Source organism: Astatotilapia calliptera, chromosome 22 (genome assembly GCF_964374335.1).
Source record: "Astatotilapia calliptera chromosome 22, fAstCal68.1, whole genome shotgun sequence".
Taxonomy (NCBI): Eukaryota; Metazoa; Chordata; class Actinopteri; order Cichliformes; family Cichlidae; genus Astatotilapia; species Astatotilapia calliptera.
The window spans coordinates 1,470,001-1,526,897 of record NC_137442.1 but is presented as its reverse complement, the minus strand read 5'-3'; the positions used below and the strand labels follow the sequence as shown (position 1 = coordinate 1,526,897).

Genomic DNA, 56,897 nt, shown 5'->3' with positions numbered 1-56,897 from the left:
CGATGCTCCTGATGTTTAACTTAGTTTAAGTTTAGTGGAAACAGAGCAGGTCGCTCCCTCAGGGGAAAGTTGGAGGAAGAAATGAGGAAAGAAGCCATTTAAGTCTGAGAGGAGGTGAAGTCATAATGACAGCAGAGGGAACGGCTCATTAGCAGGGCGAAGAGTCTGTCTGACAGCCAGGACATCACAGGCTGAAACAGAGGCGACGAACGAAACAAGCAAGAAACCCAAAGTAAGGAAGAGGAGCAGGAAGAAGACGCTCAGAGGAAACCAGGAGCAGCCCGGAAATACAGTTTCCTCCAAAGTTTCGAGACGACAACGAGGAGGAACGAGCTTTTCTTCGTCTGCACTGGTGCAAGTTTGGAACTCATTTCATATCTCCAGTTAAAAGGACTAAATAAATAATCAATATTCCATCAGTACTGATGGAGGCCCCCTCAAACTGCGCTCGCCCACGCTCAGCAGGTCGGCGTGGAGACGAGAGGACGCTTGTTTGAAATAACTTAACAGTGAATCACTCTGAATGTTTCAAACATTAAAAATAAATAAATCAAGAAGATGAAAGAGAAACGAAACATTTTACGGTCCATTAATCGTGCACAACATCCAGAACTTCCTCTTAACTCTGAGAATCACAATCTGGTCGTTAAGTCTGACGTCACCAGTCGTGTCTGGGCTCAAACTCCGCTGCAGGTCCATAAATCAAACGATCCCGGCAGGATCACTGAGAGTTAAAAACTGTCTAAAGTCTTTCATCTTTAATAAAATGATCAGCGTTCTGCTCTACCAGGTGTAACAATTGAGTTTAACATCCAGGCATCCATGAAAACGGAATTTATGACATTTAACGGAGTTAGAAGTTAGCAGGGAGTTAGCTCGCTAGCTTCTATCTAAATACAATATAGCATGTCCTGACTGCGGGGTTTTGGAAACAAATTAAAACGTACAGCTCTGCTATCACTTCCAACATAAATGAAGACAGAAAACTAAACAGCAGTGATGTTTGTAGGGTTACTGAAGTTGGGCTAGCTGGTATATAATGATGCTAGCGACACAGCTATGTTAGCATAATATAAACAAGCTAACTTTTTTTCCACTGGATAAAAGTTAACGTGAGTGTTCTCGGTGGTCAGGAACAAATGTAATCGCATGGCAGGATGCTGTAAAAGGACCAAACTTCAGCCAGGAGAACAACTGAGATAATCCATCCACAATACGAGGTTAGTCATTCATATACTGCTGCATGGGCTGGGCTGTAGTTACATCCTAAGGTTTTAAAAACTGAGCTTAAATAAATGATTAGTGGTAATAAAAGCCGAGGGAGGTCAACAGTGATCACTGATTGTTTTAGGAGCTTTTTGAGATCAAATAGAAGAAAATACAAAACATTAAACATGTTAACAACACAAAAGCCATATTAAACGCAGACTACTTTAGACCCGGAAGTAGGATTCGTCACGTCATCACTTAAAGACCGGATAATAATCATGTGACAGGTCTGAAAGAGGCCGTCCTAACAGACGTCTGCAGCTCAGCATCAGGCTGACGTTCTGTTGTTGGATATGTGACGATGAGATCGAGCCGAGTCAGACAGAACGCGACGGCGGTTTGAACCTGATTCATGTGGAAGTGAAAAACCGCTCTGCGGTCGACCTTATGACTGGCTCCCTGTGTGCCGCCTCACTCGGAGCTTCCACCGTGCTAACCGTTTGTGCTCTGATGACTTCCTGCTCTCACCTCCACCACGAAACCACACGCGAGCAGCTGCGACGGGCAGATGTGACTTTGTTACAAAACGCAGTTTCTTTGTGTTTCAGAGAAAAGCTGAGTTGCCACAAAATCAGAGTAAACACTTGAATAAGCACTGAAGTGTTTACAGCTTGGAGTTGGGACATATGCAGATGACTGATGGTATGATGAAGAGGCTCGCTTGCCTAATAATCGTCTCTGGAGATGATTTTGGCGACGTGTCGAACATGGCACAGCGGTGCAACAAGGACGCCCAGGTCTGCATGAGTCTCTACCAACAAACCCACAGGGGAGATTATCCTGTAGTTCTCAAACTGGTGCTAAACTGGTGAGAACCCAGTACAGGTGAGCTGAGGAGCTTCAGCACTGTGAGCAGCTAACAGACGTCAGTGTTTCCTGCTCCGACGTGCAGACATCGTTCACAGGAGCCGTGGGTGTTTCCATCATCCGGCCTCAGCGGGCAGCAAGAAGAATGATGATGCTGCCACATCCAAACGGCACTCTGGGAAATCCTTCGTCCATAAACAGTCTGTTGAAAGTTGTAACATAGTTTATGTCATAAATCGTCCGCCTGGGTTGAATTAGTCGAACAAAGACCAAAGTGCATGTTTCGCCTGGTTAGCTGTGCGACTTTCCCCTGGTGTCCTGTAACGTCGGAGCGGGACCCTCGCAGCGTAGAGCAGCGCTCCGTTAGGTAAGAGACGCTTGGTGAGTTAAACAGATGAGTTATGAGCATTTCATTGTGCAGGTTTTCCCTCTGCACGCGTGCAGGAAGCAGGCGTGCAGCCAGACAGACGGACGGGTCCTGATGGGCCTGTTTGAACGCGAGCCGTGCACGCCAATGAAAATCTGACCCGCGCTGATGTCATGCTGCAGCCACCAGCAGGCACTGAGCCCACGTCACCCACAGAGCCTCTGGTTTTACTGGTGTTTCACAGCAGCAGGTATGAAGGTACGTCTGCGTGCGACTCTGAGGACTCGTTTCGTTTATTTGTTTCTATTCTCGGCAGCATCCTGGACTCGACTTTGCTTTGTTGAAGAGTTTCTCTGGAAGTTTGCTGTAAAGCGCTGGGTTTGCCCGAGGCTCAGCTGCATGATGGTTTTGTAGCTTTGATCGTCACAGAGCTAAATCAGTGACACACTCTCACACACACAGATGAGTTATAATCAGTCTTACATACATTTGGACACAGATCGTCAGCTGACCAGGAAGTCGGCTTGTTTTTGACGCATCTTTGTTCGTACCGGGTTCATCCTCCTTCCTGACTCGTTAGAGACCACGCCGTCATCAGGGATGTTCATGGTAGCCACTGGTACCTGACCACAGTTTTATGATTTTTGAAGCACAAACGTCCTGAACTACAACACAGCTGCACATCTGCCAAACAAAGCAGCAGTTGTGAGAAACTGAAAGTAAAACCTGCCAACTCTGATTCTGCTCTGCAAAGCAAACACGGACAAGAAGCACAAAGTTGAGCTGAAAAAAATCGGCGTGTTGGGACGGGCGGCGGTTGAGTCTGAAGCCCAAACACGTCCTCTGCATCTGACCTGCTGACCTGCGGTCTGCAGCGCGGGAAGGAAGCGATCCCTGCGCTAACGGGTCATTAACCGTCGCCTCGCTGTAAAACCGTCAGTTTGACAACCAGAGGGAGCAGACTCGTGTCACATTTAAGGGTCATGCATTTAAACATCTGCACAAAATAAACACGGCCGCTTTAACATGAATGAAGTCTTTAAACCAGCAGCTCCGCCTCACACGTGCTGCCCACAAGCCGGAGGCGTGCAGAGGTCAAAGACGCAGAACCCAGAGCTGCCCCGTGGTGGGTGATGTGGAACAAAGTGCTGCCTGCCAAATAATTAGGCTCAATAATCTTCCCCTCAGTCATTGGTGTTGGGCTAAACCTGAAATAAGTCTTAAAGCCTCCCAAACCTCACATAATGTGCTTAATCCTCAAATACACACTGGATTTGAAAAAGGGTGAGAGAGGTTTTTATCGAACAGCTTGATTTATGTGACAGTCCTGTGTATTTGACCCGGGTCCTCATAGGCTGCAGGTTTCAAGCTCCCGTCGCAGCAGATGAGCATAGCAGAAACGCAGCCTCTGCAGTGCATGACTGTGACGGAGGCCAACGCACGCCGGGTAAAAGATGGGCGCATGTGCCGCTGCGAGCGCTGACTCACATTTTCCAGTCGAAGCAGCGCGAGTCACACACACCTACTACACAAACCCAGAGCAGCGTCTCCACCAATCAGCTGCCTGTCAGCCGGGCAGATGTGGAGCTCTAGTTTATAAATATGTGCAGCGATGGCCAATAATAAAGAATCAATGCAAAAATATACAAGACTAGTTACAGTACTGGTGCACTAAAATGTGCACACACACCAAACATCGATCAGAAATCTCCAGAACAAACAACAACAACCTGCTGTGATGACTCGGAGGTAAAGTGCACCTCTGCTGCTTATTCACAGACCCCGCTCACTTCATCCAAACTGCTGAAGACAACTTCGTAAAAACGACCATATTAGGGTTAGCCCATCTTTATGACATCACAAAGATCCGAGGGTAGAAAAACTGTGTTGCATGACCGGATTACAAACTCAAAGAGAAACCACCTTCAAAGTTTTTTTCTTCGGTTCTGATGCTTCCTGCTACGTGTTTCTGAAGGATCCAGTAAGTCTTATTGGCTAAGCCTGTAACCAATGAGGTTTATTAAATCTGCACATGTGATCCAAAATATTTCCAAAGCACTTCTGAAACACTGACATGAACTGAAATCCTTCATTTGCAGCCGTGAACAGCTTCTGTGCTGCGTTTGGTTTGTGCTGAGCAGCTTAGCATGAACAGTGAATGATGCGAGCAAAGCAGGTCTGAGGTGAGCTTTGTTCAGTTTGGCAGTGAGCGACGACAGGTCAGGTTGTCATGAAGCCATCGTAATACGCACGTTCTTTAGACTGATCTACACGCGTGCACGTGCGCACACACGTGTGCGACACAATCAGCAGCACAGGTCACGCCGAGGTTTCGCTAATATCAGCTTTCATGGGAAAATCGGCTTTTCTCCTGCTTGTTGATGTGTTTTCTTTGTGTTTCTGTGCGTTTGCCACCGACCTCTGGTTTCTCCATCTCAGAGCGATGCTGGAAGAACATCAAGACACGTCGCAGCGTTCGCCCCGCTGAGAGGTGGAGAGGGAGCGTGGGGGCAGACTTTATAAGAGCTTCTGCCTCCCTCTGTCTCATTTCCCCTCCATCGTTCCTTCAGCATGTGCAGCTCCCGATCATCTCATCTCAAAAAAAGGCTGAAGGACAGAGACGTGGAGGAAGCCTCCACCTCTGACAGACAGATGGAGCTTTAAAACCACAGTTTCATTCATGTCTTTATAAAAAATCTTTGCTTTTATCTTAAAATAACTGAAAAGCAGACGGACAGGCGGGTGACTCAAAGGCTCGGGGTTTTCCGTCTGCCTTCACCCGCCTCTCGTGCTGCTGTGGAGGAAATATTTCATTGTGAAAGGTTGAATGTGTCCCAGAAATATGAGGTTAGATGGTGGAGCTGGACGCGCTCCAGCGTCGGCGGCAGCCTTTGTTTGGGCCGAGTCACGCCGTGGGAAAAGCCTCGCTGTAGGCCGACACAGATGCCTGCGAGCTTGCTCATATGTCACAGACACACAGAGCGCTGTCAGCCGTCTGCAGCCTCCAGACCATTCGCCCCGTACGGTCCGAAGCCGGTGACGCAGTGTTCGATTCTCCTCACACCGCGATCCAGGCGACTACAGCTCTATAGGCCCCCGGGGGCCCAGGGCCCCAGCCTCCATTATAAAGGGTCTGAACACGTCGCTCTAAAAACTCTATCGAACAGACACAAAATAACTACAGCGAGGCAAACCATGACATGATACATGTCACTCTGTAACCCCACTGAGGCTGAAGATAACCCACAGGGAGTCAAATCCACACGAAACTCAAAGACCTCCGAGCGAGACAACGATGGATATTAACCACAGAAACACACGAAGCCAAACACGCTTCATCTGGTGTTTAAAGTGTTTGCAGATGTAAATATGACAAGCAAAGAAAATTCATGTCACTGTCAGGAAAAATGAAAAGTCACGTCTGGGAGACGTGTTCCCACGGAAGCTGAAAGCAGCCATTGTGCCCGCGTGGAGGAGGAAAGTCCTCCGTGAAATCCCAAGTATTCCGACGTAAATGAGAAAGAGAATCTGAATTATGCAGAGTCGCAAACATCCGAGCAGCGAGGAGCGACAGAGAGAAAAGCAATAACAAAGTAATAACAGCTTCTTATCATCTGTAATAACTCTACGTGTCTGGCAGCGGTGCAGCGACGAGTCATGGCAACCATCCAATAATATTTGGCTCGCATCCACCGAGCTCGCCAAGGTCAACGGTCCAAAACTGATAAAAGCCTATGCATGTTTGACCTCTGACCTCTGCTACAGTCACAGTGAGAATAACACTTATCATAAAGTTTCTGTTGTAGAGAAAGATTTATTATAATAACAGGATGTTTGAACACGTGCAGTTTTCCTGACTGTCTGTGATCGAGACGTTTTTACATTTGATATTTAAAACCAAACATTTAACCTGAACAATCAAATATCGACGTAATAAAAATAATAACTAAACTCAATATCGTGCTAAGAAAATAAAAATGAGTCTCATCATGCAAACAACAAAAGCCTGCCGTCGTTTTCACGACAAACCAAAACAGATGCCCTTCAGTCTTTCACACTTTGGTAAATTCATGTGAGGAACATCAACGTTTTCCACGCTGATATGGAAAAACGTTGCTGTGGTGATCCTTGATCTATCGTTCTGACTATGACACGGACTCAGCAAGGAAAAGGATAAAAACATGTGAGAGTGATGCCGGACGTCCCAAATGCTTCCAGTGTGCGATCCAAACGTGAAACGCAGCCGTCGTGTGACGAGCGCTCGTCAAAAACACAACGGTGCTTCTGTTTGCTGCAGCCAGCAGCTCCTCAGCTCACATCTGTGATGCTGGTTTCGTTTATCATCGGGGGATTCGGTAACTGAATCTTTAACTGGAGGCACGCTGTAGAGAGAAGTGATGTCATGCAGGTCCAGCAGCACCGTCATCATCCTCGCCATCACCCAGGACTCGGCTCCTCTCTGCACGATGCCGTGCAGAAGCCTGCAGGGACACTTTATGTTTGCTCTGGTCCTGTTTGAGGTGAAACATCAGGAGTATGCAGATGTGCTGCAGCCGCCGGTGCACCTGAAACGGTGCTGACACACATTGAAGTCCCTCTGCAGCAGCTCTTCCTGATGTTACATGCAGACGTCGCTGAACCGCGGCCTCAGGCTTCAACTCAGGCAGCAGCTTAATAGAGGAGTGTGCAGTAAGTAGCACCGTACTCTGCATTAAACAGCTCTGTGTGTGGAAAAGTAAAACATCATTTTATCGTTCACTATAAACACTTTACTGCTCCACAAACACAAATGCATTGATAGGTTCAGTCTGCTGCAGATGTTTGTCCTGGTTCAAACATCATTAACGTGTAGAAACTGCTTCTCATCATGTCATCGTTTCTTCGTCTTCATTTCTCAAGAAAGCAGCGACCTGTAACAAACACCATTTTTAAAAAGCTGACAAAGTTTGTACGTGCATCCGTCTTCATCACCTTTAGCAGACACACAGCTGCACAGCTGGCAGAGTACATGTAGCTTAATGAAGAGCTCGGACATCATTTGGTTTACCGGTGATCTTATTCACTCACTGCTCACAGCTGATGAGCAGAGGTGAAGGCAGGAAACAGATTCAGCATCGTCACAGATGCTGCACCGACTCGCCCGTCAGACTCCACCCTGTTCCAGCTGAGTTCAGGCCTCCAGGTGTTAAATCTCATTTTAGCTGCTTCCTGTCACGGTTTGAGGAACGAAAGAGGAAGAGAAAATCTCAAAATTCCTTCTATATAAATTATGAGGAGCCAATGATGTTGGGCAGAGATCAGAGTCCACCAACGGCTATTCTAATGTATCGTCTGCAGCACGGACTGAGGTCTCGCCCCCCATCATCTACCCTACAGTTGGGGACGCCTGCAGTCTTACGCCTTTTTCAGTTCACAGAGCACCTGCAGACGGTCCAAACTCACAGACCATCCGGGACTCTCTCCAATGTTCTGGAGCTTCACTGGGAGGCTGACAGTTGTGGTCCACCTGAAGCTGGACCATCTTCTACGTTAGCCTGTCCACATGGCGTTAGCCTCTGAGGACAGCGAGCAGGTTTCAGCCAGAGTCAGGAGACGCCCGGCCGACTTTAATCCTTTAATGTTTGCTGGTTACTGTTTGCTGATGCAGATGAGAAAAGGTCACAAAGAGCTAAATCGTCAGCAGATGTCAGCCGATGGTTTCAAGATTGCATTTTGGCAAAAGAATTTCCTGGTTTCTCTCCTCTCGGCCTGTTTAGCAGCATTCGTGTAAGAACAGCAGAAGGGTTTGAACTCCACTGCCCTGTGACTGTAATCCAGTCCCAGGCACGTTCTCAGCCTTATGTCCACAGTAATAATTACACCTGCAAATGAAATCCCATCTGGAGCCGAGCTTTTTCTTTCTCCGGGATGTGATCAGCTGTGTGTGGTGATGGAGGGAAATCTGATGGACTTACATGAATACATAGAAACTACAGCAGAGCTTCATCCTGTGACGAGTGTAACGACTCCTGCTCTGATATCCAGTTTTATTATGAATGTCCTCACCTTGTGTCAAAGACGATCAGTTAGAGTTGTTTAGTGATTAGCGTCTCATTTGTAACATAACCCAGGACAGACGGATAAAGCCTGAGCGCTCACAGTAATGCTGTCTGATGTAAGGACTTCCTGTTTGTGTTACAGACCAACGTTATGTGCCGAATCAGATTTGACCCCCAGCCTGTCGGATGATGCTCGGCGTGTTTGAGGATGTGTTTTACGGATCGTCTCACTGCGCACGAACACATCGCGGAGAGCCCAGAACAAACAGCAGCCACGAGCTAAGCAAACATCATTAACCCGACACTGAGCGTCTGACTCGGACGCCTCTGGCTTCGTGTGTCAGTCCCGGCAGGTCCATGTGGTTCGACTTAATCTCAGAGCACAAATATGGCTTCATATGAGCTCCAGCCTGCGGCTTTCTAAAATGTGGAGGAGCTCACGTTCTTTCTGAGGTCAGTCTTTTCTGTCGGGCTAGGTAAACATCTCGCTCCACAGTCCCACCCCGTACTTCACATTCACAGTGAAGCCACTCGTTTGAATCCAAACAGGATGTTTCATGTTAATGTTTGTTATGGGAATAATTCAGTTACAGCGTCTGGAGCTCTGTCACGTTTCTGTCTGTGTAAACTTTCCTCAGATTTGTCAAAGATGACACAAAAGATTTGTTTTCTTTAAAATATACACGCGACCACACGCCTGAGGCGCTGACCCATCACCAACCAGCTGATAACAGCTCCCATCTTTGAGGGTAATCATGTCTCTGGAAGTCACGCCCCTTCCTTCCCTCTGATTCTCGTCTTTAAAAGTATTTAACGTCATTGAGTCAGAACCATGAAACAGCTGTTTCTGAACCCTCAGCGTTTCACTGTTTGCTCCCATGTTGATGTGCTGGAGTCAGATGACGGCGCGCTGAGCGGCCGGGTAACCCGGTCTCAGGTAGAACGCTGCTTCCATAACCTCATCAGTCTGCATCTGCACGCACAGAGGGGCCTGTTTCTGCTCCGGGCTGTGAACATCTTACTTTCACACGCTAACACGGCGTCTGTGGGATGTGGTTTCAGGAGCCGGTCTCAGGTAGACAAACTCGGCTTCATTCCTTCATCACAGCGAGTCTCTGTGCCGCCGTGCCTGCAGCCTGATCCAAAGGTGCAGCAAACAGGACCTCTGCTGACTGAAGGGGATGAACTGAGGCTGAGTAAATGTTGAAAAGGAAACAGCCTGATGACTAATATTTACTTCATCTGTTGCACGAATGGTGAAGCCCTGCAGACAACATTAAACAGCCTGTGAGGAGGAAACAGCTCCATGCAGTCAAAGCTAAAAAGATCTTTGGGCTCAAAAAGAGCTTTGTTGTTGTTGTTTCAAGAATATTTGATTCTTTTCAGCCTGGAGTTTTTCCCATTTATGCGTGTTGTGTGAAACGAGGTCGTGTGAAGCTGCTGTGCCCTGATCCAGAGCCCCACAGAGTCACGTGAGGTAATAATAACATTATAACAATGTAGTGAGCGTTAGCATACTTTAGCACATGTGTGTGTCTGTGGGTTCATCCATACAGGTTATTGGTGCAGCATGCTAACATTAGCATATAAACCCACTCTGTTGTCCTCGTATCGTCACACCTGGCTTCAAATAAAGACGTTGAGACAGATGCAGAGTCCAGAATCACAGCGGGTGGAGTCACAGTGGGTGGAGTCACAGCGGGTGGAGTCACAGCAGGTATTCCCACCTTATTTGCAGACGTATCATTCCTTTAACATCCAGAGTCATCAGTATATCAAACAGTCGGTGGTGCTGGGAGCTGCGTTCGTCGGCCTCATTCATTGTGACAGCTGACAAACACGAAGGGTCCAGTTAATACTTGACTTTGTCTCTCAGTAATTTCCTGTAAAATCTCAGATGGCATCATGACAGCAGTGTTGCACTTAACTTAAATCAAAATATAAAAGTTTACAAGTAAAAACCTGTAGGTGGGACGTGAATCAGCTGTTTTGGACCCGTGTTCTGTGGACAGATTAACACAAGGCGGTTTGTTTGTGTGTATTTACTCGGTTCCCCCGTTGTGTGGTTTGGAGGGTCGACCCAGTGGAACTAAATCTAAGCTCCAGCTTTGCAGCTGCAACTCCTGAATCTGCTTCCTGCTCCGAGGCACGTTGACTGGCGGCCAACTGGCTCTCCGTCCTGCCTGGACAGTTTCATAAACATGGATTTATGATGTGATAAATTCTTCTGCTCAGCACGGCGCTCTGTTTGCTCCGGCTGACCGGGAGTCCCCAGGTAAGGCTCTGAGACGGCACCTTGTGCTCTGTGCTAAGATCAAATATTTACATCCAGCAGGAAGAACATTTAATGGTTTTCAATCATGTTATAGAAACAGTGTATTATGATGCTGCCAAATATGCTGACGGGGAAAAATTCAGGCTGTGAAGGTAAAAGTAACTCAGATAATCAGCGTTACAGCCGAGGCATGCAGACGGACACGTCTGACCATGCAGCGTGTCAGACTGTGGAGCAGGTGGGACAAAACCACACCAGCTGCTGCTCCTGGCGGCTAACATCTGGAAACTGGTCGAGTTTGGAGAAAATGTTGCCTGAGCTGATGAGTCCGTTTGAAGCAGCCCTGCTGTGTGTCAGGCTGATGGTGTGGAGACCCACTCTGCATCATCAGCACCGACTGAGCATTGTTTAAACACCACAGCCATCACTGTAATCAGACTCCACAGTCACCACATCCCAGTCCACAGTGGGTCTAAACAGATGCTCTGACAGTGACCTCAGTGAAGACATCACTACAAATACACACAGGGCTGGTTAGTGGGAGTGGACCCAGCCGGGGAATCACAGGTGCAGCAGAGGGAACCAGGAATTACAGAGAAATCCATGCCTGTGATGAAGAAACGCAAACTTCCACGTCTTCAGCTTTCTTGTATATTTATAATAAAAATAAAGCAACGAGCCTCCAGCTGGAGAGGCCAGTTTGATTTTCACAGACTCAGAAACTCAGTCAGATTCACTTGAAGCTGCAGAGCATGAAACAGAAAGAGCTGAGCTGTTGTGTGTGCTGGGAGAAAAAAGCAGAGTTATGTTAAACTAAAGAGAAACACACAGAAGTCAGCAGGACGCTGGGTCACATTAGCATATTTCCCTCACAGCTGTAAAAGCCATCGGTGCAACCTAAACATCTGGCTGAGCTAAAGCTCCCTGCACCTCCACAGGAAACACGGCTGTTAACGGCTCCTCTGAGCCCATCAGAGCCCACTGCTGCCTGGAAACCACAGCACGGCTGAGACTGTGGAGGAGCAGGTAAAGCAGAAACAGGTGGAAAAATACATTTACTACGTCTGTTTCAAACCCTACATGTTTAAAACGATGCTGGCGAGCACATTTGGGGCTAGATGAGAGATTCCCATCGACGCTGATCAAAGCTGAGCGGCGGGAATCCAGCGATGGCCGCACAGGCCTCGGTTATTTAAAGTGCAGCAGGGAAACGTGCGAGTCATTAAAGAGCCCGCACACACAGCACGTAACACTTAATCCTGCCACAGTTAGTTTACCCCGAAGAACCAGTCGGTCCACAAACACAAACTAGTCCCACACGGGCGCAGACTCCACCAGCCTCATCACAGCATCAGTTTGACTGAAAGGACTCTGACATTCATGCTGCTGCATCTACTGCAGTCCTGACACACGACTAAGTCCCAGTCTCATTCATATCAACTACGAATGTGGGGATGTGCATACCTGCACACAGTGGATCTGTCACCAGCACAAACTCATGCAGTCGTAGGTGCAGAGATCGGTGCAGTGAGGCCGTCCTGAGTGGAAGAAGCACTGGGACTGCTGGGATTGCTTTGCTCCCAACATGCACCAGGTAAAAGTTATTCAGCTAAAGGTTCCTGTGAGCTTTGTCACTGACCAGCGAGTCACCAGGTCTGAGACAGGGTTTAGTTTTAGCTTCAGTTTGCATCCAATCAGAAGTGCAGAGAGCAGATTATATACAGATGTGCTGTGAATATATCCACAGGAGTGGAGGCGTGCTGTGACAGGGACTCTGTGTCCGTAGCAGAGCTGTGCTGTGTGCGTACGGCTGGAATATGAGGAGGAAAACACTCAGACTGGGAAGTTGAAGCACACGGTTCATCTCGTCAGTTCTGTTTAGTATTGAAATTAAAGTTAACAGATTTATCATTCACTGTTGTTGACGTGTTTAATGTGCAGGTTGGCTCCAACAGTAAAACCCACAGAGGAAGCTGATGTCACAGATTCATATTCCCAGTATTCCCAGTTTGTCTCATCTGTCTCTACTTTAGGACAAATGCTTGCCAGCTTCTCCCAGAACCCCTGATTCACTGTGACTTTCACTCTGAGTCATCGTGTAGCAGCTGCTCGTTTCCATCATGACGCCGTATTTCAGGCTGGAATAAACGTCTCCATCCCGTGGGCCCGGCTCCGGGCTAAACTCGACCCATCCCGCTACGATTCCGCTCTTTTCATCTGCTCGTATTAAACGCTCCAATCAGCAGCAGCGCCTCACGCATCGCCACCAGAATTGGGAGGACGTTTCCAGAGGACGAGCGTGCGGCTCTAGAGATTACCGTCAAATAAAATCCTCGTCTCCTTTTTTATTTTTCCACTGCAGCTCGAACTGCCAGAGCTGCTCCTTCCTCCTACTTCATCATCATCAGAAAACCAAACCACATCTGGATTTACGTCCACTGTGGGTGAAAATTAGATCGAGTTACGTCCACACTGATTAAACCGAGCGATCAAAACAACGACAGAGTTTCCAGCGCCGGCCCAGGCTTCAGATTACCCAGAAAACAACAACAGCTGGATGATTTCATAGTGTCGTCACTGCTGGCAGGAAACAGAAGCTGTGAAATCATCGATGGCGTTTGCCCACATGGATGCACGCACGTGCCGGCGTGACCATCAGCTACAAACATCGAGGTCCACGCCGGCCGTAGTAAAACCTGGACTCAAAGCTTTACAACACAAATGTTTGGAGCATCAGGTGATCGCAGAGAGAGAACAGGCACCTCTGTGGATCCACCGGGGTCAGCTGATAATTGAGCAGGTGTATTTGTCACGGACCCGGTTCCGGGGACTCGGGGTTCGTGAACAGTGTGGACCTTTATTGTTATTAGTGTATTGGATGTATGTTTGCTGCACTGTGTTCTTGTGTTCAATGCTGGTGTGTGTATGTGTGTGAGGCTGGAGGATGAAGGACAGCCACCTGCAGGCCTGATGGGTGTGGCCCTGCCAGCTGCTGGTCACGCCTAGCTTACCACACAAGTGCTTCTGATCAGGATCGTCGGGGGAGCTACTTAACAGAGCGATGGAGCTTCCTCCGGCGCAGGATCGTTGAGTTAGACTCCATGTCAGTGTTTGTAGTGCTGGTCAGTGTATGCCTGCTGGAGTTGGTGCCATAACGGCTGTGTCTGTGTTTTTTCCTCAGGAGAGTGGAACACAGGACTGCAAGACACACGGGGTGTGTGAAGGCACAGGGGCAGAGAGCACGGGATACCAGCACTTGGGAGAAGACACGTCACGGGAGTCGAGGGAGCACTTTTGGAGATTCAATGTGTGGTGTACATTTACCTCACTGTAAATAAAACCACTGTTCATTTCATTAAGTCCAGCGTTTGGGTCCTTTCTCCAACATCCCCCACGGTCTGCCCCCCAGACCGTGACAGTATTAGTGGGAGTGACACGTGATAACTTACTGGGGAACGGGGAGCACTGATCCTGTCAAGGGGAAGGATGCTCGGCGTGAATCCGTCCAGGGTCTGAGAGTCCAGGGAGTCCAGGAGGGCAGGCTCGTGCAGAACTGAAGGTCAGGTTCAGACACGAGCCACGACGAGGGACGAAAAAGGCAACGAGGGACCAGGTGAGCGAAACAGGTAACATAGTGGATTCTGAGCCCAGGCCAAGGTAACCTGCAGACAACAAGGTCAGCACAGGAGAGGCGAGATAACGACACGGCGCACAAACGCTGCCATCAGAAAGCAGCAGGCAGTCTGGTGAGGAGAGGCTGCTGTAGCTGCTCCTTAAATACTGGCTCTGATTGTGAGCTGATGGAGCACAGGTGTGCCCGGCACCCCGACGGGGGGAGAGCCACGCCCACCTGGGAAACACTCAGAGATCCTAGTGGTTCTATAAAGGTTTAGGCAACAAAACACTTTGTGAGGTTCAGAGAAACATGATGACTGAACCATGACACGATGCAGGAAGCATCAAAAGACTCCCCACGTACCCTAAACCATTATTATTTCAATCTGATGGTGTTTTATGTGGACTGGTTGGTGTTTGGTCGATGCTGATGCTTCTGCACACTTCCAGGTCTGGTCTGGATTACTGTGCAGTTACGTTCAGCCTCCTGCAGACGGACTCTGATGATTTTGTTCTGCGAGGCAGGCAAAGAGAAAATATGACTTTCCTCTTTAAAGCCGCAGGACCAGATTAGCACCGATTTACACGCGTCAGCTGCCAGACACTCGCTGCCTTGTTTCCACTGCACCTCTCTTTCCTCCCCTCCTTTAAATCGCAGCCAGAGACCGTGAGCTCGGCTCGTCTTTGGCGTCTCTGGCAGGTGAGACGATTGAGTCGATGTCATCTCGTGACGCCGTGTGCACGTCCTTGAGGTTTGCAGGAGTCCCTCATAAAACAAACTGCCGTGTGTTTTCATTCCCTCCTCGCTTCGTTCCTCTCGCTGACCTTCATATTATTGCTCGCTGGAAACACTCGCGATGGACTCGGAAACTCGGGACACCGAACTGTCGTCTTGCGTCTGGTAGCCTGATGAGTTTTTCATCTGAAGCCTCGGAGATGGACGAAGACGTCACTCGCGCCGACACTAAAACACGTCTGTCCTGGCGTCTCCGGCCTCGCTCCGTCTATAAAAGACTTTCACTCAGGACGAGACAAACTGTGCTCTGCGGTTTATACGAGCGACTGTTAAGCTGCTCCGTCTGAGGCCGGCAGCTATGATGGGATGTAGACCCGTGATCTCAGAGCGCAGACAAGGATCAGACTGAATGAAATCTGGTGCACAGAGTTTTACAAACAGCACTTTGAATGAGGGGGAAGGTCGGGGCTCATCTTCAAACCTTCACAGTCTCAATGTGTTTTTGGCCTTAATGATTTTTGCAGCCTGTTTCATGTCAGGACTGCTGCTCCTCCCGGTCTACGTTCACGCCAGCACGTCTCAGTTACAGACAAAAGCTTCTGTTTGAGGGTCGAGTCCAGAGCTGGCAGCCCGGGACGCTCTGCTGGAGGTGTAAACTGCTGCCTGACAGGTGTGGCCGCAGGTGTGTTCACAGCCTACCTGATGCGTATGCAGGCGCTTCCCTCTCAGACGTTTGGAGAAGAAAGCAGCTGTGCTGGTATAAAGAGTCGTACTTTGTGCCCGCGGCTCTGATAGTTGTTTATTTGCGTTGTGGACGTGGTGCTAAAGCTTCGGCTCTTCACAGAGCTCTGCCCCAAATGTCAGAAACAAAACTAAACAGCTGTTTAACAGCAGCGCGCACACAGAGCTCTGCGACATCACCAGCAGCTTTCACTGAGCCTCAGTCCTGCAGAAACGTCTTTAAAATGTGGTTATAAACATGACTGGTGTTTGGTTCATGGCTGGATGCTTCCACGTGCTGATCGGGAGCTCGATTCTTTGCTTTTACGCTCGGTCACGTCCACTGACCGAGCGTGGCTCAGGATTGGATGATGTTTTGTGAAGACTTCCGTCTGGACGGCCGGTGTTGTGCCAAAAAGTGATTGTCTGCCAAAAACTGATTTCCGGTATTTGCCAAAAAGCGATTGCTCATATTTAAAGTGCTATAAGTAACTTGTTGGGCTATAATATGTTAAACATATGTCAAATGCATCCCTTATGGATGACATAAAGTCATCTTGAGCCACAAACAACACTCGTGTAGCAAGATACAAGCCGCAATCAGTTTTTGGCAGCGACTTTTATATAACCTTTATTTATGCAGTAAAAAAAATCTCATTAACATTAAAAATGTATTTTGTAAGAGTAAGTTGGCCAAGAGCACAGCAGAAATGGCAGCAAATATTACAATAGTTCTGTAAAAATATGTTAAGTGGGGATAAAGGACCAGATATGGTTATAATGTAAGTACAAGTTGTAAAGATACTTAAAAAACAGATAATTTTTTAATTCTTTATGTAACCCCTTTGTATCCCCTGTTCACCGAAGTCTATTTACGAACATACGTAAAGATATTACACATAAAAAATACACAGAAACACTGGAAATCACTTTTTGGCAGACAATCACTTTTTGGCACAACACCGGCCCAAAGTCGACCTCACACAGCAGAGTTCCACCAAAACAGATTCTCCTTCAGCTGTGTGCGACTACCGCGTCACACAACTGTCTCCCACACAAACACTGCTAACAAACAGGCGGCCGGCTGCTGACGTCACCCCGAGCCAGTAAATTCTCCTTTTACTCCTTTAATTGCTGTTTGTTTTTTAACAGGCTGGTAATTACGAGTATTATCTGTTTACAGTCAGTCAGGAAACGTCTTAAAGAATAAAGAATTAGTTTGTCCTGATTATCCTGTAACAGGGAGCCGTATATGCGAACACTGCATGTGGACGATTTTCCATTATAAACACAGCGTCTCACTGAACGAGCAAATAAACATCCACGCTGGGACTGCGTGCCAGATAAGCCTGAAGCATCAGCACGCTGAAGTGCTCAGCATCTATTCAGTCTGCACGAAACGGCCGTCATGAGGAAACCACAAACACGACCCAGGTATTAGATCTGAATTTAGAGGGAAGCTTAAAAATATTTCATCTTTATGTCTTCAGATTCTTCCATCTGTAGTTTTTCACATTAACGGACCATCAAACTGACACATTTTGAGTTTTGATCTCTGAAACTGAGGCGAAACTAAACATCACAGCAGGTCATGTGACTGAGTGATGACCCCATGCTGCTGCAGTCTTTGTCTCCTATGACAGGTGACTTTAAGTGTTTGATTGTTTTTGTAATCTAAGCAGGTGAGGCGGCCCCGCCTTTCACTACACGTGTATTCATGCCTGAGGGAGCGCCACCTCACTGCTCCGTGTCTGCGCTGTGACTCAGTCTGCTACAGGCAGGTCGTCTCTTCAGGTTGAGCTTCCTCACCTGCACAGGTAAAGCCTCCGTCAGTGTTCTTCTTTCATGAAGTGTCAGTCTGCAGCACTCTGGCGCCCTCTGCTGGATGGACAGACTTTTCTCCTGTCTGTTCCTCAACCTGCTTTCTTTTCTCCCTGACTTATGAAATTAAATGTGAACAATTAATTTTTTTTTAAAAATCCAGTGTGAGCAGTGAGAAAAATAAAAGTCCCCTTTGACTCTGTGATGTGAAAGGTCAGTGAGTGAGGGGTCAGTGAGGGGTCAGTGAGTCTTCCGGCTTCCTCGGAGCTCGCGGCTCTGAACCTTCAGCCGTCTGATTCTGATTCATTTCCTGCTAACATGAACGCAGCGACCAATCAGCAGGAGCCTGTGAAATATTTACACATTCATGATTTTATTCCCTTTACATAAAAAAGGACAGTTTACATTTTCATATGTGCAGCTTCAGCGAGCTCACAATCTGGTTTGTACAAGAACAGGCTGCAGAGCAGACGGTGGCTCTTAAAGCGGGTCAAAGGTCAAAGGTACGTCTGAACCACATTTAGAATGCAAACGTCATTCTTGTGATGAACAGACACAAACCAGAACATTTCCTGAGGATTTATCTAAATGCGTGATGTCATAATGTCAGCTGATCAACAAGCACCCCAAAGGTTCAGTAACAGCTTTCAGTGCGTTTTCAGATTACAGAAACCAGGAAGTGAAACATGAGCCGACTGTGTGTGAAAGAACCAACGAGCAGCTGACAAATCTCGTTTTTCTGCTCCATCTGTGTTTTAAAACTCAAACCACCATTAAAAGGAAAAGTTTACCTTCATATCCTCCACGTTCCTCTCTGCACACATGAAGAGTAACATCAGTATGAAAGGAAAACACCATGAAGTGAAACGACATTAACACAGGAGGAGGTTTTCCCACATGTTCACTGTAAGAAAGGCTGCAGATCCTACATTTCCCATAATGCTGAGCAAACGTGACCCTGATGGGTGAAACTTGGGCGCTTTAAACTTTTTAAACGATTGAAAATTTCGTACATACTCAAAAACAAGTCACAGCGTCAGCTCAGCGGGCCGGAGCTATTCTGTACATTTGGGGGTTGCTTTCATCCGCCAGGTCTCTTGCCCCGCCCTCCGTGCTCGTGGTAAACACAAGCATATGTGCACTAATGGACAATCGTCCTATGATCCAGGAGCTCAAATGGAAAATTTCAGCAGTTTTTTTCTCCTTGTGGCTCTGGATGATGTCACAAAGAAAGCATCCCTAATATGGTCATCTCAGCCACAGAAGCCCCACCCAAAATTCAAAAGAAAGGTTAAAGGGGAGTGGCCAAAGCAGCTTTTTATTTTTCCACACAGAGGATAAACTGGCCCCGTATCAGATAAAGAAGGATTATTATGAACTGTGGATCATGCAAAGCTGCTCTGTTAGAGTCTAAACTAAAAAAAAAAAAAAAAAAAGACAGGAAGTGAGCAGAACAGGCCAAGATTTTTCACAATAAAACAAACTGTATGAAGTTTTCTACACGTTAATTCTGTACAATAATAAAGATCAAAAATCTGCATATATATCCATAAATATTTTAGATCAGGAGATAATCCCGAGTTCAAACGACCAGCACAGAGTCACGCCGGACCGTCCGACAAATACAAAATATTTTTCTTTGTTTTTTTACTTTTTGTTGTGAAAAAACAAAAATTAGAAAAAGTAAAAAAGGTGACAAGATATCTACACTCATATTTACAACTATTAAATAACCGCTCCAAAACAAGCATAAAAAACAAACCATTGATAAAGGCGACGGCTGACGCACGACGCAGAAACGATTTCACTGCTGTACCACAGAAAACCCAAAAGTACCAAACGAGCTGCTTTTGTTTCACTCTCAGTGGAATTTCATTGGTTTGGCTTTTTGCTGGCGATATTTTAGATGCCACACCTCGCGCCGTACGGACGGCGTCACATCTTTGCGGCTCCTGCTTCATGCAGCAGCTGCCGGACTGACAGCTGAGAGGCGCTGCAGCTCCTCTGGGCTTCTGTATCTCATAATTACGACTCACTAAAACGTGAAAAACACGCTGGCGCCGGTTAACGTCTCAGCGCTGTGCTCGGTGTCTCTGAAGGATGAACGTTACACTTGATCCTGTAAATGAGCTGAATTTATTCTGTAAAGTTTATTTCTGACGTTTACTCGGATCTTTCAGAGCATTAGAACAGACTTCCTGTTTGTACGTGAAAGAAGAAGCTCAGCTCGTCCTCTGTCTGAATTATGAGGTACAGAAGGCGGAGCTTAGGTGACAGATGTGTGGCTGTGGGCGTTTCATGGAGCAGCTTCTCCACGCTGCGTTCTCGCTGTTAAACATTAAAACGCAGCATGCACGCCGCTGTCGTTCTTACAAACATGCTGGCGTTTGTGGGACGTCCTCAAGTTCAATTTGTTTTCTTGAATTTTCACCTTTTGGGAAACGGCAGGAAACTCGACTTGTGTGCGGAGAGGAGCTTCCTGTTTGCTGGAGGAGGAACCGTTACCTGGTGCAGGGACAGTGAGGTTATACTTCAAGTCTTTCTCCAACCTTTAACCTCCGACCTTCAGACTCCTTCTGATTGGCTGATTAAGTATTCAGCTGTCCGTCGGCGGGCGGGTAAAGGCTGCCTCTGAGACGGAGAGGAAGAGGAGGGGTGGTGCTGGTGGCGTCCTCGGAGTGAGGTGTGGTTGCTGTGGTGGTGGTTGGAGCTGCCGTGGGAGGAGGGGGGAGGCGGGGGTGGGTCTCGAAGCGAGGGGGGGACGGCGGACGACTTGATGGGGACGATCCGAGTGTCCATGACCTCGCAGTCGACCTGCATCATCATCTCGTAGCCTTGAGATGAGTTATAGAGGCTCTCTGAGGAAGAGGAGGGAGATGGAGGAAGAGCGGCTGGTTAATGATAATAACAGTAACCACCATCATCATCATCATCATCATCATCAGGACAGCTGTATCAATAAGGAGAAGAACAGCAGCTGAGCCAATGACAGCCTTTTATCTTCACCATGAGGGCGCGGCGCTCGCTGGGCCGCCGTGACCGAGTCAGCACGGCGGCGCTCGCCGAGTGATTCACAGCTGCACTGCAGCCTGTCGCTCCACAGCGTGCACACTCACCGTTTACAGACATGGCCGGCATCACCAGGGACATCTTGGGCCGGCTGGTTTTGTTGTGGCTGATGGCTGGAAGCAGGAGGTGATCCTGCAGGAAGACACGCCGTTTAACACGCACAGCTGTGAGAGCCTGCTGTGTGTGTGTGTGCGTGTGTGTGTGTGTGTGTGCGTGCGTCATACCCGTCTGAACGAGACCACGTAGAACGTGTCCTCTCTGCGGTCGATGGCGTCCAGGAAGTCGCTGTAGGTGACCTCAGGACCAGGAAGCACCTGCAGCTGACTGCAGCAGGGAGAGACTCATCAGGCTGGACAGTAACCAACATTAATGCAACAACACAGCAAAAGTGTTTCTCAGCTAACATGAGCTCACGTTTTAAACAATCAGCACAAATATTTTATAACTGAGTTTCAGCAGCACAGAAACATTCAGCGATTTAAGCTTTGGATGTTTTTAAAGACTCTTTAAACGATGGTCATGTATGTCACTTCCTGTCTGACTTGCTGAGGCTGACTGCTGCACCATCAGCAGGTCTGCGCTCGGCGATGAAGAGCGCGTCGTACCTTTCTATGGAGCGGTGAGTCTGGATCGGCAGATATCTGGAGAAGTTGGTTTTCCTCTGCTGAGCTTTCTGCTGCAGAACGAGACACAAGTGACACAAAACACAGATCCCAGTGAGCTGAAGACCAACTACTGTTCTCCATTAAAGGATTAAAACTCTGGGAGATGAAGACGACTCCTCACCTGGGCGACTTTGGCCTTCTTGGCCATCTTCGGCTTTCCGGACTTCTTGCGATCGATCTGGTGTCGATGGACCCATCCTCTCAGCTCGTCCGCCAGCCTGCAAGATTCAGAGGAAGCAAAGAAACAGAAGCAGGAAGGTTTAAATACAGCTGCAGCTCCTCACATCAGCGCGAGCCACAGCGCCAGCGTGGAGATCCTAACACAGTCAGACTCACCTGAGAGACTCGGAGCGGTTGAACTGCCGGCAGTCAGAGGAGGTGAAGTAACGGTCGATGTCCTGCAGAACCAGGTCCTTCACATCACTGAACACGTCGCTCAGGTTTCTGCACACACACACACGCACGCACGCACACACGCGCACACACGCGCACACACACACACACGCACACACGCACACACGCGCACACGCGCACACGCGCACACACACACACGCGCACACACGCACACACACACACGCACGCACGCACGCACGCGCGCACACACACACGCACACACACACGCACACACACACACACGCACGCACGCACGCACGCACACGCACGCACGCGCACACACGCACACACACACACGTTTGTTTCAGTGTGGAGAAACGGTCTGATGCAGGCGGGTTTCTGTTAAACGTGTCTGTCAGCTGATAACTGTGACAGCGTGGACTCTTTCACACACACCCACTGGTGTATCAGTGGGTGTGTGTGTGTGTTGGTGCTGCTGTGGCTGGGTGTTTGACCCCTGACCTCTCTGTGTGATAAAGCTCCGCCTCTGCTGAAGCGCTCTGTATTCAGAGCTGCTCCTGTGGTGTGATGGCAGCACAAACACTCAAAGCCGACAGTCGCAGTGATGTCACAAAACGCCGACATCAGCTTCCTCTCACCTGAACTGATACGGCTCTGCGGCGTATTTCGCCTCCGCTCTCTTCCATCGCTCGTCTCCTCCGTCCTCCTCCGTCTCCGTCTTGTCCTCCACCTTGTTGGTAAGCGGCGGCGGCGCCTGCTGGTGCTGTTCGATCTCCAGCAGCCGCCGTCCTGTAAACGACACCACGTCTTCGTGCAGACCCGTCGCCAGCTTCCTGTCTGTGATGCTGTGATGCAGAACAGAACGTGCTGATCAAAAGCGGCGCCGACATCTGCGGCGGCAAATATTTTCACGACGAGTCGCAAACGATACCTGACGGGTCCGAAGCTGAAGGTCATGAAGAGGAGGACGACCATGATGCACACGGCTCTCTTGTTACTCGCTGATTCGGCGCCCTGAAATGACACGAACACGATGAGAGAATGACCCTGAACGCTGACGCAGCAGGTCCATCTGACTCTGTTCTTATTCGTCTGACTCCTCCCCTTTTGTCTCAGTTACTTCCTGTTGGTGGTTTTGGCTCCCTCAGCAGATCATTCAGTGTCGTTACGCAGAGACGCTGCGTCTCACAGAACGTTCCTCACTCAGCAGCAGGTTAAGCGACATTACGCTGAACGCCACGCTTGGCGCTCTGATGCTGCTGTCACGCATCAGATCCTTATCACAAGGCTGAGGAATGGCGTGAAGCTGAAGAGCTGAGAGGGAAAACACGAACAACCAGAACGTCCAGCTCGCAGGACTCCACCAACCGGTGTGTCCGCTGCTGTCCTGCTGCTCCCGGCGTTTACAGTTTAACAGCAGGCAGAACGGTTCACGCGCGGTTTCCATCAAACCTTTCACTCGTGTGTTGTGATGTTTCTTGGAGTCTCACCTCCTTCCCTGCCAGTCTCTCCCTCAGTGCCTGGTTCTCCTTGCGGAGCCGTTCGTTCTCCTGCTGGGCCTCCCTCAGCTGAGCCTCCAGGTTCTGCAGGTACTCCTTCTTCTTCTTCCTCGACTGGCAGGCCGACTCGCGGTTCTTTATCATCCTCTGCTGCCGCTTCAGCACTTTCATCTGAGGAGGAGGAGGTGGTCAGTGAGGGAAACAGGAAGGAGGAAGTTAAAAAGAGAGGACAGGAAGAAGAGGAGGAGCTGTGTGAAAGTTGTGTGATGTAATCCGTTCACAGGCTCAGAGTGAGGAATTGTGGGTACTGGCTGTAACGTCAGTGCTGTACTCACATCGATGCCGTTCGAGCTGTTGCCGGGCAAAGTCGTGGTCGCCGGGACGATGGGTTTGCTGGTGGGCGGGGCCGTGGGGCTGGAGCAGTGCTGGGGGATGCTGGGAGAGACGGGCTCCATTTTGACGATGGCCGGCGTGGAGCCGAGGCAGACGGACGGAGAGATGACGACTGGAGGAGGAAGAGGAGAAGATGAAGACGAATCTGCTCAGAGCATCCTCGACACACGAGAACTGAACACATGACTGTTTAGGAAGGTTAAAGGTCGGACTCCAGCATCCCTCCGTCATCACTCATTCCCCGACTACGTTATTAAATCAGCTGCACAAAGTGAAACGCCACGAAAAGCAAAGGCAGAAATAAATTAATATATTAACTTATAATAATAAATTAAATTATTTAGATGTGAAACATAAAAGTAGATATGTATAAAAGAAACGGTGATGGGAAAGGAAATAAACAGAAGGATTAGTAAAGGAAGAAACAGGATGTTGTTACCAGGTCTGGTCTGGTCCATGGAGGGGAGGCCCTGCAGTATGAGCGCCTTGGCCGGCGTGGCGGTCTGGGAGACGGGGAGGGTGGCGACGCACACGGGTCGGGGCTGGATGGGGGGTTTGGTGCTCAGGATGGTGTTGGCCTTTAACGTGGCCGAGCTCGGACTGAGAGAGACTGAAAGAGACAAAGAGGCGGCGTCAGAGGTTAAAACGGCGCCGTTTAACAGACGCTGCAGCGGCGCTCACAGGTCAGACTGGAACCTCGCGGCTCTTTGGTTAAACGACAGCGTAAGTGAAACCCGACGCTAAGGCTCAGCATGCAAACAGGACGGAGCGCGCACGCTGCAGTTAATCCAAAGTACACAAACAGGTTTGTTAGCGTGCGTCGTTTGCATGCTTGCACAGAACAACCGGTGTGGAGGCGCTGCAGGCGTGCTGTCCACAACAGAGCAGGAAATGCTCCAAACTTTTAATGACAAACTTGATTTTAGAAGATAAACACAGCAGTTTGAGTTCAATCACTCAGAAACTTCTGGAAACATATTTCACTCAGTGATGTCCTCTCGCTGTCATGGTTACCCGACACGTCTGACCCTGAGCAGGATTTAAACTCCTCCACATCCTGCTGACAGAGCGCACACACGCATACAGAGGTAAGCTAACGTGACACCAGCGTGTGCTTTCATACGGCCATCACTGCCAGGATTTATAATCCAAACCCTCTGATGTTCATTAGAGACACTTTAAGGTGAGCGGCGAGCCTCAGAGTGAGTCGCTGTGGTGATGATGATGATGATGATACACTCGCCTTTTCTCTGCCTTTAACCAGGATCAGGTTGCAGCAGATGAGACATTCATGTCTGTTGGGACTGACCTATTATGTTCAGGCTCCACCTCCACAGTCGCCCAGTAAACTGAGAGCTTTCCCTTCAGGCAGAGCCCAAACATGAAAGCTCGAGCGACCCGCCGACGCTCCGTTTTCCCCACAGTTCAGATAAAAGCTGCTTTGAGCTGCTGCCTTATTCACACCGGCTCTCTGAGCAGGCTTACACCTGGAAACAGCAGAGAGCCACTGAGGCAGAGCTCACACACCTGAACTCTTTCACCTCTCACACAAAGGGCCGGTGCTGTGCTCGCCGACTCGTCCACAGCTGCTTCACACTGAAGTGCAGCTCAGAGCCAAAGTTAACCAGCACGGGAACATCCTGTTTTTAGACCGACGTGTGCAGCGACGTGTGCAGCGGCCACGAACAAACAACACCAAGCAGAATACAATCTGCACACAGACATTCGCTCATTTTTGCAGCTCGTATGACGTCGCCTGCCTAAAAACAACTTTTATGTTTAAAGTGCAGTTATGCAAAACAAACTTACATTTCCCCGAGAGACCCGACCTCCCCTATAAACGTGTATCAGTGCACACACGCACACGCACACACACACACACGCACGCATGCACGCACACACGCATGCACGCACACACGCGCACACACACACGCGCACACACACACACACACACACACACACCTCTAACAGCCTCCCTGCAGCGACGCTTTCTGCCTGCTGGTTATTTGTCATTACTGAACATCAGGCTTGAATCAGCAGCTCGTCATCAGCCTGCAGGTTGATGAACTCTGAACGCGTGGCTGTTACATCACTCCATGGCCATCAGCTGATCACAGCTCATTAAACTGAGAACCCTGAATCAGACTTTGAGCTTCAGATTGTCCATCACTGTGTCAAAAGGCTAAAGTCTGACCTCGGCGTCACAGCAGCTAACCAGGCGCCTCGGAGACGTTCTTCTTGTTTTGTGTGATTCTTGGACAAAGGTTACATTTGATTACACGAAGCTGGAGAAGCAGGCCTGATGTTTCTGATGCTTCCTGACGTGGAGAATGACTCCCAGCCAGGGAAGCTGCTCATTAAGCTAACACTGGTCCTCTGTAGCCACACCTGGAAAACTTGCGCTCGTGCACCAATCACCAAAGCAACCAAACCACACCCAGCTTTCCCATTGGCTGATTTCAGTGGATAAGCGGGCGAGCGGTCGTACCTGTAGCCTGCGTCTGTAGCCCGCCGATGACCGCCGGGATCGGCGTCGTCAGCGGCGTCTGGAGCTGCGTCTGTGTCACCGCAGCAATCTGGGTTTGTGTTGGGGGTGCTGTTGTTGCTACGGTAACCTCCATGGACCCTAGAGGAGGCGACAGCACGTCTCCGTACATGTAGGGAGGAGTCGGAGGATTTTCGCCTTTAACGGTGATCTGAGCAGGAGAGAGAAACGAGGACATCTTTTTAAACGCCATAACAAACCCGTCTGTGTTCATTAGCTTTCTATAATATACCCACTGACTGAGACACACCTGTGGGTCAGGTGGAGAGGCCGAGCACTCGGACTCGAGCGAGGACGGGGGCGAGGGAGGTTCTGCTTTCACCTGAAACACTGCACACGACAAACAGTGAAACCACAGGAAACGTACAAACGATCCAAAACCCCATGAAAAGAAACCCGACAGGGACTTACACATCTCCACCGGCAGCGGCTGCGTTATTGTCATTTCGTTTTTAATGGCCGGAGCGTCAGCTTCAAAGAAAACACACACAGGAAACAGCTCATTTACATCAAACTCACACTAAACAGTGGTGGTTTAAGGTCGCCACGGTCCGCTGACCGCCATGTACCTGTGAGAAGGTTGTCGTCAAGGTGTCGCCAGGGCGACGTAGGGTTGTCAGGATCGAGGGTGAGCACGAGGTCATTGTCGAACTGGCAGAACGAGAGAGAGAGAGAGAGAGAGAGAGAGAGAGAGAGAGAGAGAGAGAGAGAGAGAGAGAGAGAGAGAGAGCAAAGAAAGTAAACAATCAGACCCAGCAACTGTGTGTGTGTGCATGCGCCTGTTTAGATATCTTTGTGGGGACCAACAGCCCAAACGTGCCCGTCTTCACGAGTTTGCATGTTTGAGACTTAAAGTGTGGGGTTAGTGTCAGGGTCACAGTTGGGTTAGGCATTCATAGTTAACGGTTAGCAGATAGGGAACGCCTATGTCAATTAGATGTCCTCACTAAGATACCAAAACGAGAGTGTGTGTGTGTCTCATTATCACACCGCTGTCACCAAAGCAGCAAAGTGGGCGGAGCTGTGATCTGCAGCTACAACAACTCAGACAAAAACTTGAGTTTCTGTGAGGACGTAAATCTGCTGAATCATGAAGCATCAGGAGCTGTGATGTGGAAACTCAATTCAGGTCAAAGGTCACAGGAAGCAGGTGATAAACATGAAGCAAACATTTCTCCTCATTGAGGGCCAAAGCAGCACGCCAAATATTTCCATCGTTATTTTAAGGTGGGACGTTTGCAGAAACTGTTTGCAATTCAGTAAACTTGTCGGTCACGTCCTGCAGATCACAGATAACAAAACACCAGGAAACATCCTGCTGAACCTGCAGCTTCAACCAGGAAGCAGCTCCGCAACACACGCCACGTCACCGCTGATCGTTAAAGTCATAACAATTATTAATCACCATCTGCAGCACTTTAAGCTCACAGCTAAACTAGCAAACACTGCATTCACAGCAGCTTGCTAACCAAAACAGTCATGTGTCAGTCTGTTTCAGAGACTTTTAATCTGAAGAACCAAAATCCAGAAAAACAAACTTTTACTTTGAAAGTTTTGTTTTTCTATTTAAAAAACAAACAAACAAACAAACAAACAAACAAAGCAAACAAAGATTCTGGTGCTAAAAAAAGCTTCTTCTGCTTTTCTTTGTCTTCCTGCCTGTGCAGCTGCGATGGCTGATGTAGATATTAAACATGTCTAGAAGTCTCAGCTGTTTCCCACTCTTGATGCAGCTGAAGCCACAGAGGGGAAATATTCCTTATATGGAGGTCTCGGCCACAGAAACCACGCCCCTGCTCTTCAAACCTGTTTGTGGGGCAAACTCAAACTGTTCATTTCAGACAGATTATGAACTGAGCAGCTGCAGTGAGGTCCAGTGGAAGTATAAGAAGGCTTATTTTAAACCATCACTCATGCAAAGCTGCTGTAGTTGAGCAAAATCAATTTATCTGTTAAAACTCAAATGATCCCTACTTCAGAAATTATTTGTCCGTTTATTCTTGTACATGTTGATCTCCTGCTATCCAGGATGTGTTTGTGGGTCATGTGATAGTGGAGTGACGAATCAGGGAAGCAGTGCAGCGACTCGAAAGACCCAATCAGGCAGCGATCGCTGGGCTCAGCGTCGTCATTTTCATAAATATCAGACAGTCAAATAATGAGCTCACAGCTCTGTGAGGCTACGCAAATGTGCCCAGCGAGTCACAGCAGGCCAGGTCCCAGAGGCAGAGCCCACACAGCCCTGCAGGCTCACAGCCGTCTTCACTGCTCAGTATCAGGCAGGTGGTTTTAATGTTGCGGCTGAACACTTTGGTTTTACATCATCTGACAGTGCTGATGATCTAGGATTAGCTGTAAGTGTAGCAGCAGAGCTACACACTGGATTTCATCACCGTGTGAAAGTGCTGGTCGCAGGGTGTCGGGTTCAATGTGAGGCGTGCACAGAAAGCAGAGCGTGAGCTTTGTGTGTCGAACGTACCGATGCGTCGTATTTCAAGCCTCGGCCGAAGTCCCCGTCCTCGCCCTCCTCCATGCTCTCACACTGGAACAGGCAGGCATCTGCAGGGGACACGAGTCCACATACATGAGAGAAAACAAAACCAGCTTCAACCACGCACACACCGCGATGGTGTCAACTCTGCTTCTCCCGTCATGCTTTCCTCACACCTCTGGAGTTTGAAGCCACATGCTGTCAGAGCAGCACTCAAAAAATCTGCATGTGACCTTTACTTTTTATGAATCCTCCAGATCTCTGCACAGGATTTGTGACAGAAGGACAGCAGCAGGTTTAAAGATGGAGGTGAGACCTGCTGTGATGGTTTGGAGTTGGGAGGCGGAGCTGAAGTGTGAGCAGATGGACAGGACTAGAAATGAGTCCATCAGCTCAGCCGGAGACGGCGTAAAGTATTCGAGTATCCCAGAACTCGAGCTCAGAGACGCTACGATCACAGATTTTAAAATGATTTACTGACTAATACAGGATATTTTTGTGATTAAGAAAGATTAAATGTCCCGATAGCTGTTATCAACGAGGAAGCTGCAGAGTGCCCCCTTGTGGACAAACTATGCACCATTAACACACAGCAGGGCTGAATGGTGTTTCTCATGTCTCCTCTTACTGTTTTGTCATGTTTATAGATGCTGATACCATTTTATTTTCTAGAAGCTGATAAATACACACTGATCTGTGGATAATAATAGCAGAGTTTCTCTTACCAACAAAATAAAAAACCTAAACTTTTTACACACAGAAGTTTATATGTGATGACTCCGCCTCCTGTGCTGCTGTGTGCATACATACAGCATGCATGCACTTTGGTCAGAAATAGCTGTGTTTTACACGTTATTGTCCTTTATAAGCGTCTCTTGTTCTCAGGTGTATTCACTCTTCCTGCTGCTGCTCTGACCCACTTCTCTCAGGGGGATCATTAAAGTTTCATCTAATCTCAGGTGAGATTAGATGAAACTGTATTTACCGCAGCAGCAGGGCGCTATAAATTCTTTGGTCTAACAGCTACAATAAAACGGGTTGTAAACCTACTTCACTGTTTAACAGGCAGGTAAATCCTGGAAACGTGTTTTTTTATTTAAAAATGTTAACATAACAGAGAGAGCTACATCTACAGCACGGCTGTTCTATCTGACTGGTTATCCATGACATGTTATTCTAACAAAGGGAACAGCACACCCTCCACCTGCATCCACCTGCCTACACCACCTTTCTCGGGGTTATTGTGAAGCTGGAGATAAGAGAAGGCTGATGAGGTTTTTTAACCAGTTTCCAGCAGATATCGCGATAACAGCGTGCGCTGATCACGACAGTCGTGACAGCCCTCTTCCTCCCCCTGACCGCGGCTCGAGCTTTGCCCTGAAACATGTCAACAGTACGCGGTTTAATGCGGGTTTTTAGCGGAAATGGGGGAACAACACGCAGAGGGCGACGTGTGCGGTTAAATTAAAGCAGCTCACGTTTCCAGCCAACGTGTTGAACATACCGGCGCGTCCGGGCGAGCAGGCTGAAGGAGGAAGCGCGTGCACAGGACAGCCCTGCAGTCGCGTGCGCTCTAACACAACCCAAAAATCATCATATACGAATATATTTGACCAGTTCTGTCGTGAACACAGATGTCATGGTGAGAACAATAAGCGCCGAAGACGCTCCGACGACCCCGTTTGCGTCGCCTCGCCTTCTCGATGCATCCACACCCCCGCTATCACGTCAGCCTCCTCTGAATGCTTCAGCCTCACCCTTAATGCTTCAAAATGCTGCCTCACCCCAGTCTTCGCTCGTCAGCAGGTTATCCGCGAAGAAGCGGCTGTCCAAGTCCGACAACAGATCCGTACCCATCGCCCCGCAGGCGGTGTGTTTGAAGAGCAGGAGGCTCGATAGCAGCTAGCTAAACAAACAGACAGATTACCGCCTCCAGCGTCCGCATCAAGATAGCTGGGCGGTGTGATGTAAAGATATCATTTATAATTCAAACTAATCAAATATATATTTGCTCTAAATTCCCTTATTTATATCAACTTTCTGTATCCTCTTGAACTGTAGGTCCTTGCCTTTTACGTCGCATATGACAGCACAAGGAAACGCTTCTTTTGGGCAGAGCTACCGCCCACGTCTGCTAGAGAAGCCAATCACAGCACAGGGATGTGTGATTGACTAAATATTGGGCCAATAGGAGAATTCAGAGACTACTATTGGGTTGCCAGGGAGCCTATCGTTGAGAAGAACAAGTGAGGAAGGGCTTTAAAGGTGATTCGGTCCAATCAAATGGTCGTATTTTGATTGACATGTGTAGCAAGCCAGTGAACGCTAGGAATGTCAGGGTTTGACAGGCAAGGGGAGCCAATCACGGGTTAGAAGTAGAAAAACAGTTTTGGTGAACTCACGTGGATCCAGGCAGAGAGATATGATTTCTGCGTTATGTCCAGTTTGTGGACGAATTTAAGAAGAAGCCGGTGTGCACACATAAACAAAACAATCCGCGTGGTAGTAAACGATGCTAGCGGGGCTGGCATGGGGCTCTCATTTTTAGTTTTGGGGATGAAGCGTGGGAGTCGTTACATAACAGTGCAGCGTGAGTGGGGACAAAGCGAAAGCGGCAGCTTGCAGCCCCTCACGAGGGTTTTGTTTTTATTAATCACTGGGAGCACACCTGAGGATGGCGCAGGTGCTGCGCGCTGCAGGGGGAAGTTTTAATGAGGAACTCGGAGAGCTGCAGCTGCTTTCCGGTGTACTGCTGTGGCTTTTATGTGGAAGGTGGAGCACAGCGCCTCCTAGTGACGCACTCGGAGCGTTAATAAAAATAAATAAAAGTTTCCAGCTGTAAAATAAAATGGTGTGTGAGCAGACATGTCAGGTGATCACAGGTGTGCTGTGATCTGCTGCAGACAAACAGGAATTTCAAAAACATGTTTTTCTGTTCCTGGATTTTCCTGTAAGGGACTGTTTCAAGGTGAAAATGGGACTAAAACACAGAGACTTTCACAGGACCAAGGTCAGTGTGACAGCACAGACCAAACACATGCACCTGGTTTTGTTGTCGCACTAAACTAACCCAGCGGTCTAACCTGTGCTGTGCACTGAAGGTCTGTGGTGAGTGAGCTCATGTGGTTTTCTGAGAGCAAATGAACGTGTACGCTCTATTTCACAGCTCTGACTATTGAAACCTTTAAACGTGCAAATGACTGATAGTCACATCACTGTAATTTTGTTGATGAATGAAATCTGGTGCAGCAGAAACGATGTAACTATTATTATAATCAAAGAATCCTAAATTTAAGAGTCTGAAAACATGGTGGTAGATGCTTCCATAGTGGAACAAGGTTTCAAAACTCTACTTGGACTAAAATGATTCTACACATGCAGCTTATACGAGTATGTCCTGTTGATCACTGAGATTAAAGTTGGTAAGGTTATGATTCATAATAAGCACCTGGATGCAGAGTCACGTGACTTGGTTTTCTGTTTCACTTTGTTGAGTAGAAATCTTTGCGTTTCTTCAGTTAATTGCTGGAAAACCAGACTCAGTCAAAGAATCAGGACAGTGTCCAACCCCGAGATCTGTGACACCAACAGAAACAATCGTACATACGTGTGTCCACCTTTAGTGTCACACCAACACTGCACACTGTGTTTTCTTGTGGTTTAGATGCTATGTATAAAAAGAGCTCACACCAGAGACCTACATACGTGACCACAGAGTTCCTGTTGTCGGCCTTTGGTGAATCATAATGTCCATCCTGACAGGAAGGTGAACATCATCTGCAGTCTTTTTGTCTTCATTCTTGGCTCTAATGTCACTAAAGGTAAGAACTTTGCACATTTACTGAAACCAAACAGTTTAATCTGCTCCTTGTTTCACTGTTTTCATGACGGTCTGTGTTAAACTGTGAGCTCTTGGTTTGTACTGGCGGACTCTATGTCCTCTCGCTGCATCGGGCAGGTAAATGATCAGAGTCTTGTTACGAATTCTGTGTTTGCAGGTTTCATCCATGAAGCCGTTCAGGAGAATCAGCAGGTCATTCTGAGCTGCCGTTGCTCTGTAAGGGGCAAAGTGACGTGGAGCAGAGAGAGTGCTGGAAGGCGGGTCCCTGTACATTCAGAGAGCTGCCGTCTCAGACTCGGGGACAGCTGACCGTGATCCCATCAGGTAACATCAAGCTCTTTTAATGAGGACGTGTAATTATAAAATGAGAAGGGGGAAAGAGTCCTTGTTGTGGTTTGTATATTCCAGCTGTGCGTTATGCCTCCTTTATCTCTGACAGGATAGACCTATGTATCCTTGGATGTAGCTCCTCCTCATTCATTTTAGGAAATAAGACATCCTTCAGCATGAGGCAAAAAAGGGAAATACACAAGGTGGCAGAGAAGCGCAGCGAGCGAAATAAAACAGGACGTGGAAACAAAGAAACGAACACGTGCAAAGAATGGCTGGGGGCGAGTGGGGGAGGGTGTACTTTACTATTCAGTTGTGATACCAGATGTTTTTGTTGCACATCACACAATTCATGTTGTGACTGCTGTTATCTCCTGGTTCCACGGCCATTCAAAAACACTTTGATACCTCAAACTGCTGTTTCTGCCTCCTGACAAACTGTGGAGCTAGAAGGAAAAAGGCACCTCCACCACCCCAACCGCCCCCACCCCCACCAGCCCCTCCTCCACCACGTCCATCTCCACCACCTCCACCTCCAGCTCCACCACTCTTACCAACTGAATGGACAGCAACAGTGGTAACAATGGTAACAACAACAGAACTGCCACCACCAGCAGAGGAAAACGCAGGTATGACAAGAATTAAACCACTGACAGCTCCAGCAGACAAGTCCTGGTGTGGTGGATGAGGCTCTGATTCCAGATGTTTCTTTGTCTTCCAGCTGCTGATCACCTGTGTCACATGACTGTCCGCACACTGATTGGACTGCTCTGCTTCATCATCATGAGCAGCATCACTGCTGTTACCTGGAGGAAAGGTGGACGAGCTCAAAGAGCCTCTGTGCTCTCATCATCACTGTTTTCAGACTCACTGAGGTTTAACATGACTCAGCTTTAGTGCAGATGTTTGATGGTTTTCTGCTTTGTGATCATCCAACATCTTATATTCATTTCTGTCTCTTGCAGCTCGACGGGTAGAGAAACAGAGGAGAGACAGAGGAGCAGAAAGCGGCCTGTGATCCTCCATCACACAGAAACAAGAGCCGTACAGACTGAACTGGGATCAGTTCATCGTCATCCAGTCACACAGCAAACAGCCAGTCTGAACATCAGAGGGACGACAGATTCTTCAGCATGTGATCCAGACCTACATGTAAAGTATTTGCTGCTCTGCCCTCTCAACGTCCTGCAGCTCAACAGTTCCTGTCCCGTCACGTCTCATTTCTTTGTCTTTGCTGTTTCTGGAGCTGTGCTGCATTTAGTCAACAGGCGTTAAAAACATGTTAGAAGCTCAGTTAATTTTACACGTGTTACATTCACTGTTTTGCAAATAGAGTGAGTCCATTTTTGATTTGAGTTATTTGTGTAGATGTTGTTTGAGTCAACTTACTTTACTTTTTAAGTTCATTCTGCTGACAGGGGGCACGAAACTAGACAAACAAATTCAATAATCAAATAAATTAATGCTTTCATATTTGTATTGACCACAGCAGCCACAGAAACAATAAGAAAACGAGGCTACAGCCCACAGGCTGTCACAACAGCACACAGTGTCCGCTCTGACCTATGGTATGCAAATAAGGACATGAATTAAAAACAAAAATCTCGGCATTACAATTAAAGATTACATGATTACATAAAGATTACATGCCGAGATTACAACAAAAGAAATTACTAAATCTATCGGTGTATTAAAAATGGTAAGAGTCCAGACCCAGATGGGTTTACAAACAGTTTAAGATCAAACTTGCTCCATATCTGTTTAAACTGTACAACCATGCATACAATGTGGGCACCTTACCACCAACATTGAATGAAGCAGTTATTACTGTACTCCCCAAAAAAGGTAAAGTCTTGGAGGAAGTGGGATCATACAAACCTATCTCTTTATTAAATTTGGATCATAAAGTCCTGGCTACAACACTAGCGAGTAGACTCAGTATGGTGATAGATAAACTGGTACATTCAGATCAAACAGGCTTTATAGCAGATAGGAGTTCCCTTAATAATCTAAGGCGTCTATTTAATATAATTTACTCCTCTAAGGTGCAACAGGATCTACTTATACTCAGCTTAGATGCTGAAAAGGCATTTGATCATGTGGAGTGGCCCTATCTCTTTGCTGTCTTAGAGAAATTTCAATTGGGACAAGATTTGGCCCCTTCGCCGGTTACAGGACCAACTGGGGGAAAAGTGAAGTATTGCCCATCAAATCTGAAAGTAGTGAGTGGCTTACATCTCTACCATTTAAAATAACTTGTGAAAAAATTACATATCTGGGCATCTCAATAACAAGAAAATGTAGTTCACTAGTGAAAGAAAACTGTCTCCCTCTACTGGAGAAGCTAAAAAACAACATCCAGTTTTGGAGGACGCTCCCTATCTCATTTGTAGGAAGAGTGAACTCAGTAAGGTCTTTCTCCCGCAATATCTGTACTTGGTCCGAAATATCCCGATTTTTTTGCCCAAATCTTTCTTCAAAAAGTTGGATGCCATTATTATGTCGTTTATATGGAACTGGAAAACGCATAGAATAAAGAAAGAACATCTTTGTAAAGGCCTTGGAGGACTTGCACTGCCTGCATTATTACTGGGCATCAAATTTAAGAATAAGTTCCCTCTTACTTGATGATACAGCGTTACTCCCCCACGGTCTGCAGGACTGCCTTCCTTACTGTGTTGGTGGAATATTACTTCTACTCCCTTGACAAGTGCACACTATAACTATAACCAGAGATCCATACCACCACTATCGATGAGTATGTTACAGCTAACCACTCTTTCCTTCCATCATGTGCAGACGGAGCTTTCAATGTGTGGCAGGAACTGGGAATTCGTAAATTAAAAGGCTTGTATTCAAACGATGCCTTCATGTCATTTCAACAGTTAATAGATAGATTTGGACTACAGCGCAGCCATCTTTTAAGATATCTTCAACTACGGAATAATATCTGCACACGTCGTCCGACACCTTGGATAGAAGCCTTAGTGATAGCCGGGGTCCGAACAGAGAATCTCATTATTCTATGACGCACTACAGGAGATGAGTGCACCTTCAACTCATTCATCCAAAAGGAATTTGGGATTTCCCTATCGGAAGATTTTTGGCTTTTTATTAATTCCCGTCACTGCCTAATTCAGTATAACATTGTACACACGTTACATTACTCAAGGGAAAGACTTCACAAAATGTACCCAGACTGCTCCCCCCTCTGTGAAAAATGTATGACACATTATGGAAATGCACTTCAGGGTTTTTGGTGTGACATTTTCACCTGTCTGTCTAATATTCTTAAAACCAAGATTGATCAAAATCCACCAGTAATTATCTTTGGGATCTCCAAAGAAGCACAAAGCTTACAACATGCTCAAAAAAGTCTTGTGGGAGTCATGGAAAGGTCGCTAGAAAAACCGCAACCACCAAGTACCTGCAGAGGGTCAGGCAAGTCCTGAGGAGTCAGCTGAACGATAAGAACAAGACCCGGGCCATCAACACCTGCCCTGATGTGATCAGGTACCCTGCTGGGATAATAAGCTGCCCAAAGAAGGAGATAGAAGCCACTGACATCAAGTCCAGGAAGCTCTTGACCATGCATGGAGGGTTTCACCCCAAGTCCAGCACCCTGAGGCTGGTTGGTTAGTTGTTGGTGGTACTAATGTTCACGATGCAGCAGCTGCATCTATTTTTAGTTTCTGTTCATGCTTTCCTCTCTCAGCTTTTCAGCTCCACCTTTTCAACACTTCTTCCACGAGGGCTGAGTGGGCATGTGTGACTCAGACAGGTGTTGATGATGCCGTGCTTCCTTTTCACATTCAGCTACACCGTCTGGACCGGCAGCCTTGTAATTTGGATTTCATCACTATGACCAAATTAATTATCACAATTATTTTCATCAATATTTGATTCCAATTATTTGTTACAATAATTATTGATTTTAGTGGCAAAATATTACGGTGCTGTCTCATAGACGTAACCCTGCTTTCACAGCCATGCTGTGCTGCTTTCCTGCTGTTAGACAAATTCTATTCAATTTCATTGTAGCAACAAATCACAAGAGCAGGCACCTCAGCATGCTCTGTATGGTAAGATAAAGACTACACTAATACAGAGAAACCATCTGGGGCCGAGAGGAGGAAGACAGGACAAAGACACGCTGTGAAGACTGCCACAGATTAAAAATAACTAATGCAGAGAGGTCTATAAATACATAGTGACTGAACAATAAACTCCCAGTGCATCATGGGAATCTCCCAGCAGCCTACAGCTATATGTTTTGAGAGCAAAGTGCTGATATGGTACTACAAGGTCATTAAGATAAGATGGGCCTGAATATTCAATATCTTGTATGTGAGGAGCAGGTTTCAGTGCACCTGCATGATCGATGTGCCACACAGCTGAGGAGTCCTCTCTTCGTCTTCTGCTGTTGCAGACATTTGAATTCTGTTGTATTCTTTACTTGCGCAGACTAGACGGAGGAAACGTCACACTGCATGTGTCTGATGGCAGTTCACACATCTTCTGTATGCGTCTAAAAAGACACTGTGGTGTGCTGAGGACCTGCAAACACGACCGCACAGTTCCTGTTTTCAGCTTAAAGTAAAAATAACACATGAGTCAGTTTGAGTTAGCAGAGCTGCTCTTTGAGATATTACATAAGAAACAAAACCATCCACGAACTTTAGTTTAGCTGAGTTGTGGATGGACTCAGTACAGTTTTTTTGACCTTGTATATAAAGCACCTCTTTGTCTGTGGTTACGTGTGGGCAAACCCACACATAACCACAGAGTTCCTGCTCTCAGCCCGAAGTATTAGCTCAGATGCTAATCTGAGTACAGAACGATGGTGACAGTGAACATCTCCTGCTGTGTTGTTATAGGCTCTCACTGTCATGGTCTCCGCGCCCGGCCGGCCCCACAGGGCTACATGTGGTGTTTGGTTCTCTCTCTCTCTGCCTGGGCGGAGCTCACTGTGGGCTCCGCCCTTGGCCCACACACCTGTCAACAATCAGCGGTCATCACCTGGAGCACTATTTGAGGCTGGAACACAGATCCTCTCGTCGCTGGGTGGTTGTACTACAGACGTTAGTGTTTCTCCCAGCGCTGGTGAACCTGTGATTCGTGTGTGACTTCCCTCTCTTCTGCGACAGACTTTCCGTACCTGTGACCCCCCAGTCGTGTGAACGTGTGTGAGTTTGGGCAAGAAGACGTGAGCGAGTGTGAGAGAGCTTCCCCTCCACTGTATATATCGTGCACTGGTGCTGTGAATAAACTGTTTTTTGGAGACGCCTACGGCTCTGCGCTTGAGTTCCTACTACCAGACGCTCACTGCATTTTGTCTTTTGTGTTTAAATGTGTTTGTAAGATTTAATCTATGAAGTAACTGAGGAGAAGCAGGACATTGTTCAGAGGGTAATGTTTAGTTTAATGTCTAAACACGATGTGTAAGATATGTCCTCTGACTGTGCCGACTGCAATCCAACATTAACTATGTAACATGGGGGAGGCTGCGAGCTGTCTCAGCCTCCTGCATCAGCTGGGAGCTCGAGCGAGCGTTTCCAGCCGGCCACAAACTCCACGTCGCTCCCTGAGCTTGAGAAGCGTCCTGAGCACGCTGCGTGTCCTGCACAGCTGCAGCTAGCTCTGTCTCACCAGAGGTTTCCACACCGTCTGGTCCATTTGCGTCTCCGCCCGACCGGTCATCAGCGCCCTGTCCCACTCTGCTCCTGGGTCTCTGCTGCCATCAGCCAGTTTCTGATGCAGGTTTCTTTAAATCCTCTTTGTGTTTCAGAAGTCACACTTCCCCGAACGCCTTTAGCACCAACACTGTATTTGCACACGGTCATGCGCACAAAACAGGAAACACTATTAAAAGACAGTGAGAGGTGTTAAGGCCGTTCATAAATAACTCCTGATAATCTTCTCATGAAGAAAAGATGAAGTCAGAGTTTAAATCTTTTCTGTCTGTATCAGGATGGCAGCAAACATCTGCTGCTGTCTTTTTGCCTTTTTCCTGAGCTGTAAAGTCACTGCAGGTAAGAACCGTTTACATTCATTCTGAACATGTTGACCTAAATGTTTAAACTTGTTCTTTACACCTTAATGATAAGTTTGCATATTGAAGCCTGTGTCAGTGGTGTGTGGTGCAGCTGATTTAATTTAAAAAACCTCAGTAAAGATTTAATCTTAATCCAGCTGCAGCCAAATGTTCACTTGTATTTTTATGATATTGTGTTTTGCAGGTTTGATGCATGAAGTGGCTGAAGAAGAGCGCTCCGTTGTTCTGAGGTGTCCTCTCTCCGAGGAGCGCAGAGTGACGTGGAGCAGAGAGAGAAATGACAGCAGAGAGGAGATCCTGACAGCCGATGGCGGACGTTTAATAAGACACGATGACATCACCAAGCAGTACACTGCATACGACGACCTGTCGCTCTACATTTACAGAGCTGCTGTCTCGCACTCGGGAACCTACTTCTGTGACGATAAAGCTGCTGTGGCGCTCACAGTGATCCCGTCAGGTGACAGCAAACTTATTCGATTTTTCAGTCTTCAGTTGGGTTTTTCCCAACATGATGTGGATATTTTCTCAGTGCTGAGGTCATAACAGTCTCTGAGTCAGATGTTGCTCACATCTGAGCAGTCAGTGTGGGTCAGAGGTTAGCTTAGCTTCCCCGCTGACATCACCTGCTGGGCCAAAACTGGCTGCACTGGTGCAACTACAGAAACTGATAAATGGTTAAGAAATGACACGATGTCTTCTCCACATACCGAGAATTATTGTTATAGTAGTAGTTTATAATTAGGAAAGCCTGCTTTTCAAAAGAAACCCTTATGACGTTACATCGTTATGTAAATTTCCGGTACATCTAAATTTGCATAATGAACGTTGGCTCACTGGTGTGGCTCTGCTGGTGAGCAGGTAACATGTGCCGCATGGCCCCAGTGTAGCTGCGTGTCTGCCACAAAAAGCATCTGAAACAGCACAGACTAGAAACGCTTTGCCTCTCTGACCGTTACATCAGCCCAGGCTTATGACCCTGAACTCAGGTCTGAATATGTGAGGTCATGTGACCATGTTTCTCTGTCTCTCGAGAACATTTCATTTTGTTTAGAGAGGTGCACTGAAGATGGAAGACAGGAGTGGCAGAGAAGTGAGGGTGGTGCAACTCATGTATAAGAGCAGAGAGACGGGTGTGAAGGTGCAGGTGGGATTACATCAGGGATCGGCTTTTAGCTCCTTCCTGTTTGCAGTGATGGAAAGACTGACAGATGAGGTCAGGCCGGAGTCTCTGTGGACTCTGATGTTTGCAGACGACACTGTGATCTGCAGTGAGAGCCTGGAGAGGTGGAGGAGAGCCTGGAGAGGAGAATGAAAGTCAGAAGACAGACCGAATGCATGTGTGTGAACCTTAGACAGGTGCTGACCCCGTAATGTTCATGTTTACTGTGCACAGGAACAATGAGACTCGCTGTTGTGGGGGGGAGGAACGTCACCCTGAGATGCCCTCATGCTGGTCGAAGATCAGGAAGTCCATCGTGGAGCAGAAGTTTTGCTGGAAAACAACAGATAGTCTGCCCTCATGCTTCCACTGTGGGCCAGATGTTGATTATTCCAGATGTTCAGCTTGCTGACTCCGGACTGTACCACTGTGATGGAAAACCAGCTGCTTATCTAAAAGTGATCAAAGAGGAGAAATCTGACAGCGGTGAGAATAAGACAGTGAATATAAAATATCTCATGGTAGTGACCTTGGGGCGGGGTGTGGTTTGTGGCTCAGCTGCCTGGGAGGGGTGGAGCAATGGATTCAGGGTGTGGTGTCAGGGGAGGTTTACTCACACACGTGACCTAATTATCCAATCATGTTGCTGGGACCTGAGATACCTGTGTGTGACACAGAAGGAGGGCAGCTGGAAAATAAAAGACATTTAAAAAGTGCAACTCCAGATGGCCAAGCTGGCAGCCATGCAGCAGCCATGCAGCAGCCATGCAGCAGGAGCAGCCTCCAACCTGCGATGTGACCTGAAAAAATCTGAAATGAGAGGAGGGTCAAGTATGAAGGAACGTGTCACGGTCCTGGGTCGGTGACCCAGTGTTTTGTGTTTTTGAATTATTATATAGCTTTTGAGTTCATGATTTATCCCCGCTCGTCTCCCAGTTTCTCTCAGGAGAGCATCTGATCTGTCAGGGCTCTGTGTGCAGGCGGAGGGAGAGGAGGACCCTGAATACAACTCCAAACCTCAGCTTTATTGCTGGCACGGAAACAAAACATGAAGTGAACACTGAATACTGTCACAGGCATAATCTGATGGTACGACGCGACACAGGAGGGAGACACAGCTGGGAGGGGTTGGACTAACGAGACAGGGGGAGCAAAGCTGCACACACTAACATAAGACAGACTTTCACAATAAAACAGGAAACCACTAAACAAAGACGCAGACACGACACAGAGAGACAGACTACACACTGAACTAAACCTGCGATAAACATGAGAACACAAAAGCTAAGAACCTAAGAAGTCTTTCCGTTGGTCTGAGGCTGACCTGGTCCCCTAAAGAGCAAAATGACTTCCAACCCTGTGATGTGAACTGGGGTCCTCTGCTGGAGGTGATCTCGGATTGAGCTCTTGTGGCGCTTGAAGATGAAGCGACCAAAAGTTTAGCGGTTTCAGTAGCTGTGGGGAGTTTGTCCAAGGCTATAAAGTCAGTGGCTTTGGAGAATCTATCAATTACAGAGAGAATTACGGATTTACCTGCCGAGATGAGCAAACTGGTGACGAAGTCCAGACAAATGTGTGACCAAGTGCAGGAAGGTATGGCTAATGGCTGCAGTAGTCTGGTTTTGCTCCTGGTGCAGGTCTCGCAGGCGGAGACGTACTCCCGCGCACGTTTCCCACCAGAAGTGGTGCTTCGGTAAGGCGATGGTTCAACCTGCTCTGTGGTGACAGGAGAATTTAGATATGTGAGTCCGAACGTGGGAACAAAACGGCGATCTGGAGGTTGGAGGAGGTCAGGGTTAGGGGAGCGCATCTGTAACCGGAAGGTCGCCGGTTCGATCCCCGGGCTCTCTGTCCTGGTCGTTGTGTCCTTGGGCAAGACACTTCACCTACCGCCTACTGGTGTTGGCCAGAGGGGCCGATGGCGCGATATGGCAGCCTGGCTTCTGTCAGTCTGCCCCAGGGCAGCTGTGGCTACAACTGTAGCTGCCTCCACCAGTGTGTGAATGTGTGTGTGAATGAATAGTGGCATTGTAAAGCGCTTTGGGTGCCTTGAAAAGCGCTATATAAATCCAATCCATTATTATTATCATCCCGTAGAGCCTGCCGGATGCTCTCCTCGATTCTCCAAGCAATGAAGGCCATTCGACAGAAAGCTGGGAGCACTCTATCCCAAAAAGTTGATTCTGTTCATCTGGACATTGTGTTGTCAGTGGGAGAAACATTTGATCATCATCCAGGTGACTTCTTCAGCCTCGGCTGAAGAAGTCACCTGGATGATGATAAAAATTTATAAACAGGACATTTGCATAATAACGGAAACTAGCACAACTGAATGAACCATGGGCTGTGAGGTCAGTGCCTGGATCATTAACATGTGGTTGTCCTTCTCTCCTGGATCAGCTGGAGCTTTCTTTAGGAGCCTTCCCAGCTTTGACAAAAGTCCGGCTGGGATAACCACATTTACTCAGGGCCTTCCTGATGTTCTTCTGCCTCCCTGGCTGCTGTGTCAGTGGGGATGGTGTTCGCTCTGTGTTGTAGCGTCCTGATGACGCCCAGTTTGAGCTCCAGTGGATGATGAGAGTCAAACCTTAGATACTGATCCGTATGTGTAGGTTTACGGTACACATCAGCTTGTAGATGTCCCCCATTACTGATGGAAATCTCACAGTCTAAGAAGGCTAACCTGCCCCTGTTCATATCCTCCCTGGTGAATCTGATGTGTCGGTCCACTGAGTTAATGTGATCCGTGAAATGTGGAACGTCCTGAGATTTGATTGTCACCCAGGTGTCATCCACATACCTGAACCAATGACTTGGTGATGTTCCAGGATATGAGAGACAAAATGAGTAAAAAATTTTCATTTTTAAAGAATTTATTTGCAAATTATGGTGGAAAATAAGTATTTGGTCGCCTACAAACAAGCAAGATTTCTGGCTCTCACAGACCTGTAACTTCTTCTGTAAGAGGCTCCTCTGTCCTCCTCTTGTTACCTGTATTAATAGCACCTGTTTTTGCTCGTTATCAGGATAAAAGACACATGTCCACAACCTCAAACAGTCACACTCCAAACTCCACTATGTCCAAGACCAAAGAGCTGTCAAAGGACACCAGAAACAAAATTGTAGATCTGCAGCGGGCTGGGAAGACTGAATCTGCAATAGGCAAGCAGCTTGGTGTGAAGAAATCAACTGTGGGAGCAAGACCAGTGATAATCTCCGTCGACCTGGGGCTCCATGGAAGCTCTCACCCCGTGGGGTCGATCACATGAACGGTGAGCAAAGATCCCAGAACCACACGGGGGGCGCGAGCGAATGACCTGCAGAGAGCTGGGACCAAAGTAACAAAGGCTAACGAAGCCGCCAGGGACTCAAATCCTGCAGTGCCAGACGTGTCGCTCTGATTAAGCTGGTGCACGCCCAGGCCCGTCTGAAGTTTGCTAGAAAGCATTTGGATCCAGAAGAGGACTGAGAGAATGTCATATGTTCAGATGAAGCCAAAATAGATCTTTTTGCTAAAAAGTCTAATTGTTGTGTTTGGAGGAGAAAGAATGCTGAGTTGCATCCAAAGAACAGCATACCTGCTGTGAAGCATGGTGGGAACATCAGGCTGTGGGGCAACAGTGCAGAGGTGGGACCAAGTCATTGTTTTGCAAGTCTCATGTAAGTCTCAAGTCTTTATCCTCAAGTCAGAGTCGAGTCTCAAGTCACTGTAAAAGTCCGAGTAAAGTCACAAGTCTGAAACTTTGAATTTCAAGTCTTAAAAAAAAAAAAAGAAAAGCATGTTGCAGTTATGCTAAATGTAAATATTAGACCGTGTGATTTTTAAATCTGTTTTTCTCAACACATGACAAAATAGTGAACTTAGAAAATATACACAAATTGTGAAATTGCACCTCTTTAAAATGCAGCTCAATTAAACCTAGCTCCAAGAATAATTTTCACCAACAGTTCTGAGATAAGCTGCATGTTATTCTTGGATGCGGTTGTAGGACCGGCTTTAAAATGACAAAAATATCATACACATTAAAAAACCTGTATCACCAACGGAGCCTGGACAACATTTGCCAGTTAGATGAAGTCATGAAGCACCGCCTACCGTTCTTTATGCAACTCCAACTGCTGGAAGTTGCTCCATCTCTGTCTGTGATTCTCTGCTTGCATGTTTTGCATATTGCGTTTCGGTTTTTTGTTGACTACTTCATAGTTTATGTACCTGGAAAAAATAACATTTTTGAGCGTTTTTTTTCTTCTTAAAAAAGAAATCTGGTTAATTTGATTGGCTGTGCTACAGCTCACACACACATACGTACGGAGTGTGGTTGGAATAAACGAATGAATGAATTGAATTAATGATGCACACTTTCTATATAATGTGTGTGTTAAATTTTAGATTTGGGGTGAAATATCAAGTCTTTTCAAGTAAACCGGTTCAAGTCCCAGGTCATTGGTGTAAAAGTCCAAGTCAAGTCACAAGTCTTAGAACATTTTTTCAAGTCAAGTCTAAAGTCATAAAATTAATGACTCGAGTCCAAGTCATGTGACTCGAGTCCACACCTCTGCAACAGTGTGTGAAAACCTCGCTAAGACTTACAGGAAACATTTGACCTCTGTCATTGCCAACAAAGGGTATATAACAAAGTACTGAGATCAACTTTTGTTACTCACCAAATACTTATTTTCCACCACGATTTACAAATCAGTTCTTTAAAAATGAGACGATGTGATCTTTGTCCTCATTTTGTCTCATAGTTGACGCATACCTGTGATGGAAGAACTCTCTCATCTTTTGAAGTGGGAGAACTTGCACAATTGGTGGCTGACTAAATGCTTTTTTGCCCCACTGTAGCTGTGGCGTAGTGTGTTTGTTCACAGAAAAGTAATTTTCACTTTCCAGTACAGACACAGTTTTGTTGTTGTCGGTAGTCAACAACAAATCCTGAGGAAATATTAACAGGAAACATTAATATTCATTTCCTATAAAAAGACTCTGAGATGTGCAGAAGATGTGCGTGTAAACCACACAGTTCCTGTAAACCACACAGTTCCTGTTCTCAGCAGAAACAGAAGCCTGGGTCAGCTGTTGCAGTTATTTCAGTGCATCAGGATGTGGGTGAACATTTGCTGTCTTTGTGCTTTTATTCTGGGCTCTGATGTCTCTGCAGGTACAGGCTTCTAACACTCCGCCTTTCATGTGTAAACAGATAATTTGGTATTGTTAGATATTTTCACAGATTATGTTTCACAGATTTAATCTATAGAGAAGCTGAGGAGCAGCAGCCCATCACTCTGCCCTGTCCTCGCCCTCAGGGCAACGTGACCTGGAGCAGAGAGACAGAAGGGAGGAAAGTTATCATACTTACAGTTTTTAATGACGGTGTAATGAGACACGATGATCCAGGAGAACATTACCATGCATTCGTGGATAAGTCACTGCACATTCGTGGAGCTGCTGTCTCAGACTCTGGAACATACCTGTGCAATAACGAAACGGCCGCAGAGCTGAGGGTGATCCCGCCAGGTAACGTCAAACTTTCACTTCCCTTTTTCTGTTTTTGAATCTTAAACCCACACGTAATATTAGAATCGTTTTCTGTTGACATGTCCCAGAGAGGATGTGAATAACTGTCCTCTTCATGACGTGATGCACTTTAGAAAGCGCTGTTACAAAGGTAGATTTTCACTTCATTGCTCTCTACTGTAAGTCGTGTAGAGTTACATGTTGAGACTGAATCACCTCACATCTGTACAGTAAGCCAGTCAGCATAGACCCCAATGAGGACTGGACACAGAACAAACCGAGTTCGACTGTTCACGTAAACCAGCGTTTTGAGTATTTTGTATTTTCTAATGTTAGATTCAATTAACACAAAGTTCTGGTGTTATTATTTGGTTATGGTTAAGTCGAGTATTATTCTAGTTTATGTTTAATCAATGTCCAGGTGTTCATGAGTCTTTTCCTGTTTGTGAAGTCTGATCAAACAGTGACCCCACATGCCGCTGACACTCTTGTTCACAGTCTGGATCGATTACTGCAGCTCTCTTCTTTTGGTCTTAGTCAAAAATCTATCCATGAGCTTCAACGTATCCAGAACTCTGCTGCCCGTATTATCACCAGGACCCCTTCTATGCACCACATCACCCCTGCTCTTTTAACAGGAAGGAACCTCTGGCAGAACCAGGCTCAGGGAGGGGCGGGGCCATCTGCTGTGATTGGTTGGGGTGAGAGAAGGAAGACAGGATAAAGACATGCTGTGGAAGAGAGACAGAGGTTAATAACAGATATGATTCAATGCAGAGAGGTCTGTTAACACATAGTGAGTGAGAAAGGTGACTGGAAAGGAAAAACTCAGTGCATCATGGGAATCCCCCGGCAGCCTACGTCTATTGCAGCATAACTAAGGGAGGATTCAGGGTCACCTGGTCCAGCCCTAACTATATGCTTTAGCAAAAAGGAAAGTTTGAAGCCTAATCTTGAAAGTAGAGATAGTGTCTGTCTCCTGAATCCAAACTGGAAGCTGGTTCCACAGAAGAGGGGCCTGAAAACTGAAGGCTCTGCCTCCCATTCTACTTTTAAATACTCTAGGAACAACAAGTAGGCCTGCAGAGCGAGAGCGAAGTGCTCTAATAGGGTGATATGGTACTACAAGGTCATTGAGATAAGATGGGGCCTGATTATTTAAGACCTTGTATGTGAGGAGCAGGATTTTGAATTCTGGATTTAACAGGAAGCCAAAACAGGAGAAATCTGCTCTCTCTTTCTAGTCCCTGTCAGGACTCTTGCTGCAGCATTTTGGATCAGCTGAAGGCTTTTCAGGGAGTTTTTAGGACTTCCTGATAATAATGAATTGCAGTCGTCCAGCCTGGAAGTAATAAATGCATGAACTAGTTTTTCAGCGTCACTCTGAGACAGGATATTTCTAACTTTAGAGATGTTGCACAAATGGAAGAAAGCAGTCTTACATATTTGTTTAATATGTGCGTTGAAGGACATGTCCTGGTCAAAAATGACTCCAAGGTTCCTCACAGTGTTACTGGAGGCCAAGGTAATGCCATCCAGAGTAAGAATCTGCTTAGATACCACTGTGGCGGAGGTGTGGTCCCGGGCTCGGCTGCAGGGGAGGAGTGGTGCAGTGAGATCAACGGGGCGGTGCTGGAGAGGAAACAGCTGGTGGCGTTCCCTTTTTTAGTGAGACGGAGTGGGAAGGAGGCTGGGAACAGCTGAGACCGGAGCTGTCCAGACTGTGGACTGTCACAACAAACAAAAACTAAAAATAAACGTGGCATCTCGCTATAAAGAACTGTGTGTGTGTGTGAAGTGCATTTCACAAGTTGTGCCGAAACCTTGTCTGGTGGGAATGTCAGACCCACATGCTGCCCAGCCTTTGCAGTTCCTGGCGCAAATGCCAGCAGAGATGGCGAAGATGAGCCAAGACCAGGCGGCGCTCCAGCGTGATCAAAGCTGAAGGAGCAGGCGGACCGGCAGACCCAGGTTCTGGAGCGGCTGATTGGAGCTAAACCACTTCCAAGGTGGCCCACTAAACCTGCGGCCACCTTGGAAGTGGCCGCAGGTTTAGTGGGCTCCACGTTTGCTTCCTCTGCTGTCGGGGGAGGCTCAGACGGCGGCAGACTCAGGGCCGCCGTCTGAGCTCCTCGAGGAGCAACTTCGAGGACATGAGCCGGGCGGTGTTGGACAGGATGGATCTTGCCCCTGAGGATATTCGCCGGGGAGGATCGGCCGTTTGCTTGGGCCCGGAAACTACACGACGCGGCGGTGTGGTGGCTGCAGCCGGGATCGTCAGAGGGGGAGACGCTGCTGGTGGAGAAGTCGGTGCTGGAGCAGTTCATGGAGGGGCAATGATTTTCCAGGCGGCTCATTATAACCCCATGGCAGGGCATATAGGATATGAAAAAACTCTGGAGTGAATAACGGCCTGATTTTATTGGCCGGACATCCGGATGTGAGCCGTTGGTGCGCATCCTGCCAGCTTGTTAATCAGCCGTTCATACCAAAAGTGCCTTTGCACCCGCTCCCACTCATGGAGGTCCCGTTTGAGCGCATTGGCACAGACCTCATCGGGGTGTTTCACCAGAGTGCACGCGGCTATCGCTTTCTGTTAGTCCTGGTGGATTATGCAGCGCGATACCCGGAAGCAGTGGCGCTGCGCAACATCTCTGCAAAGAGTGTGGCGCAGGCACTGTTTCAGGTCCCGAGTCGGAATCCCGAAAGAGATCAGGGCACATCGTTCATGTCTCGCACACTGCGGGAACTGTACGAATTACTGGGCATTAACCAGCGTCCACCACCCTCATATGGACGGGCTGGTGTAGCGGTTGAACAAGACTTTAAAGTCCATGATTCGTAAGTTCATTAACGAGGATGAACGGAATTGGGATCGCTGGCTAGACCCTCTGTTATTTGCAGTGCTGGAGGTGCCCCAGGCCTCCACGGGATTTTCTCCCTTTGAACTGCTGTTCGGCAGGAAGCCGCGTGGGGTGCTCGACCTGATTAAAGAAAGCTGGGAGGACGGTCCGGGCCTCGCCAAGAATGAGATTCAGTACGTGCTGGACCTGAGAGCGAAACGCCACACTTTGGGGAGGTTGTCACGGGAGAATTTGCTCCAGGCTCAGCAGCGTCAGCAACGCCTGTATGACAGAGGGGCTAGACTCAGGCAATTTTCACTAGGAGACAGTGCTTGTATTACTCCCTTCTTCCAGCTCAAAGTTGCTTGCAAAGTGGCAAGGACACTTTGTGGTCACACGGCGAATTGGGGACATTGACTATGAGGTCAGACAGGGGAAGAGCGCCGCAGATTTATCACCTCAATCTCCTTAAAGCGTGAAGAGAGGCTGAAAACGCTTCTCTGGTGAGCCTGGTTAAGGAGAGAGAGGAGTTGGGGCCGGAGGGGCCAAATTCTATCATCCCCGCCTCCCTCCCTTGTGATGACCATCTCACACAGGCCCAGAAAGCGGATGTTGATGCCTTACAGCAGCATTTTGCAGACGTGTTCGCCCCCCTGCCCGGCCGAAGGTCTCTCATTGAGCATCATTTTGAAACACAGCCTGGCGTGACGGTGCGTTCACGGCCCTACAGGCTTCCTGAGCATAACCGGCAAATTGTTCAGAGGGAATTGGCTGAAATGCTGAAAATGGGAGTGATAGAAGAGTCGCACAGCGCCTGCTGTAGCCCCATAGTTCTTGTGGTGAAGAAGGATGGGTCTATACGGTTCTGTGTTGACTATCGCAAGGTGAATGAAGGGTCATGCTTTGATGCTTATCCCATGCCCCGGGTCGACGAGCTCCTGGACCGGTTGGGCACAGCCCGTTTTTTCACGACACTGGATTTAACCAAGGGTTACTGGCAGATTCCCTTGTCTGCCAATCCAAGGAAAAAACACCCTTCTCCAACCACAGCTACAGTATCTGGGGCACCACTTGGGGGCAGGCAGGTGCGTCCACAGGTGGAGAAGACGGCAGCTATCGCATCCTGTCCACGAAAGTAGGTTCGGCCAGACGGGTCCCTGGCCTCAGTCGGGCGGTGGGGGTGTATGTCCCTGGCTCAGCTGCAGGGGAGGAGTGGTGCAGTGAGCTCAACGGGGCGGTGCTGGAGAGGCAGGTGAGAACACAGCTGGTGGTTTTTGGTCTGATGACGGTTTCTTCCCTTTTTTTGTGAGACGGGAGAGGAGCGGGAAGGAGGCTGGGAAGAGCTGAGACTGGACTGTCACACCAAACAAAAACTAGAAATAAACGTGGCATCTCGCTATAAAGAAGTGTGTGTGTGTGTTTGTGTGTGTGTGTGTGTGTGTGTGTAGTGCATTTCACAACCATATTTCTAAGCTTTTCGGGGCCGAGTACAATAACCTCAGTTTGATCTGAATTAAGAAGCAGAAAGTTAGCGGCCATCCAGCTCTTTATGTCTTTAAGACATTCCTGCAGTTTAACTCATTGGTGTGTGTTATCTGGCTTCATGGACAGATAGAGCTGGGTGTCATCAGCATAGCAGTGTAAATGTATGCTATGTCTTCTAATGATGCTGCCTAAGGGAAGCATGTATAGTGTAAACAGAATTGGTCCTAGCACTGAACCCTGTGGAACTCCATAATTAACCTCAGTGTGTGTAGAGGACTCTCCATTTACATGCACAAACTGGAGTCTATTAGATAGATATGATACAAACCATTGTTGTAATGTCAAGTGTGGTTGTCATGTCTACGTCTCTCTATGTTTTCCTGTTTTATTTTGAAAGTCTTGTTTCCATGTTCAATGTGTTCAGTTTTGCTTCCCTGGTGGCGTCAGGTTCATTTGTGTCAGCTGTGTTTCTCCAGGTGTTTCCAGGGAATGACATCTCTAATTTAAAAACATGACTCCCATGAGGTGCAGATACATTTATGATGATGATGCGCTTTCTGCCTGAATATTTTCTGGTAGCGATGCGAAAAAGGGGAACAGGCAGTTTAGGAAAGGGTCCACTCATTAAACCCTCCTAACTTCTTTGGCGAGCAGGCTTTCAATGGCGTCTGGGTCTTTGAGAGCTGACTGGAGGTTTTTACAGGTACAAGAGACCTGATGGCTGGGTAACAATCCCTGGGTGGAAACCTTAAAAACATTTTACTAAAAAGTTCACCAAGTCTGGGTAAGGGTGATTTTTTTTAAGGCTTCTTTTAAAGCGCGAATATGTATAGGTGTCAAAACAGATAAAACTGGTCATTGTTTGGGGGGGTTGTGGGGGCATGCTGGGCAGGAATGGCCGCTGCCGCAAAAAGAGCAGGAGTGGAGATAGCAGCACTAAGACATGAGGCAACTGGAATCAGTTTCTGGAGTTGGAATTATTGCAAATGGTGCGGCCTCCTAGGTTCACGATGGGCCGCCCTTTCAGTCTGTACCTTGTGGCAAAGGCATGCTAGGAATGGATGCTGTGGGTTTGGAAATTTCTGGTTTAGAGGCTGGACCCAAGCAGGTAAGAGTGGATGTGTGGCTTATGGGCTGTCAGTTGCTTTGGGCTGGAATGCTACAAACGGAAGCAGGATGTGACGGAGCACTGCATATCTTGCAGGAGAGTGAAGATCGGACAGCGACAGTAGAGTTCCTGCCCCAGAATGTGTCCTGATCAAACTGTTGTAGGCAAGCAGCTGCTTGAGAAGTGAACTGGATGTGGTACTAGTAAAAGCTGGTGCTGCCGAAGTGTAGGGCGAGATCGAGTATTATGGTCAAGTAGGTATCGAGAACTTGTCTTTGGGAAGGGAAAGTAGTGCAGAAGATGTCTCTGTATAGTGAAAATGCAAAAGAAAACTCGAGTGGAGTGAGCTGTTTTGCCTGAGATGGGGCCGGACTGCGCATGATGGGTGGAGTGGGCTGGTTGAGTGGTGGAAGAATGAGCTGTGCTAGATCTATATATTTACTGACAATGCTTTGTTGGCGAACGTGAGCGGATACTGGGAAAGGTTTTGGAGCCAGTGGGTTGAGAGGACGAATTGCAGAGGCCAGCAAAAACTGACCAATATTAGTTGGAAACGAAGAGTCCTGGGCTGATTACCAACACTCATGGGGTTCTGTTATGTTTAAAAAAAATCTTTTTTATGTAAAGTTACTATTCTAAAGTACATTTTCTGTCTTTTATATCTTTCAAATGTTAAACACAGACAGGAAAACAACGCGAACACCACCACCAAAAACAACGACCACTTCACTGACAACAAGAACTGCAGCAACAGCGGCAGCAGCACCTGAGGAAATCTTAGGTATGAAAGCAGTTATTCAAAGAACGACTTTTGCATTATTGTGACCAGTATTTAGACAAAATATTAATTTCTGAGTGTTACCCGGTGTGTTTGTTTCAGGACAAACGTACCAGAATAATCAAGTGTTCAGTTTTGTTCCCATACAGCTGAATAACTGAGTGATCAGTGACTGTAGCTGGTGGTGGATGAGGCTCTGATTCCAGATGTTTCTTTGTCCTCCAGCTGCTGATCACCTGTGGCACATGACTGTCCGCACACTGATTGGACTGCTCTACTTAATCATCATGATCAGCATCACTGCTGTTACCCGGAGGAAAGGTGGATGAGCTCAAAGAGCCTCTGTGCTCTCATCATCACTGTTTTCAGACTCATTGAAGTTTAACATGATTCAGCTTTAGTGCAGATGTTTGTGCAGCTGCACATTTGCAGGTTTACAAATAGAAGTCCAACTGCATAAAAGTCTCTGAGAAAATGATCCTTTTAGTCTTAAGAGTTTCAACATGATGTTCAGTTTGTAAATTATAGAGTGAAACAGACTTTAAGCAGTTGTATGATTTATAACCATCCATCATATCCATGTTTATTTTGTGTGTTTTGCAGCTCGACAGATACAGAAGCGAGACACAGCAGCAGATTCTGATCTCTGATGCTCCATCACACAGAAGCAGGACACCTGTGTTAACTATATGCATCGTAGCTGCTCATGGAGACTAAAGACAGTGTGGCACAATAGCAAGCTACTGCTGCTGGGCTCCAGTTTGGCATAAGTGCCTTGCAGATTCAGTATGTACCGTTGTGTCCACAATTTTAAATCATTTGGAAAAAAATTGTTTTTTGTTTTTTTTTTCTTACAGATTTTATTTTGCTGTTTAGCTTCAGTGCGCTGTTGGCTCTGTTGTCATGGCAATAACACCAAATTATACCATGTAAAACTCTGAATAAAAATAACAAACACACCTGCTTAAAAGTAAATGTTGCTGTTGTTGCATCCCCAAGTTGGTCTACGAGTGAGGACAGTAACATCAAACTGGCTGGAAAAACAGGAGAAAACGGTGAAAACCAAAATAGAATGGGCACTCAAGGTTTCTGGCTAAATTAACAAGACCATCAATGAAGGCTAACAAACACCAACAAGCTAACAAAGACGATCAGATCCTAACTAACATACTAACAGCAGTTTCACAAACACAGAGGCCCTGAATGCAGCATCAGTCCAGTTATAAAGGCCCTGGAGAGCATTTATTGGCTACAGGCCTCAGACGTCAGCCAATCCAGTCTTTAAGTCTGTCATCATTAGCTGTGTCTGGGCCCAAACTCCGCTGCAGGTCCAAAAGTCAAACGATCACTGCAGCATCACTGAGAGTTAAAAACTGTCTAAATCCTTTCATATTTAATCAAATGATCAGTGTGGCTGATTGGCAGGTGCAACAATTATGTTTAACATCCAGGCATCCAGGAAAACAGAATTTATTAAGTTTAACGGAGAAGTTAGCAGGAAGTTAGGTCGCTAGTTTCCATTGAAATATAATATACCATGTTCTGATTGAGGCATTTCAGAAAAAATTAAGTCGTACAGCGCTGCTATCACTTCAGACATGAGTGAAGACAGAACACAAAACAGCAGTGATGTTTGTAGGGTTACTAAAGTTGGGCTAGTTGGTTTATAATGATGTGCTATGTGATCGCTAGTGACACAGCTATGTTAGCATAGCAGACACAGTAAAGCTGGACGATGAACGCTAACCTTTTTCCACTCTATAAAAGTTAATGTGAGGGTTCCCGATGGTTAGGGACAAATGCAATCGCAGGATGCTGTAAAGCCCTATGGGAGGGTTCCCCAAGAGAGACAACCCCCTGATGATCCTCTACCTAATCACATGAGCCGTGGTGTGAAAACGGGTGTGGGTCCCAATCAGCCAGGGTTTCGGGTGAGCTCATTAGGAAACCTGGCCCCACCCTATCATGTGATTTCCTGAGGTCAGATGGCCCAGGATGTGAGTGGGCGTTAAGGCGTCTGGGGAGGATCTCAGAACTGGATTATAGATGGCAGAGAGTTGGTGTCGTAAACCCCGCCTCTGTTCAAAGATGGTCACTCACAGTGGACATAGATGCTTCTTTCACTCTTTCAAACCATCTGTCCTCTCTGTCCAAACTGTGAACATTGGCATCCTCGAAAGAGTGACCTTTGACCTTAAGGCTACGTTCACACTGCAGGTCTTAATGCTCAATTCCGATTCCGAATTTCTGTCAGAATCTGCTGATTATACAAATAAAATGTTCACGTTTCTCCAACGTTGTCTTCCCAACAGTTTCACTGACATCTACGCTGGATGGACAGGAAGCGTTCATGATGTCTTCTCAGGCGCTGATAATTGTCGTCTGTCTTGTGTCAGTGACATAAAAGATGGATTTAATGCAACATGACCATTAAAACAGCAGTCGCTTTCTAAAACATCAGATATGTATCGGATTCAGTACCACATACGAAAGTGACCCAGATTGGATTTGAAAATATCAGATTTGTGCCGTTCACACTGTCATAGCAAGATCGGATATGGGGTCAGAAAAGTCGATTGGATGTGCTTTCGCCTGCAGTGTGAACGTAGCCATAGATGCAGATGGACTGCTGAGTCTTGTCCTGTGGAGGTGGCTCTTCTATGTTGTGCCATGTGCTTGTGAAGTGGCTGTTTGGTCTCTCCAATGTAGAGGTCTGAGCATTCCTCGCTGCACTGTACAGCATACACCACATTGTTAAGTTTGTGTTTTGGCGTTTTGTCTTTCGGGTGAACCAGTTTGTGTCTGAGCGTGTTGCTGGGTCTGAAATGCACCGGGATGTCATGCTTGGAGAAAACTCTCCTGAGTTCCTCTGATACACCGGCTACATAGGGGATGACAATGTTGTTGCGTCTGTCCTTCTTATCCTCCCTCGCTGGTGTCTGGTCTTCTTTTCTGTGCCTCTTTGCTGACTTTAAGAACGCCCATTTAGGATAGCCGCACGTTTTGAGTGCTTCCTTTACATGTATGTGTTCCTTCTTTTTCCCTTCAGGCTTAGAGGGAACATGTTCTGCCCGGTGGTGTAGGGTCCTAATTACTCCAAGTTTGTGTTCCAGAGGGTGATGGGAGTCAAAGAGGAGGTACTGGTCCGTGTGTGTGGGCTTCCGGTAAACTTCAATGTTGAGGTTGCCGTTCTCTTCAGTGCAGTCCAGGAAAGGCAAACAGTTATCCTTTGTGCGTTCCCTGTTGAACTTTATGTTTTTATCCACAGCGTTAATGTGCGCAGTGAAGGATTACATTTCTTGGTTTCTCTTCAGAACTGAAGAAGCTTATGGGATGAGAGGTGAAACGTCTTCAAGCAACTTAAAGAAGTCCAGACGCTTTTCTTTCCAAGCTCCTTAGACCACTTAAAGTACATTTTCTCTGAGCAGACATTAATGTAGCAGACCAGTAGCTGGTTTTTGCTCCTCTTCTTGGTTCAAAGTGAAACCGGAGCGCCCTCTAGTGGGATAAGTGTTTGCAGCCACATGGCTGACTAACACCAGACTTGAGTAGCATAGAAGGATTTTATCTTACCAGAAAGTTGATTCTGTTCATCTGCATGTACATCACTCATCCAGGTGACTTCTTCAATCTCAGCTGACTGCAGGTTTCCTTAGCAACAGTACATTTGCATAATGACCATAACTAGTTCTTCTGCTTCCCTGCTGCTGTATCGTCCTGATGACACCCAGTTTGTGCTCCAGTGGATGATGAGAGTCAAACCTTAAATATTATGGTTAAACCTTAAATAGGTTTCCAGTACACATCAGCTTTTAGATGTCCCCCTTTACTGATGGAAGTATCACAGTCTAAGAAGGCCAACCTGCCACTTTTCATATCCTCCCTGGTGAATTTGATGTGTTGGTGAATTGTAGTACACCCTAAGATTTGATTTTCACACAGATGTGATCCTACCCTGGTGTTCCAGAATAGGATCACAAAGCCCTCTTTCCCACTTCTTCCATGTACACAGGGCTCTAGAGTGCGACCAATTTGGTCGCAAATGCGACCAAATTTTTCAGTGGTGGGACTAAAAAAAAATATTTGGTTGCATCGACCAACTGTTCGGGTAACAAAAAAAAAAATCTGCAACCTTCCCTGTGGTCAACAACAGACACATTTTGCCCCTATCGTGGACTAAACCAATCAGAGATAGTAAGGGGCGGGACCTCTCTGATTGGCCGTGGTCCAGTTGAAAGTGCAGGTGGAAGAGAGAGGTGAGTAGCTTGAATAAAGCGATATCAATTCATTAAATCCTGAATTGACTTTTAAATATAACTGTGTTTTGCCAGATTCTCAGATTAAAGCTCACAAAACCATTTCAACAACAACCAAACAGCAGATGAGAGCAGGTACACGGACTCCACACAAAGACGTAAACACAGACCGACGCATCAGAATCAGCTTTGTCTTTCTCGGCTTTCTCACCCGCCGGCCCGCAGACGGACACGCTGTCGGAGCTCAGCGATCCTGATGCGTCCGGTCCGCGCTGTGTTTACGTCTTTTTGCGCTGATTCTGAGCTGCAGGTTTTGTCTCTCCAACCAAAATCCACCGAGCCAGCAGCAAAAGAAGCAGCAAACTGCGCTTCACATTTGATCAATGTCGTCATGGATTTTGCTGTTTTGCTTCCACGACTATTAAAATCACACTCCATGCACAGCTAGCTCTCTCTCTCTCTCTGTACTTCAAGAACAGTTTCCGTCTCCAATCTCTGTTTTCTGTATTATTCATTCGCTCATTACCCACCAGTCTACCGTTGTTTACAGCGCTGTGGCTGCTGTCTTTTTCTTTTTTCACTTAAATGACCTCGGACAAGAAAGCCTGTTTTTTCTGTTGTTCAATACTGAAGAAATTTAAACTTTATATGCAGAACAATATTTTTAAGGTTTTCTGCTATAAAAAGCCAGACCAGGAAAATCTCCTTCATGTTTTTCTGTTTTATTCTCAGTTACTTTCACACAAAGGCATCTGCTGTGATGTTCACAATTCTGATGAAGTCAGTACTGATAAATGATCAGAATTATAATATTTCTGACTGTCTGAGGCCAAGTTGAATCGAATCGAACCCTCTCT

The 56,897-nt window shown here is 47.2% G+C and overlaps 2 protein-coding genes and 1 long non-coding RNA gene across 5 annotated transcripts; 2 read left to right on the top strand and 1 right to left on the bottom strand.

Moving 5' to 3' along the window:
• Window positions 1-8,443: 8,443 nt before the first annotated feature.
• On the top strand, window positions 8,444-14,111 carry LOC145423818 (uncharacterized). Its single transcript, XR_013904858.1, has 2 exons — window positions 8,444-13,859; window positions 13,938-14,111. It is a non-coding gene; the product is annotated as an uncharacterized LOC145423818 (long non-coding RNA).
• A 3,888-nt stretch (window positions 14,112-17,999) lies between these two features.
• Window positions 18,000-30,773, bottom strand: atf6b (activating transcription factor 6 beta). 2 transcript variants are annotated; one of them, XM_026156069.2, is made up of 17 exons: window positions 30,449-30,773; window positions 28,653-28,732; window positions 26,743-26,824; window positions 26,585-26,644; window positions 26,424-26,503; window positions 26,117-26,324; window positions 24,068-24,238; window positions 23,571-23,740; window positions 23,227-23,406; window positions 22,668-22,750; window positions 22,375-22,581; window positions 21,719-21,826; window positions 21,504-21,600; window positions 21,323-21,393; window positions 20,942-21,041; window positions 20,765-20,849; window positions 18,000-20,506 (listed from the first exon to the last, which is right to left on the bottom strand). In XM_026156069.2, exons 1-17 carry the CDS (start codon window positions 30,519-30,521, stop codon window positions 20,214-20,216), a joined length of 2,148 nt encoding a protein of 715 aa, XP_026011854.2. In that variant the 5' UTR covers window positions 30,522-30,773; the 3' UTR covers window positions 18,000-20,213. The 2 variants fall into 2 exon arrangements, with proteins under 2 accessions (XP_026011854.2, XP_026011855.2); XM_026156070.2 differs by having other exon boundaries at window positions 21,323-21,390.
• Window positions 30,774-30,781: 8 nt separating this feature from the next.
• On the top strand, window positions 30,782-52,746 carry LOC113015394 (uncharacterized). 2 transcript variants are annotated; one of them, XM_026157415.2, is made up of 12 exons: window positions 30,782-31,772; window positions 32,329-32,485; window positions 32,663-32,829; window positions 32,945-33,464; window positions 33,557-33,710; window positions 33,801-38,051; window positions 38,806-38,867; window positions 39,075-39,350; window positions 40,287-40,538; window positions 51,689-51,787; window positions 52,010-52,105; window positions 52,388-52,746. In XM_026157415.2, the coding sequence occupies exons 7-12, from the start codon at window positions 38,807-38,809 to the stop codon at window positions 52,432-52,434; spliced, it is 831 nt and encodes a 276-aa protein (XP_026013200.2). In that variant the 5' UTR covers window positions 30,782-31,772; window positions 32,329-32,485; window positions 32,663-32,829; window positions 32,945-33,464; window positions 33,557-33,710; window positions 33,801-38,051; window position 38,806; the 3' UTR covers window positions 52,435-52,746. The 2 variants fall into 2 exon arrangements, with proteins under 2 accessions (XP_026013200.2, XP_026013199.2); XM_026157414.2 differs by lacking the exons at window positions 30,782-31,772; window positions 32,329-32,485; window positions 32,663-32,829; ... (1 more) ...; window positions 33,557-33,710; window positions 33,801-38,051 and having other exon boundaries at window positions 38,162-38,867.
• Window positions 52,747-56,897: the final 4,151 nt, after the last annotated feature.

Bases quoted from the DNA above. Each gene is read 5' to 3' on its own strand.
- atf6b (XM_026156069.2), bottom strand. From the start codon at position 30,521: ATGGGTACGGATCTGTTGTCGGACTTGGACAGCCGCTTCTTCGCGGAT. The intron at 26,825-28,652 runs GTACGTTCGACA...TCGTTCTGCCAG, and splicing joins GCTTGAAATACGACGCATCG to TTCGACAATGACCTCGTGCT. The intron at 26,325-26,423 runs GTGTGTCTCAGT...TCTCCTGCTCAG, and splicing joins CCTCTCCACCTGACCCACAG to ATCACCGTTAAAGGCGAAAA.
- LOC113015394 (XM_026157415.2), top strand. From the start codon at position 38,807: ATGGCAGCAAACATCTGCTGCTGTCTTTTTGCCTTTTTCCTGAGCTGT. The intron at 39,351-40,286 runs GTGACAGCAAAC...TACTGTGCACAG, and splicing joins GCTCACAGTGATCCCGTCAG to GAACAATGAGACTCGCTGTT. The intron at 51,788-52,009 runs GTATGAAAGCAG...TTTGTCCTCCAG, and splicing joins AGCACCTGAGGAAATCTTAG to CTGCTGATCACCTGTGGCAC.